At 32.1% G+C, this 60,294-nt stretch overlaps 2 protein-coding genes across 3 annotated transcripts; one reads left to right on the plus strand and one right to left on the minus strand.

Moving 5' to 3' along the window:
* Nucleotides 1–792: 792 nt before the first annotated feature.
* LOC129220148 (nucleosome assembly protein 1-like 1) lies at nt 793–40,864 on the minus strand. Of its 2 annotated transcripts, none has more exons than XM_054854501.1 (14): nt 40,744–40,864; nt 40,288–40,324; nt 32,335–32,420; nt 32,014–32,246; nt 24,109–24,195; nt 23,973–24,033; nt 23,214–23,284; nt 23,068–23,133; nt 18,651–18,790; nt 13,025–13,170; nt 6,785–6,807; nt 5,799–5,915; nt 4,368–4,460; nt 793–944 (listed from the first exon to the last, which is right to left on the minus strand). In XM_054854501.1, exons 2-14 carry the CDS (start codon nt 40,302–40,304, stop codon nt 876–878), a joined length of 1,209 nt encoding a protein of 402 aa, XP_054710476.1. In that variant the 5' UTR covers nt 40,305–40,324; nt 40,744–40,864; the 3' UTR covers nt 793–875. The 2 variants fall into 2 exon arrangements, with proteins under 2 accessions (XP_054710476.1, XP_054710477.1); XM_054854502.1 differs by having other exon boundaries at nt 4,343–4,460.
* A 234-nt stretch (nt 40,865–41,098) lies between these two features.
* On the plus strand, nt 41,099–49,023 carry LOC129220328 (lysosomal cobalamin transporter ABCD4-like). The gene is made up of 3 exons (XM_054854727.1): nt 41,099–42,315; nt 43,279–43,627; nt 48,276–49,023. The coding sequence occupies exons 1-3, from the start codon at nt 41,169–41,171 to the stop codon at nt 48,634–48,636; spliced, it is 1,857 nt and encodes a 618-aa protein (XP_054710702.1). The 5' UTR covers nt 41,099–41,168; the 3' UTR covers nt 48,637–49,023.
* Nucleotides 49,024–60,294: the final 11,271 nt, after the last annotated feature.

Here is a 60,294-nt window from a genome sequence, read left to right on the forward strand (position 1 = left end):
AGAATAGCACTATCTAATCTCAAACTAGCTATTTTTTGGAAATGAGCATTAGTGTGAAGACCACAGCCTCATTGAAGAACTTACTCATAATGGAAAAAATATAAGTGTACACTTAAAAACCTAAACTATTCTTATTTGTCTTCATCATATAAATTTAAGTAAAAATGCAGTGAAAGAAATATGATGATGCTTAAATGTCTAAGTTTTTTTTTTATTTTTATAAACAGGCAGAATGATATTGAATGGGACAAAGTTTAATGAGTTATTAATAAGTTTCAATAAATTTGCTTCAAAAGTAACCTTTCAATGACAAACAGAGCATTTAATTATCTACGTAACTTGACAGTATTTTGGTTATTTAAAGTAAAGGCCACATAGTTTAGTTCTTTAATTTTTTTAAGGGATAACTTTGCCATGCATTAAACATCCACGTTCTTTTTTAAAAAATACACACCACTTAAATTTAAAATTACTTGTTCAGAGAAACAAAACCACTAAGTGATGATATACTTAAGTCTTACTTTTACTCAAAAGATAAAGATAATACATAAATCCTCCCACAGGATTTTTTTGATTGATAAAAGCATTTGTACTTATTAAAAAAATGATTTGAGCATTATTATCCATAATTATTTTTACAGCATAAAATTATAAACTTTCTTTGAAAATTTTAACTTAACTTATTAGTTTAAACTAGTTTGACGTGTTAGTTAACTCTTTGGCATCAGGAAAATTTATGTGGTTTTTGACAAAAATCCAATAATGTCGTCGCGTAATTAAATCATAAAACAATTTTATAAAACCAATTTTATTCAACATAAGCAACTGTCTTTATTAATTTTACATTGGAAACGGGTTAAATATTCATAAATGCATTACTGTTGTTTACATTCTGGAGGTGGCTGAGATTGAGAATTAGTTGTCCCACGAGACTTCTTTCGGTTCTGAAAGAGAAGAGTAATGAAGTATAGCTAAGATTGTAATCACACAAAGACAGAAAAGAAAACATGTACAGGACCTGCAAAGACTTCCCTATAAATAATTTTACAAAATCAAAAATTGCTAAGCAGAACTGCACAGCACAACTGCTAAGAAATAGATAGGAAAATACTAATGATTTTAATTTGAACACTTTTGATCTCAAAAATTCGAAATTTGACTTGTTCCATAACTCATTTTGTAGAGGCATGGGTATTTGATACTTGATCATGATTAGATTTATAATGTTCAGCATGTTTTGGTGGGGAAATTAAACTTAAACATCTGAAACGCGCCCAAGCTGATATTTAGATAAGTGTTTTCATTTTTTAAGAAATTAAAATTTAACGAAAAAACCAAATTTGCCACAAATAATTTCAATATTCCTTCATCACGTGTAAGTTGATTTTCAGATTTTTTGAAATTTTATATTTACTGAATGTATGAGGACAGTGAGGCAGAACAGGACAGTCCAAATGTTCTAAATTAGGTCCAGAAACAGGTGGAAGGTCATTAGAACTCCAAGTAAACAAAAGCAGACAGATGTTTTTCATTAAGTGGGCTATACAGGCCCTATTGGTTGCAACTTTGCAATTATTGAACCATCTCGAGTAACTCGAGAGAATCGAATCTCTTCCTGCTTATTTTCTGCAAATGTTTGCTAAGCCAAGTTTTGTTTTGTAAACAAAAAAGTCAATAAATGCATATTTCACAGCTAAACAAACTGGACTAATAATAGCTATTAAAGTATTAGGTAACACCAGCAGAGAGGCAAGGTGTTGGCTTCTTATGCCTAAAGACCCTGGTTCTAACCTAGCTCTAGTCATTAAATTTTTAAGCTGCAGAAAATTTGGCAGCATCCACGCTCTATGATTATGTGAAATGTAAAATTAAAGTATTTTTTTTTGGCTCTGAATGCTCGAATCAAAATCAAATCCTTAGTGCAACTTCACATAGAAAAGATCAAAGAGGAAACTGAACTTTTATGGCAACTGCAGGGGTGCTAGTGGACGAGTAAAATTTTTTGAAGACTGAAATTTTCGGAAGCTACGGTTTTTGTGAGGTAACTATATCATATTTGCCTTCATTTTCTTTTCGGTATAAGTAGTTTTTGCACATGAAAACAAAAGGTTCAAATATATGGAAAAAATGACACTTCTGAAGAGCAATAACAGGGTTCATACCCTTAAAGGAGAAAAAAGTTCAAGCACTTTTCAAGTACTTTTCAAGGCAAAATTTTTTTTTTCAAGGCAATATCATAAATTTGTACTAAAAATATTGTATGAAGATTTCATGCAATGCAAACATATAAATAATAGGTAATAATATAAAAAAGTAAAGAAAAACAAAATTGCCTTTTCTACAACAAGACTTTGATAAAAAAAAAAAAGATCCAGTGTTGAAAGTTTTTTTGCAAATGTCGGAAAAACTTGGTCATAAAGAGGAGCAGGTCCTACGAGGTTTAATTTTGAAATCTTCACATTCAAAGAAGTATATTTTATAGAATATGCAAGTTAACATTTATATATATATATATAAAAAGAACCTTTCCTGAGTGATTTTAATTTTTATCAGAAGAAACCACAATGCCTAAATTCAATGGAATTGCTAGAGGAGGTTTTGATTGATAGTGGTTCATACACATATAAGGGCGGTTAGGATCAAAAACACAACCCAGATGGTAATTTCGGTTGCACTAAGTTTAATAGTATTAGACTTTTGATAATTTATGGGTATCAAAGTATAAATCAATCAATCGATTTCATACAAAATCACTTGTAAGTTTCACTGAGCTAATCGGGGGGGGGGGGGGTATTTTTAAAACTAAGACCCCTATGACTTAAATATACATTTGTACAGCAACTACTTTTGATAGATATAAAATTCATTTCTTATTTTAAAATAATTTATGAAGTTAAAATATTGCACAGATAAGTGCCTGTTGATAACCAGCAACAAGCAAAGGGCCTAACTAAGTTGGTCCTAGTCAATTTATTTGACCCCAATGAATATCAATGACCTTCCTTAAGCTATCTACCCCTTTGCTGATTACAGCCTCTTCTGGTAAGCTGTTCCAAATGCCCCACAACCCAACAAAAGTAGTAATTTTGAATATTTGAGGTAAAGGAGGGAAATTGGAAGTAGGGAGATGAAAGCATAACAAACTCTACTGGATTTCCAGTAAATAATCAAAACACAATCACCCGTGTTATATACCTTAATTATTTTAGCAGACATAAAAAAATGATGTACTTATAAATTCAACTTTACAAAATTGTATAGCTCAACTTTATCATTAAAATACAAACTTTAAGTCAAAATGTTAAGTGCTCAATCGCTTAAATTAAAATTTTTTTTCAAAAAATCTGTAATAACCAAGAATTAGCTAATGATAAAATTAAAATTGCAAAATTAAGTAAGTATATATGTAATTAAACAAAACAAAAATAATTGCCAAAAAATATAAAAATATTTACAAGATGCAAAAGGGTTGAAACCTCAAACAAGAGAAGCAAATTGTCACGAACTAAGTTCAATGCTGGCATGTTTCCCATAAAATAAATTCATTAATTTTTTACTAAAATTAAACATAAAATACATCATAAAACTAAACAATCTAAGGTAGCATGTATGAAAATAACATCTGATTAGCCAAAATATTTAAATATTTGGAAGATGCAAAAAGATCCATATTTCAAACACGAGAAGCAATTTTCCGCGAAGTCTGAGTAAATTCAATGTTGGCATGTTTTCCATAAAATAAATTTATTAATATTTTACTAAAATTAAACATAAAATATGTTAATCTGAGGTAGTATATGCGAAAATAACAATTGATTAGCCAAAATATTTAAACATTTGCAGGATGTAAAAAGATTGAAATTTCAAAAAAAAAAAAAAAACAGAGAAATTTTTCGCGAAATTCGGGAAAGTTCAATGTTGTTATGGTTTACAAAATAATTCCTTTTTTATACATGGAAAGTAAACAAAAAGTAAACTTATCTGACGTACTATACGTCAAATTGTAAAAAACTTCAAAATATTTACAAGATGGAAAAGGATTGAAATCCCAAACAGGGAAGCGATTTTTCGCGATGTTGCAAATCGAACGCATGTTCAGAAAATAGCATTAGTAAAATACTTTATTAAAAGTTTTAAGCACAATCCGATGATTTTAGAAAGAATTTAAGCACCAAGAAACTTTTTCGAGGTTTTAAAACTTTTTCAAGGTTTTCAAGCACTTGAAAATGAACTTTTTTTTTCAAGCACTTTTCAAGGTTTTTCAAGGGCGTACGAACCCTGAATAAAAGGAAATGAAGGCTCTCTGCAAGTCCTGTGATAGGAGAAAGGTACATCAATAGACCTAAATATATTGCTGAATTTTATACCAGGCACTGATTGTTATCTCCCTCTTCTTCGTCGTCATCATCCTCATCTTCATCATATTCGTCTTCATCTTCGTCATCATCCTCTTCATCGAACTGCACCAAGACATAATTCATATAAATTACTGAAATTCTCAAGTAAAACAAAATAATTTCAAATATTCTAGTCGAAAACAATTGTTTGTTTAATTAGAACTTTCAATTGTTAGTTAGGAAAGCTATGCCTTCAGGAATCAAACAGGGTTGAAAATTCCTACACATTTGTGCCTAGTGTCAAAAACATAGGACTCAGCATAATAATTAAAATAATATATAACTTTTTAAGAAATACATATTTTAGAAAAGAGAATTAACTGTAAAAAGGGCATAAAAAGTTTTCATAACATTGAAAATTAAAGCTCACTTTGTGTTTTGTCATGCTGAGAAGCAGAAAACACTGTCTTTTGCTGGTATAAACATCAAAAATACTGGAGCTGCTACCTCGTAAAAAATAACTTCAAATAAAAAATGTTCAGAAATTTACTGATAAATTTGTGAGCATTCTTTTAAAAAACACTAGACACAGATGGATCAAACCATTTTCTTTTCTTAACTTTGAACTAACATTAGTATGATTATACTTGATTACGATCTCAGCCTTGCAACATTAACTTTAGTAGAACTACTCAAAGAAGCACATGTAATCGGTGTTTTCCCCAGCAAAATTTCTACAGTCTACCCTGTAGATTCATAAAAACTCAGTTTTATTTAGTCACCAAAGGCTGGTGGACACTTAGCCAATCACTACCCTTGTTTTTAACCAATTCAGCTTTATCTTGGACAGCCTTTTTAATGATAACAGTGGCATTTGGGACCTAATTGCGATGTTATACAAATGGGGGGAAAAGCTTCAGCAAAATGCTAAAATGTCATAGGTTAATAAATATAATTGCATATCTTTTTCACTGACTATCTCTAGTTGAAAGCAAAATTCAAAATCCAGCAATGACATCTTTAAAGATATTACAAAGTAAATTTTTCTTCAAAATTTGAAACAACAAATTTATCTTACTTAGCATTGAGAGGACACAAGTTTGATTTTCTAACCGCCAATAATGCAATTATTGGGGAGCTGGAGGGGCACGTAATGCTTATTAAAACATGTGAGCCGAGATGAATAGGTAGTTAAATTTCGCCATGCTTGCTTTATCTTTCAGATTGTGCACTTTTTTTTTTTTTTTTTGACCATAAAAACGAAAATACATTGCTTCCTTTTCGTAATTTTGATAATGTTTTTGCATTTTACAAATAAGATGATCGGAACCCTGTGCAGAATTTTACCAGTATGTTTAAGTGAAATAGGTTGGTAATACACTAGGATTTGACAGTACAAAAGTTGAATCAATGGTTTGAATGCTAAAAAAAAAAAATCTGCTTAAAAAACATTTAACTTGCCTCATCATCAATCATATTTTCACCAGTAAAGAACAAGACAGCATTAGGAATTATTCTATCTTTAATGAGATTGCCAACTTCAAAATCATTACTTAGTATATTCTGTGTTTCTTCATCCTAAAAGAAAATATGTAAATTAATGTTAAAATATTAACAGGTATACTACACTACAATATCGTTCACGACAAAAGCTCCAACATAAAACTGTGCTGGTCTGCCAATGAGATGAATCTTAGTTTTCCAAGGAAAGTTAAAGAGAACAGAATACTATGTCATTTTTTGCAAATTTAGTATCAACATTAGATTTACTTGCAACAGATTGCAGTTTAAAAAAAATATATATAAAAGACAAAGGAGGATTCTTTCAAACAAAGACCTTTCAATATAGTTCAGGATTTTCCTGACACTGAGAAGTGTTCATAAAAGTTTAGAGCACTGAACCAGTAAGATATTCTGGGAGTAGTAAGCTATGTGTAACAGCTTCAAAAAGAACTAATTTGCCTGGGTAATTTTTCAGAAGTCAGAAAGCCTGGGACCTGTCAAACCATGTATGTATGTTACTCGTAAAGTCTGAAATCTAGTAAATGTTGACATTAACCAGTGAATAACAGTATAAAATTTACCACATGAATAATTACCATTTCAATTTAAAAAATATAGGATTTACCATTAATACACTTCTATGAAGAATCTTATATTTAAGAACTGTTAATATTTTGAATGCTCAACTTTTTTTAAATTTGAACAATCAAAATAAAAAGTTGATAAGAAAAGAAAAAACATTTGAGAGGAAAAGTGCAGATACTCCAGGTTCTCTAGCATTTACCCATAAATAGTTAAAGCATTCAAAATTCTTCAAATATCGAGGTACGGGATTTTGTAAAGAAATGCTCTTAGGAGAAAGGTATTAGGCAATAAAAGTGAAAAACAAATGCCAGAACTTGATTTCCGCAGAACATTTTTTGAAATTAAAATATGTTTCTTACCATTTGATCTTCATCTTCAGGAGCTGAAAAAGAAAAAAATCAATACTTGAGAAATATATCTTCAATAAAAATCTTCTCATAACATATCTTATGCTCTTGCAAAAGTGTTTAGCTGATATGATTTTACTGTTTTGCCTGACACTCACAAGCAAAAAGATTTAGATTAAAAAACCCAATTTTTTTTGTACATCAATTGAGTGTTAATATTTTTGTAAAATTAAAAGGGTGCACACATCCATATTAGGCCCAAAAATTGCCAAATGGCAATATATTGCTAAGTGGACATCAAACTTTAGGCAATAACTCAAGTGGTTGCAAATTTAAAAAAAAAAAAAAATCAACATTTGGCTTAATTACTACCAAAAAAGCCACAGCGCTTTAATCCTCACATCTTCTTTTCACGCAGATGAATTTCACTTAAAATGTTTAATCTGCATAAAATTAAAAAGTGCAGGAGCTCAGCTCCTTCACATCTAAGTCACTTCACCACAACCCTTGATCCCTTTCTTCTATGTCACATTACATAAACATATATATTACAGTTCAGAAACAAAGCACCAAGTTACAAAACAAGTTTCAATGTGTAACAAACATGCGCACAATAGGGGGTGAAAATTAAGAAGCTGATATGAGGTAGTGAGATAGATGCAAAGGGATGCAAGTGGCAAAATTAAAAACTTGGAGATAACTGGTACACATGGTAGGTGAACCTCTCCTCTGTCTTGTGATAAAAGATTGTACTAGTAACCCTGGTAGGTGCTGCTATACAGCATGATTTAGAAAAAAATTCAATGAAAGCTAACCTAGAACCTGATCTTTTAACTCTTTACTTGAAATTTAAAATAGTCTACTTGCACCCCTTTTCTTTACTGCCTCGTATTTACTTTCAGTTTGCTTATTTTGATCTTATTTAATCTTTCTTTTAAGATTATTCGAATTTTGTGAGAAAAAAAGCTTTGTAGGATATACCGCTAAATCCTCAAAATAGCTTTTCAGTTTAGAAACTTCCCAACCTTTTTTTTTTTTGTCAAAAGTTGAATTATTCCATAATCCTGAACTTACTCATCCCACCCAGCAACATTTACCATCCCATTTTCAGGCTGCACTAAATCAAAGCTTTGGTTGTCCCCATGTGTAAGTTTTTCTTCTCTAGAGAAAGAAATGAAGAATAAAGAAAAACATACTAAATTATGTGCAAATAATGGGTTTCCGAGATTTATTAGAAACACTGTCTAGCTGTTTTTTGATGCAATGGCACCTTTTTTTTGGCAAGAGATAAAAGATTTCCACTTAAAAAAGGAAACATTGACAACAGTCTTGAAATAAAATTTGGCTTAGTAAATATTTCAACTCAACAATTCAACTTATCAAAAATATATTACATTATCTCTCCATTCAATTAGACTGGAATAAATATTTCTTTGTATATCTATAACAACATAAACATCTTGTATCGGTTTAAAATGCTTTTATTTCAAAAAAAAAAAAAAAAAAAAAACGTCACTTGTTATCTCTTGCCCGTCCCTTACTCAATATCAGACTTCTCAATTTTCTCCAAAGCATGGCATCATTAGCCGCGTTTATATGGACGATTTCTACCCCGGAAAAAATTTGCTTTTAACCACATCCTGTTATTTGCCGGGGAAATTGCGAGTTCTCTTTTACCTGCTATCGACTGCAGTCAAAGCTAAGTTTTTCTTCAAAATGCACTTTGCAAAACAAGTTTGTGTATTAGGAGGTTATAGCAGTGAAGGATACTGGGTAAAACCGCTTTCTCGGATACAGAGCACATGATCTTTTCGCATGTGAACGGCGTATTTTCCATCCAGCTTGTTTTAAGCGTTGAAATGCAAGGTACAAAAGTCATGTCTATTTATGATGGCCCCTATAACTTATGAAGAATGAAATTTGATATTTTGCTTGCTCCTTTTTTGCTTGCACTTATACATACAGACGAATAGTGTAAAAAAAGGGGGCAAAACTCAGCTCGGTCTAGCTAATTTTTTTTAAAACATTCCCACTAAACCATCACCAATCTTCAGTGCAGAAACATGCCATTTAATGTATGCCTATTTAACAAATTAAAAAATGTTAATTTCTTAAGGAATTCCTTAGTTTTTTTTCTTTTGAAATACATTTTACAAATACTTTCAAAAACTTAATTTATAGCAAGTAAATAACGACCAAAATCCATATTGCTGATAAAAGAGTAAAACAGGGTTAATCTAGTGTAGCCATGGTTGCCACTCTTAAAATTGGCCAGGACTGAAAAGCGCGTGGCTCCATTTCGCGACACCAAAATGTTGGCGCTTAGTTTGATGTTTTAGACGTATATATATAATGCTAATTTTTGATGTTGTAACCATATAGTAAAACCAAATTGAAAGATTAAGTGAAAATTAAAACCCAAATTTAAAAAAACGTATCATTGTCTAAGATTTTTAAGAGGTAAAAGTAAAAAAAGAAAATAATAAAATACAATTAAAAAAAATTACATTTGCTACTGCAGAAAAAAAGCTTCAGATTGTATAGTTCATGTTACATAAATAATTCATATTTCATACAAAAAATAGTAATTAAAAAAATCAGGTATGAAATTCTTGGCTATAAGATGCGTTGTGATAAAAACTAACAAAATTTCCCAGATTAATATAAGAATGGTTGAAATTAACAGATTGAGTAACTTATTTAGTTATTCTTCGAAAAAAAAAAAAAAAAAAAAACAGGTTATTTTTTGAAAGATTTCTTTTAAAAGATAACTTTCAGCAGAGGCTAGACCCGAGTTTCGGGGGGGGGGGGGGCGGTTACTTCTTTTATTATATATATATATATATATATATATATATATATATGTGTGTGTGTGTGTGTAAACTTTTTTTAGTATTAAAAAAATAATAAGAGGGAGGTGAATCTTACATATTTTGGAATGGGGTGCCCCAAGTTCGATACTTGTGTCAAACAAAACAAAAGCAAAGAATTTTTATTTATTTATTTATTTATTTTAATGTTTTAGAAAATTTAACTTTTTTTTTCTTTTTCCTCCATTTCGTTTAAAGTGAAACTTTCTAGCAACGGGTCTTGTCAAAACCAGTCTATCCAGATCAGGGGGAAAATCAAATATCTGATGAGAGTGTTCCGTTCATTTCAGTGTGACTGATTAATTTAGAGGCTAACACACATCTACAAAAGCTGGCATCCCTGAAAGCTAATAGATGCATCCATTTCCGCCTGTAAACTGGATGTTTGACTTTGAATCTCATCGGTGGTCAGACTATTTTTACTAACTTTGTTCGCACTAAAAGCATGAAATAAAATAAAAAACTTCTTGATTATAACCTACAAAAAATGAAAAGGCTTTTCATATCGTTATATATATATGTTGCTTTTTATATGTATTTACATTTATGCTAGTTTTAAAGCAGTTAATAAAATTTGAATTAAAAAAACAGGGAAGAAATATAGGCAGTAGAAAATTATTTGCACAAAGCTGCATACCATCTGTTCTCCTCTCAAGTTTTTATTTAAAATTTTATTAGCTACTTTAGAATTTACATAAATATCAATTTGAGAGAGCAACAGCAATTTCTAGTGTTATAAACAGAAGTCTTGTTTATTTTCTACTTTTTAATGCGAACCAAGTTAACAGAAATAATATAGAACAGTCTAGATTCATTTCGTTTTTGAACATTTTATTCCTGTAATGCTATGTAGTTTTTCTTTTAAATTAAAATAAAATTTCCTTCAGAAGGGTTCGATGAGATTAATGCTGCTTCAGCAGACTGTACTTCGTCAGACGACGTTAACTTTCTCTTTTTAGAGCAACCATTTTCGTCATTTACATTTTTTTTCTTTGGGTTTTAAAAAGCTTGTTATCGGTTTTGCTCGCTTCATTATACAACAACGTTCACTTAGATCATGCTATTCTAAATAGTTCAGACCGCACGTTTTTAAAAGAATACGCAGTAAATACTGGCTGACATTTTCGACAAATCGATGTGATTGCGGTGGATACTCTGGTTAGCAAAGATCGTTTGGACTATGACAGCACAACGCCAACAGAAACCTCATGTCTCAAATTCTGGCTATGCTATCATTTTCGGATTCGAAGCCCAATGATCTTTAAAGCAGCAAGCAAAAGCATTTTCTTCAACTCGAAACAGGCTGAGGGGGCAAAAAAGGAAGAAATTTTCTAGGAAGATTAACAAAAGGACAGTCGTTTCGAGCACTTTGTTGGAAGAAGAGTAAAGGGGTGAAATTCACAGGTTGAGTATTAGTTGCATTATGGATGAGTATTTCAAGTTCATGGTTAAAGGTCATTCAAGTTAAAAGCCATTTTGCTCTGTTATCTGGCTTAGTACTGTTCTTTGGTAGCTCTCTTTCTTAAAATTATGATTCCTTATAAAAAACTGAGATGATAGGAGTGAAAAGAAAGTTTAAGATTTTTTCAAGTAAAGAAAAAGGGAAAATCCTAGATTATTGGCCAGGTTATACTTGCATACTTGCAGCAATTGCTAACCTCAAGAGGATAAATAATTAATCAAAAAAAAAAAAAAAAAAAAAATCAGGCACCAAAAAGCAAAAAAAGACTTTTTCTTGAAAAAGATATGCTTAAAGTTTTTTTTACTGTCAAAATGATTCCTTAAACTCGCAATAAAGCACTTAATAATGTAATAACAGAATAAAGACCTAACAAAACTAATACAGAGGAATTTTGATTAAGAACCCATATTGTCTTTAGTATCGATTTCGAATTTTCAGCATCCTATTCCAAATTTCTATACAGTTTCTCAAAGCCCCGTATCTTAAAACCTCTCTATCTCGATTTTTTTCCTTCCTGTGAAATTCGAAATATAGATTCAACTGTATGTAATATTCCCACTGCGCCGCTCATAAAATTAAACATGTTTAGCAATTTGCAGAATCTAAGACAAAAAGAAAAAGGCTACATATACGTGAATTTAACTAATCAATCTCATTTCTACAGCAAAGTGTGAAATTTCACTCAATTATCAAAAAAATGTCGCAACAGAGTGAAGCGTCTTTACGCTTGAGGGTCACTCATAGAGCTGATTTTCAATGACACTGGGGGGGGGGGGGAGCGAAGTGAATTTTTGACCATTGTTATTCAGAAAAAAAAAGTCATTTTGATTTTTTTTTCTTTTTCATCTTTCTTTTCTCTTCTCTTTTTTCTTTCTCTTCTCTTTTCTTTTCTTTCTTTCTCTCTCTCTCCTTTTTTTGAGACAAACATTTCGGGGGGGGGGGTTGTCCCCCAACCCCCCCTAGCTACGCCCCTGACTTTCAGACCTTTTATTCGTTCAAAAGTGAAAGATTTGTTTCATCTATAAAAATCATTTTGGACACGGAAAAAAAAACAATAAGAAAAAAGATAAGCACATTTATTTATATAAAATTTGCCTTTTAGTTCAAATCAATATTTCATCAGCGAAAATCATCGTGCCGAACATGAAGCTTGTGTTTCAGAGGAGAAAAACAAACATTCTTTCAGTCTTCCCTTCACACCCGCTGATCCGAGTAAACTCAGAAGCGAAGTGACACTTGCTTCCCCAACGCTTTGGCAAGCTTTAAGCCTCACATCCTGGCATCAACGATGGAGGTACATCAAAATGCAGCCGCAAAAAAAGGGATAAAACAGTTGGTTTTCCCTTTTTTTTTTTAAACAATGAAAAAAAATTTTCAAAACTGATTTTTTCTAAACAAAAAAAAATCCGATGGCCGAAATTTTTGAAAGACGGAATTCCGTCCCCTGGACGGAAGTGTGGCAGCCATGAGTGTAGCTCTAGTTAGTTGAGCTGTGACCTTGACTATGTTTACCTGTTTTAGGGGAGTTAAATGAAAAATAGGTGTTATTGGCTCTGATTTTAGTTAGAATATTTTTGAAGAACTACTAAGAAAGTTTCACTCAATTTAGCGCCAACTATCCCTATTATCTTCCAAAACAGAGGTAAACGTTGTCAGAGTCAGAGCTTAACTTCTCAGAGCCTCACAATAAAAGTCTACCCAGGTTTACTTTTGATAGTACATAAGTGCTGCAGGTGCACTTACCTTTTAATCTCTAAATTTGACAAACTTTGATCTCACAAAAGTTTAAAACTTAATCTATAAAGTTTGAAAGACGTATTCTGCCATAATTATCCGTATTATAGGCAATAAGTCGGAAAATGCAAGTTTGTAATACATTGCGACATACATGCACAAAGATTGTTAGATAAAAATACTTACCAGCAGGAGGATTGAAGAAATTAAAAAACGAATCATTCTGCACTGTTTTGGTTACAGTCCTAACAGCACCTCTTGCTTTATGTTTCTGTTTTTTCTTGATAGTTTTCACAGTAACATTTTTTCCTTTCTTCCAATCAATAACACATCTAGAAAAATTAATAAATATTTAATTACTGAGTTTTGGGATTATAACATAAATGTAGAGAATGTAATTGCAAAACAAATGAAGATTTTATAATTACTTAGGGTTGATAATTATTCAGGATAAATATTTGTCAGCAAAGATTCAAAACTTAATAAATATGAAGCTTTATCATCAATTTCAAATAAAAGTATTTCAACTAAAGTTTTTCTTTGACATATAAACTTGGAAAAACAAATTATATATATATATATATAATTTTGGTACAGACATGGGATAAAGAATTTAAGAACCAGTTTTTTTTTTTTAAATAAGAGTCGGGCAGGTAAGATACATGTCATTTTTGATTTTAATGGTTTCTTGAAATGATTTTAAAAGACACATTTCTTTCTTTTAAGAACACTATGTATTTCAAAACAGTAAAATGAACTATTCAGTTTTCCACTTAGTCAACATATCCGGGTTTAAACTTTCCTCCAGGGACTTCCAGATACTATTTAAAAAACTAGTATGATCAAAAACTTACCATAAAAGAGTTATAAACCTGTAAATAAAATTATTATGCTTACTTGCATACTTGATGATATAACTAGCAGCAAAGTAAAAGAAAAACATCAAAATATGATAAAAAAATACATTTTAGAGGCCTGTATCTCAGTGCACGAAGAATTAGTATATAACTTGATGCCTATATTTTAAACTAGAGTGTATGTCTTTTCACAAACAAGGGACAAACTATGGGCAATGACTTTGCAGGCTCATAAAATGTACTTCAAGATGAGGAAATTGCATAAGTTAACGACGCATCCAGTTAGTTGTACTCAAGCTTAAATTCTTTGTCTTGCTTTTTTAATTGTCCTGCTAGTCAGTTAGGCAACTATACCCTTGTTTTATAATGTCATATTATTGCTTTTATCAAGTAATAAAATATGACTTAGTAATTGTTTGCTATCATTTGTTGTTGCTAATTGTCACTGTAATGTACAGCCTAAACGAATGTCAATTAATTATAATGTGCCGTACAAATTAAAAGAAGCTATCTTAATTAAAATAGTTAAAAATATATCTAAAACACATTCAAAATAGTGTTACAATTAACTTATGTTTTTACCCCCCAAAAAAACTTTTTTTTCACTTTGCTCCGGTTATCATATTATAAAGTATGCAAGTAAGCATAATCAGTCGATTTGCAAGTCTATAACTTTGTTATAGTAATTTTTTATCATACTATTCAGGGGTCTGGCCGGAGGAAATTTGGGTCCGTTAACGGACCCTTAACAAAAATCTGATCAACCAAAACGGACCTTTCACAAAATCCCGACCAACCAAAACGGACCCTTCACAAAATTCTGACAAACAAAAACGGATCTTTCACAAATTGTTCATTGGAAGAGCAAATCTCAAATCAAAATAACGCAGCATATTTCCAACGATAATGTTTGGAACCTTTTTTAAAGTTTAATTAGAGATATTAACTTATACAAAATCTGTGCTAATTTTGCAAAAGAAAAAAAGGCGCTCTTATGAGGCTCCTGCAAGCGATAAATAACTACTGAGGCCAAATAAATATAATGCTTGTTGTTGATTTCTATGAAAGAAATTAACAGCTGAAAGTCAGTTTGGTTTATAATTTTGCTTGTTTGTTTTATGCAGCGGTGTTGTTGCAAACTTCTCTGAAAAAGTTAATCATAAGCATTTTTCTCCCTGCTCATGATTTAATAAACAATAATATACAGGGAAATGAACTTAGAACTGCAAAGGATAGTTGGGGGGGGGGGGGGGGGATGTGATCGCTTCGGATAGGATTACCAACTTTAAACTTATTCCCACTTAGCGTCTGGCGGGGTGATGTTTAATTGATATTTTGGAAGAAAGTTATATGGGTTTGAATTTTCGATGCTAAAAAGGATAATTAATAATAAATGGACTCTTTTTCATTGCTTTTTTCTTTAGATGTCTACATTTTGAAAAGCGCAATCTTTTTAGATTCGATATGAGAATCCTACTTTATTCTTTTTTCAAGCTAACTTCGCTTTATTAGGATACAAATAAATGAAAAGTCTCTTTATTTTTGTAACAATGCTCATTTTAAGTTTTTAAAGCGGAATTGCATTTTCTTTTATGAGTCAAAAATTTAAATGCTGAATCGAAGGTTTATTTTTTTTATTTTATTTATTTTGATTCAACTGTGTCCAGACATTAATGAAATGTTTATCATAGGACTCGAAAGTGCACTTCTAAAATAATTTTATGAGAAATATTTATTTTACAAGCCATTTTTGTACTTTTGATGTTTTTACTTTGAGGATTGCGATCTGTTTGCATCCGCTATGGGAATCTGATTTTTCAAATTTTCGATGTTTAGTATGCTTTGTTAAGAGGTAACCAATTAAAATATTTGTTTATTTTTGTAAAAATCATGGAGTTTATAAATTTTAAACGAAATTTTGTCTTTTTAACAATGTCTTGGTTTAAAAAGTTAAATGCTGAACCCCTACCTGAATTTCTTTATTACAATTCTTTTAAATACTATACATATAACATTTCTAGTATAATTTAACATAATGTAGAATGGTAAATAAATATTGATACAGTAAAACCTGTAAAGTTGACCACCCTTGTAAGTTGACCACCTGTCTATGTTGACCGCTTTTGTCAGGAACGGAATTAGTCCTATCTCATATAATGCAGGAAAACCTCTGTAACTTGACCACCTCTCTATCTTGACCACCTGTCTATCTTGACCACTAATGTTAATCAAATTTGGTTTGAACTACTGTAAAAAACCCTTTGTAAGTTGACCACTTGGGTTTTTTTTTTTTTTTACTTTCTTCAGCAAATTATTTTATTTTATTATTTATTTATTTATTTTTTCATAGCTTTCCAAGAATGTTTTTAATACTTTGATGACAGAACAGTATTTTACTAACTAAACAGCAGCATAAAGCTTAATGCTGCTCTTTATTCTCCAAACTTGTTTTTCATTTGTTGTTCTATTTGAGATTGCTTTTTGTACTCTGTTCAATGAAAATAGGTGTCAGTAGAAAAGTTCAGTTGCAATATGTTGTGATAAAACAGGAATTGTGCTAAAAAGAGATCTTGTACATTTTGATTCCCCTGCAACAAAATATGTAGGGCCTCTCCCTAGTGACCAGCAGTGTCTATTAGTAAAGTAAATAAGTCTTAGTGCTAGTTTTTTTTCTATTTTTTTCTTCAATTTCTAGGGCCGTTAGCCCCTTTAAGGACGCGGGCCTATCGCACTGCGGGTACGCAGATCTGGGCTTGCTAATGAGTAAAGTTACATGTTTCTGGTGCAAGGGATAAGAGACAGGATATTTTGATTTTGCCTTTATGAACTGGGAGAGTCGCGCTTGTTGCTCTCTGTGCTATAAGTTTTGCATAAAAAAGCTTCAAAAAGAAAGTTAGCTGAACTTGAGATTAATAAAAAGTATGAAATATTAAAATTAACAGAAAATGGAAAAAGCCAGAGAATATTAGCTGGCATATATGGAATTTCTAAAACTAAAGTGTCTAATATAGTTATGAACAAGGAAAAACTAACAAAATTATTTGAATAGTATTTTTAATTATTGTTTCACTTTCAATAATGTTAAACAATGAAAGTGAGTTGAACAGAAAGAGTAAGGGTGAATTCCTCAAAAAATGAATACATGGTGCAAGAAATGACCAAAAAAAAAAGTAAAATAAAATAATTTATTACCGCCCTTTATAAGTTGACCACCTGTCTAAGTTGACCGCCAAAGTACTGCACCGCGAGTGGTCAACTTACACAGGTTTCACTGTACTTGAGGGATACCCATCTCCCAAAGAGCAATGCCGCCCTCCCATACTCGAAAAACACTCAAGAATGATATTCCCAACAGAAAAGAGGGAAAACACTCAACATTAAGTGTCAATGATGCAGTTTGCACCATCTCAAAATTCAAAAATTTCGTTTTTACAAAAAAATTTTTTTTGCAAAATTTGATTTTTTACAAAATTAATTGATTTTTTACAAAAATAAATGATTTTTCACAAAATTAATTGATTTTTCACAAAAATAAATGATTTTTCACAAAAAACGGACCCTGTGAAAAATTCTGGACAGACCGCTGCTATTTTTAAATAGCATCTGGAAGTCCCTGGATGGAAAGTTTACCCGGATATGTTGATTGAACTGAAAACTAAATAGTTTATTTTACTGTTTTGAAATATGTATTGTGTTCTTGAAAAGAATTTGCCCATAGTTCTTTCACTTGATTGTGAAAATACATACTCTAGTTTGAAATGAAGGCAGTAAGTTCTATACTGACCCTCAGTGCACTGAAATACAAACCCCTAAAAAGTACACTTTTTATCATATTTTGATGACAACTTTTTTTGCAGCAGTGAGCATTAACCATGTATTTGATGGGCCTATTTGATAATTTATATATATATCATCACTACACAAATTGCTCGCAAAAACTAAAATTGAACCTCTGTGCATGGAACCAGGATGCCTCAAACATTACACATTTCCATTTTCTTCAGTACAGTTTAGCCACCCCTGCCAGGGTCCACTGAAGGTCAGCCATAAAATTTACGACATGTTTCATTTGAGGCACTAAATATGTTGTAACCACAAAGATTACTATTGTTGATATAGAGTGAGCCATGCAACTAATGAGGGTATTGAATAACATATATATTGTTACACAAATTATGGACAAAAACCATGCTTGAGCCTGAATGCAGAGCACTAGAGGGTCTGAAACATGACTTTCATTTATCTTGACTAAGTTTGGCAACCCCTGTACTGAAGGTGGGCAACAAAATTTAAGATACATTTCAATTTTGGTGCTAAATGTCATATTGTCAACACAAGATTTCTTTTTTGGCTGATGCTTAATACACAGAAATGTCGAACCAGGGGTGAAAGTTGAAAATTTTGCAAGACTGAAATTTTTAAGATAAAAAGATGTACCTTGAATTTAACATTTAAAAGACTTCATTACAGAATAATTAAATCTCCATCATTTGGCAATGAGCGAAAGTAGTCTTGAGTATCAGAAAACAATGAACAAAAAAGTTATATCGGTTTCAGAGACATAACTCCTTCCCTGATTGTTTTGTATTTCCAATTTTTTTAAAAAAGACTGAAATCAGTCAAAAGACTGAAGACTTTCACCCTAGTGCTAGACTCTTGCAAATGCATTGAAGCTCAAATGGAAGAGAGCAATTGTGCGAGTGGTTATACGTCAAATTTTACATTTCAGGACCGCACCAAAAAAAGAAAAAGTTATTCATTTTCCAGCCTATCCCTGACAATATAAACAATTAGTTTCATTTTCTACTGTCAAAACCAAAGAACAAGGACCATTTCTAACCAGTTTTGACCACTGGCCCGGCCAACGAAAAAGAGGTGGTTTTTTGCCAAACATGGAAAACTTGAAAAGAGCAGGCAATTTTTTTTTTTTTTGAAAAAGCATGAAATATACTTACCCTTTACATTTAACAATTTCAGGGCCTTCAAAAGAAAACACATCAGTCGGATCAGGTGTACACCGCAATTCATAATGTTTAGTTAAGGTACTATTTGTAAAAAAATCGTTTGGTTCAAAGATGAATTCTAAATCAAAGCTCTGAAAAAAAAAAGAAAAAATTAAAATAAAGGAGACAGACTTTTGAAAGAACTCTTTAAATTTAAGTTGAACAAACATAAGTAGAACTTTCCTAATTTAGTTCGAAAATATCAAAACCTTTATTCACAAAATATAGTTTACATTCAATGCTCTTAAATATGGTTAAATATAGCCTAGGAGTTAATACTTTAGAACTTAATATGCTATCAGATTGATTGACCATTCAAGATGACTCATTTTTCGGAAATTTCATTCAATATCAATAATTTAACAATTTTACAAGAACAGTTACAATATCCATGGTCAGAGTTCACATTTAAGATTTTGGAACATGTGATAACTCTTAATATTAAACATACTTTCCAACAGGGCACTTCTAATATTTGCAATAGTGCCAAATTCCATGACTTTTCAAAGACTTCTTCATGATCTTGTTATACGAAGATAATAGTGCCATTTAGTATCAAACTTGCCAATTTTTGGAAGTGAGCGTTAGCAAAACTTCTATGTGAATGCCACTACTTTATTGAAGCACTTATTTGTGATTGAAAAAATATCAATGTACAAATAGAAAACTAAGCTATTCTTATATCTTCATCATATAAATGGGCAGTTCTCAAAAGGTGGGAACAAAAAGTTAATTCTGAGCAATTTTTAAAATTTTGAAATTTGACATCAATTTTGTTTTTATTGCATAGTATGTACACCTAGAACATCATATACAAACATTAAAAGACAGCAGGTATTTATAAAAATTAATAGCAAATTTAATGATCGGTCTGTAGGTAACAGATTTTGGACATCATAATGTAAGTTTCAGTTTTTGAACTTTTCCAATGAAAATTTTATCTATTTTTACATTCTGCAATGAAAAATGAAGGATTTAAAGTACTTGAATGACTTTAAATACTGGTCTTTAAATAATGAAATTTTGTTATGGTTTCGTAGAATCCAAAAAAAAACCCCAACCATTTTGCCAGCGCAGTTGATGTAGTGGCCAAAACCGACACTGTTGTCGAAAACCGGTACTTTTGCTGGTAATCCTTCGCTTATCGTACACTGAGTTCTCGCTAATCAGAATTTGCTTGGCTATTTTTTGTGCCCTTTTGTTTACTTAAATGTGTTCCGTTACGATCACAACTTGTGTTTCTACTGTTATTAATGTAATGTTCAATGCTTAAGGTATTAATCATGCAAAATGTCAATGGAATGAAGGGATTAACATTATATTTGCCTTCTTTATTGAGGTTACAAGACAAAAGATCATTTATAATAATGAATAAATGGACAGAATTATCGACATCTAGATTGTGACGCAATTTGGACATCTCGAATGTATATTTAAGAAAAATGATTTTGCTTCAAAGATACTGCATAAAAATGTATGAAAAAATCTTAAAATAATTAACAATTGATTTTGAGGATTGAAAAATACCTTTAAAACATAAATCATATTTAGTCATCAAATAATAGCATTGCCAAGATCGTAATTTTTGGACATAAACTTCCAACTTCCATTTTTTCTAAAATTGTTTACAACATAAATAATCTGTCTTTAATTTTTCAATTTGTGGAAAATATTATCAAAAAAATATTCAGTTTGAGATGTATGGCCTTAATTTTTTTTTTAATGGTACATTTGCTCAGTTAACGTTTTGGTATGTCCAAAATTGTGCCTTTTAGCAAAGAAAATATTTTTTAAGGGTATTTGAAGAGCATTTTTTCCATAATTTATGTCAATTCTTGTCTCTATAGAGCATTATAATTTAACTCAAAAATTTTTGAGTTCATTAAAATGAAAGTTATTTGGTGTTGAAACTTCAAAGTTGAGCTCGGTGTTTGCTCCCACTTTTTGAGAACTGCCCAAATGTAAGTAAAATAAAATACAGCGAATGGAAAACAATGCTTTTTTAATAAACAGGCAGAATGACAATGATTGGGACAAAGGATGCACGAGTCATGACTATGTTTCAATAAATTTGCTCTAAAAGTTGTATCTTGGTGTCAACAAAGCATTTGTTCGTCCACATAACTTCACAGTATTTTGGTTCCTTAAAATAAAGCCATCCTTTAGTAAATATATCTTTCTGAACCAGATATTTATATAAAAATTAACTCCTAACACTGAACACGTAGCAGTGAGTTGAATGGATTAGTTTTGTTGAGCGCTACTGTTTCTGAGTATTAGAATTCCCCTGTTTCTGTATTCTACTGCTTGACTAAAGATTGTTATTTTCTGAAACTTTCACCAAATAAAGATAAATTCTGATAAATTTTAAAGTAAAGTTTATACGAGTGATGTAAAAGAACTTGAATGCAATTGATTTGTGTGTTGTGAGTGGGTATGGCAAAATCAAGAACATACAATTTCGCTACTCCAGAATATAAAATATATGGTGTTGAAAATAATGCTCAGTTCAAAATGATTGACGTGCAAGCAGTAAAATCGCATTGTGAAAAAGCAGAGCGGTTGCTACAGAAGTGGATGCAATGAGATATTAAAATTCAGATTCATATTTATTATTTTTCCATCTTCCAGTTTTAATAGCTTTATGTGTAATACTTAGTGATGTGGATCGGGTAAATACCCAGCGGGTAGGTAAATATTTTTTGGGAATTTACCCGGGTATTTACCCAAGGCCTGGGTAAATACCCAAAAACTGGGTATTTAATAAAAAAATGCAAAAAAGCGAATGAGAATTTTTTTTAAAATCTAAATATGAAATAATTGGTAAAACTGATATATACATATGTTTTACACAGTTTATAATATTTTTTATTGGTAGACTTGATGAAATCATGAAAGAAACATATCGTGAACCAAAGAACCTTTCTTTTCAATGTCATAATTGGAGAAGTATAAGCAATTTATTATGAACTTCAGGATTTCAAAATCACAATCTAGGTTAGTCATATCCAAAATGAAAAAAAAAAAGGAAGCATGAAGGATGTTTGAAAGAATAAACTGAGAAGTTATTAAGAAACTATGGTGTTATTGTGTTATTTATTTTATTGATATTTAAGTGATATCATGGAAAATATAGAAACAGTTTTCACATTAATAAAAAAAAAAAAAAAAAGCAAAATTTTCTTTTCTGTTGCCTTGCTCATTTGCATTTGCTCAACTGTAGGGTGGGAGATAAATATTTTTTTGGGTATTTATCCGAAGGCAGGGTAAATCCCCTAGTAATTGCGCATTTTGCAAAAAATTTTTAGGTAGTATTAAAAGGTGACTATTTATTTTTAAACATAAACCCTAAAATAAAAGATTAAAAATTTTAAATGAATTTTAAATGTTTATGTATATTATGTGTGTGATACAGAATACACCTGAACAATTGAACTAAGTTTGGAGGATATTTCTGCATAAGATATAAGTAAATAAATTGTAATAATAAATTGAGCGACATTTCGTTACATTTTGATGTCATGCAGGGACATATTACTGGGTTATAAAAGACTAGGACCTTAAAAAATTGATGTTTGCTTTTTTTTGTAACCAGTTAAGCTGTTTTCTTTTTGTAGAATGGCTATATCTGAAATTTGGCTATCAATATTGATTAGGCATATCCAACACATTTAATGTGAATATCATATTAGATTGCTAAGCTGTTTCACATAATAATTCTTTTAATATGTGATCAAAATACAATTTTTGGGCAAAAATTTATTATTTTGTATATGGTTGGTTGTATATATACATAATGGAATACATACAGAAAAGTATTTTAGATGAATATAAATTTTTGAAATAAATACCCGTTTATTTACCCATTTTGGGTATTTATCCGGGTATATACCCGGGGTATTTACCCCTAAAAATAATTACCCGGGTATTTCACATCACTAGTAATACTATTAAATCACTCAAGATTTCTGATGCTCTTGCAGCTACTGTTAGTTTCTCTTTGCCCAGAACATTTTCCCATGATTTTTCCTGGTCTGAAATTTGCTTATTTTTTCTGTGACTTTCCAAGATTTCCATGACCCGTATGAACCTTGCCAATTATTTTTAAAAAAAAACACACCCACATGTGTATTAGGGGTTCTTATTGAAGAAACGCATTTGCATTCGAAAACAGGGGCAACACGCTTTTTAAAAATAAGAGAAACTTTTGCAACAGGATTTTCTATTTTCCAGCTTTTATTTCCTTATACTTGGCTGCGAATCCGTAATAGTTTTGGGCTAATTGTAATACTTGGCACCTCTAAAATCTTGACCCTAACTGATAAAACCATGCAGAAATATATTACTAAAGAACTTTTAATACGCTTACCATGGGTTCAGCATGAGTATATGCTTTAACATCGATCAAATGTTTCAAAATTGGGTCATCATATTCCTGTAAGGTTAAAATTAGTTATTTAATGCAAAATATTAAATATAACATAGAAAATAGAAGAAATGTTACAACAAACTTACCTCAATCATATCAGCAACTGTTGGAGCATTTTTCAATGCAGTCAACCAGAATTCAGGAATGCCTTTGATATCTATTATGAACAAAATTTCATTAGAAGTTACATCTTGTTGTAAACACTATATAAATATCATACAATTAATATCATTAATCAAGTTTAAGGAAATTGTGAAATTGTTCTCTGCCTTTCGGATGAGGTTAGGGGAAAAGATTGTTCAGTAATCTCTTTTGAAATTTTTTTAAAATTAAAATCATAAACATGTAATTTTTTAGTAGATTATCTTAGATGATGATCGTTAGGAGATGAGTTGAGCCTGCTCAGGGGTGAAAGTTGCCAAAACACTCGAGACTGAAATTTTCCAAATCCAAGTAGTTTGTCCCAAGTTCAGTTTTAAAATAAAATTGAATACAGCACTATACTAAATACTCCCCTATATTTAAGAATTTATTTTTCATTATTAAGCAATGAGTACTAGTTATCTTAAATATGATAGCAACATACAAAGCAAATAAAACAGTTATCTCAACTCAATAGATTTCACTCATTCTCGATAATTTATCACTTTTGTTGTGTTCAGCATTTCAGTTCTTTTTTTATAAGACTGAAATCCGTGAAAACACGGAAAACTTGCATCCCTGAGCTTTCCCCAGAAATTTTATCAGCAATTCAACAGGGCAGGTGGAATGTCTGGTTTTGTGACTTTATGAGTATGTTAGTTGTGAAATGTTAGAGTCCAAAAACAAAGAGAAAAAACACATACCAGCAGATTCATCTGTTTTCTGATCAGTATCATCTTCAACTTTAACCTTTTGAATCTCATTCTAAAGAGTAAACAAATGGTTATGGAAAATACATTTAACATAAGAAACAAAATCATGGAAAATAGTTAAACTTACAGAAAGTTCTAATTCTTTTTCAGAATCCGACTGGAAATCACATTCTTCATCAGTAGGAACAACAGAACCATTCACAATTGCAGCACGCTATAAAAATAAAAACATTCAATTACATATAAACTTTTAAAAACTTAAGCTTACTTGAAGTCTGGAAAAAAAAAAAAAAGATTTTTTCAGCATACTTTCCATTATATTGGGTGAGTGCAAAAGTTCGTGCGGAGTTGCAATAGATGGCGTTAGAACGGGCGTAACGTGTTGTCATTAATACCACTATCTACGTAAGTCAGATCGTTGGAAAGGCGACATGTGCAGCTTTCATTCCAATCAAAATAATTTGTGCAAATACAAACTGCTTCAAGAAAGATTACTTTTAAAATGAGTATTGATAAAGTGCTAACCACTTTTCAGAATTTTAGTTTCCTGGTAAAGAAAATAAAAAGAAATGAGAAAACGAGAGCAGGGATAGCTTAAAAAAATATTTGATAATTTGGAAAAAAAAAAAAAAAAATGGAATTGAAAACATTGACAAAGCTGTGCAGTTTTCCTTAATAATTCATTGAAATTTTAAACTTCAATTTAAGGAATTAATAATGGGCTTTCAAATGAGAGAGTGAGAAACTGATGAGCTTTTTCATCTTTTAAAGGCTTGCTCAAAAAATTAAAAATAAGCACTTTATTAAACTAACTAAGAATTTTAGTTCAAAATTAAGCACTAAAAAGGGTCCTTTGTAACAGGTTTTTAAAATAAAGCTTTTTCAAGAACTCATGGCAGCATTTTTTACAATTTTAACATTAAGATTTTTAATCAACATCTTGTTAAGGGAGGGTTTAGCGTCAAAAGAAAAAAAAAAGCACTTTAATAGTTTTTTTTTAAAGAAAACAGTTTGGTTAAATTTATTAAAACCTTTTGTGCATTATTATGTACTGTTTTAAGAATAGCATATAAGTTTTTGATCAAAAATTATCCACAGACAGGCGAGTGACAGAGCTTTTCCCTGCACACCTTTTGAGAAAGGGGATGTCCTTCACTGAATCTCAGCCGACATTTATCTGAAATCAAATTCCATTTGATTTTAGTCAAAGTATTAATCTTTTGTGCTATTTTTCAAAAAAAAAAAAAAATTCCAATTTTTTTTTTTTAGTAAAGAAACTCAATGTAGGGGTAGATTTTTTTTATGTATGCAGAATGTGTGTACTAAATTCAATCTCTTCAGCCTCTTTTTTTTCTTTTTGAATGTTACATTTAACTAACCGCAAGCAAGCAGAACTGATATTCTGAACCTCCGCAGGTGTCAACTGCTGCGTTCTTTGGCAGCTATATGAGCTACAGTTTCAAGGAAGAGACTGGAATGCTTGATAACCGAGAACTTTGCTTGAAACAACTTGAAATTTTGAGAATTATTTCTGAAATTTGTAACTACAACACACAAAAGAAAAAAAAAATCAATTTTATTAAATTGCAAAACTCCCCTCCTTCCCCTTCAGGGAAGAAACCAATTTAGAGAGGTTAAAAAATGTTTTTTTTTTTTTTTTTTTTGAGTATCATAAAATGTTAGTAAAACTATTCAAGAATATGTTGCCAAAATTTCAAAGACAAATTTCAATTAGTTCTGACACTACGAGCACTTTAGCAACTGTGAAGATTCAAAAAGTTTTACAGCAATTTTTTTCAAACTTATTTTTCTCGAAACAACTTCCTTTCGACTGGTGGGCATTCTGAATCAAAGAGTTATTCAACAATCATCCTGAAAAATTGTGTTTAAATTCCTAATTCTATTATAATCTATATGAATTTAACTCTAGGATGATATTAATAAAAATATTTTTTAATTCAAGAAATTTGAAGAAAAAAAATGTAGATAAACATGACATTATAATCAAGCATCTCAAAAGCATGCAATTTTCAGCCTTTTTTGATCCCAATTAGGTTCATATTTTTAGGAAACATGTTAACAAAAATGAAATTGTAATGGTTACAGATAAAAATTGCGGCTTTGGTAAAGCCGATCAACAAGCTCTGATGGCATAGCTGCCGACATATCAACTTTAAAAATCTTGCAATGCATGCCATGGATGTATTTGTACACTTTTTTAACCAACACACAACAAACCGATAAAACTAAAAGCATATTTTCAAATCTTTACTTGTATTTAATCAGCACAAAAAAAAAAAGCATAACACTGGATAAACACAGGATTGCAACAAGTAGTTTCAAAAAGGCAGGCCTGTACATTTAAAAACTTAAGGAATACAAGAGTGTGCACTTTTAAAATATTGTCTATTATTTTTCTGTAAGATGTATCATTTAATATTAATCTTTAAAAATATTCTTTTGGAAGAAACTAATAATTTGATGTATTATCTGACCTTTTTTTTTTCATGCAGTCAGCTGCTTTTGCTGAAACTACTTTAACTGGAATTTAAGCTTACTTAAGTTGCTGACTTAGCAACACATTCAAAAATTTTATTTCTATAACTTATTCAAATCAATAGTTTCTTAAAGTTCTTAAGGATTAAAATGTTATCCAGGTTATTATTAAACAGAACTGCACAGTTCTGTCCTTGCTTTTCTGACACTACTGAATATTCTTTTGCACTCTGCATTGCTGTGACGTATGGCTAGAATGGAAAGCGTAAAAAAGGAAAGCCTTTCATACTGCAATAAACTATCGACACCAACTAATTTCTTCAAAGCAGCCTATTTTTTATACATCCTCTCAATTTTTAGCACAACATCGGGCAAATCATTTAATTGTGCAGAGCAAAATTAGCTTTGGAGCTTATCTTAGGCTCTTTATCTGCAGTTTCTCTATTCTTCTGAAGCAACATAACAGGATACTCATTAAAAAAAAAAATCAATACCAGGGATCTAAAACCTAATTATCTTACAATTATGTTATAAGATCTTACAAGTTGGCAGCTATATGGCAACCGTCCATGTGGACAGCTGCTTCTAACTCCTATTCCCGGTAGAAATGACTTGAAAAATTACTAAGTGTGCTTTAAAAGATGAATGAATTTATTCTCAATTCGAAAAAATTCTGATTTTTTCTTCCTTGTTAAAAAAAATTCACAAAAAACACTAAAATTTCAGCCCCCCAAATGCTCAAGGTAGGGAAAGGTGAGACACCTTGGGACACTCATCAGATAATGATTTTTAGAAATTTTATTCTGAAACCAATTTTTACAAAACTCAGCTGTACATGGAAATTAGAAATTTTTGCTCCATTTACTTTACTCCATTATTTCATCAAAATTAATTTTCATATAATATAAAAATTAAAAAGTCATTACAATGTCCCAACCTGCCCCACTAGGTGGGGCACCTTGGGACACCAGCTATAATCCTTATAGTTGTCATCTTAATTGAAATCTTATTGCTAATAACATTTTCTGCCGCTGTTTCAACAACAGATGCATTAACAGCAGGGAACATACTATTTTCCTTTCTAGATTTCACCATTTCTGTTATTTTAATGTTTTATACTTTATCTAGAAAGAAAAATCAATTTTCTGTAAAACAGTAGCCATTTCTCAATTTTACTTAATTTAAACTCATCAGATTTATTAAGTACACTGAAATAGGCTTTTTCTGTTCTGTACATTGGCGGAGCCTCTTGGGACAGTGTCCTAACCTGCCCCACTTAAGATAGTTATTATGTATCAAGTAGTATTAGCAGCACAATACATTTTTTAACCTTAAAATTATCATGAAAGGACATGTTTCAATTCCCACATGCTCTGATTGAAATTACAGTAGACCCTTGTTTTATGCAGGTTTATTTTACACAGAAGATATAGGTGAAAACTGGGAAATTTGGTTAGTAGCCAGTGGCCGGTAGACTCAATTTTATTAGTGGCCACTTTTTTCCAGTTAATAGCCACTTTTTAAAATTGCAACTATAACGAAAAAAAACTATCATCACAAAACATTAAACATTTTTCTCTCTACCTGCCAACTATTCATGAGCATATCCCAGAAGATATATGCAAAATGCATTTAATTTGTAACCGGGCGGAAACAGACATTAAAATCTTGCACATGTTTCTTTTTGTATGAAATTTTAAGAAAGAATGAATTTTTTGAACATTCACGCATTATAAACTTGATTTAAATGAATCTATGGTTTCCAAAACATATAAAATTTAATTATTCATACTTATAGTACTAGAGTATTATTAACTAGTAATTGTTGAATAAGATTGATGACTGAAAATGTTCATCAGCATTACAATTTCATCATCCACTCTCCCCCCCCCCCATTTGCAAAGTTTTAGTGTATTTCAAATAACAATTAAATTAAAACATTGTCGACGTCAATTATTAGCATGTGCTTAAAGAAAAAGTTAAAAAGAGGAAATGCAAAATTTGCTAGAATAAAAATAGCCATCGCAAGGCAGGGGGCACGTGTCAGAGTTCAAAGTACAGAGTGCTAATGAGTAATGACGGTTCACACTTGCAGCTAAATTTCTCCCTGTTGCGGTGGGGAAAAGAAGTGGGGAAACGAAATGCTTCTTTGGAGAAGCAAGGAAGCTTTGAACAGGGGGGAAAAGTGATTATACATTGGAAATCCTAGTAGAGATTGACTCGGCAGGGGTGGCGATTGGGGTGGCGACCGATAACAATATTTTTAATCGCCACTTTTACAACTTTAATCGCCACGTGGCGAGTGGCGACCGCTAATTTTCACCTATAACAGAAGAGTTTTACGCAGATTCGGCAATGGAAACCAGATAAAATTTTCCCCTCTTTGAAAATCCTAACTCCTAGAGATTGCAGATTACACGTAATAAACTGCAGTTTGGGGTGCCAATGATCGAGCTTGGGCCGCTGGAGACATTTTATATGATTGGTTACAAAGCTTTTTCCAAAAGGAAAGTTATTAAACTCATGCAGTTCAGAACTCACTGGAAGAAGAGCTTTTAGGAGTGACAAAGGAAGACAAAACCAACGCGGATACAGACATTGGTGATGCACAACCAAAAACGTAACATTGAAAATTTTGAGCCATTCCTAAACAATAGAAATGAACTTTCTGATTTGTTAGTGAAGGAAGTTTCTATCATGGAAATGATGCAAGTGCTCATGGATGCGTTAATGCTCTGCAAATTACAGAGAAAAATTCTTAATGAATGCCAAAAGACTATCATAGCCAGCTCCTCTTTATAAAAAAAAAAGACACGAAATTAGCTTATGTTTTCTTCATGCATGTTGTGCATAAAAGTCAATATAAGTACACATTGAACTTATTATACAATTAGTCATCACTAGAATGAAGTATTTTGTTATCTACGGAACCAAACAACTATTTTAATACTAGTATTAGGTCTCAATTTACATGGCATTTCCGTGGAACGTAACCACTGCGTAAAACGAGGGTCTACTGTATTTCCTTGTTGAAATTTTTAATAATGAAACCTCGTATTAATATAACTCTGAATCTTTCAAAACAAAGAAAATGAGATCAGCCTTTTCCTGCTATCAATGATGATGTCCCAAGGTGCCTCCCCCTACTGGTTAGAATTTTGAACAAGGTTGGCAAGGTTTTGGACACTATGGTAAAAACCCTGGTTTTTACCGTCCTGTACAAAACCCTTATGTCCAAAACTGTCCAAAATTATATTTTTAGAGAAATTGCATTTTGTGAGAAAAAATCAAAAACAGAATAAAATGCATCAAAGTAAAGTTTTATATTGAACATTTTTTCAATGTGAACATAGAACTTATTTATGCCGCTGATTTCAATCTAATCACAGAAGCTGAATTTTTTATTTAAATTTAAAGTTGTATGCATGAGTTTATTTTATTTATTTATTAGATAATGGTAACCAAATTTACTTATGCTTGTGCATGTGTGCAAATGAAAGCAGGGTTGGCAAGGTTTTTACCATCCGGTTCAAAACCCTTGTGTCCAAAACTATTTTTTGAAAAACCAGATTGTGTGAGAAAATATCAAAAACAGAACAATATGTGTCAAAAGTATTTTTTTTTACTATTATATTTATTTAATGTGAACATTCAAACATAAATATATATATAGCTTACATACACAGCAGATTTTCATCTAGTTACATAGAAATTAAAGTCTTCATTAAATGTTTCAATTTGTATGCATGAGTTTTTTCTCTTTTGTTTCCATAAACCAAATTTCTCGATATTTATGCATGTGTCGAAAGAAAGTGTTCAAAATATAGTGAAATAATGGACTTAAATGCAATAAATGACAATTTTTTGTAAATACAGAATGTATTATATTAAAAATATGAACTAAAAAATAATAGCACAAGTTTTAAAATATAAGTTATGTTTAATCATTAATTTCTTGTTCTTTATTACAAAATATTTTTCATTAAAACATCCCGCAAAATTTATTTGCAAAAACCATTAAAAAATGAAGCTTTTTAAAAATATTGTACATTTAATAACATTCCTTTGAGTTATAAATGTTACTGATATTAGTTGTCTTAGTAGCAATGTGAATTTCCTTTCATGACTCTACCAACTGTTACAAAAGGAAGTTTTTATGTGATAGAGTTATTGGCATTTTATTTGAAGTAAAACATTTTTTTAAATGAACATTTGAGAAAAGTATTATCAAAGACTCATTAATTAAACCTCATTAATGTTAATAAATTACAAATATTGCAGTAAATACAAATTGACTAGATTACACCCCTTTAGCTTTAGCATAGTTTTGGACAGTTTCGGACGGTAAAAACCACCTGTCCTGTCCTAAACCAGTTTTGGATAGTCCAAAACCCAACCCTGATTTTGAAATCTAATTTTGGATTGAAGAATTTAATCAATTTAACTCGGAAAATTATAGATTTACTAGAGAATAGAATGATGCCTATCTTATCTGCATACAACTGTATACATGTTAATATCTTTCAAAGCATTCTAAATAAAATCAGAAAAGATTCCTTAAAATGTTTGATAAAATATCCAGAATGCTTCAGATTTCAACAGAAATATATTTCCAAGATAAGGATGTTTATAATCTAGTTTTATCATTACATTTTCTTTTTCAATTTCATTACTATTTTCTTTGAAAAAATAGAAAGATAAATTGTTTAAAGCAAAATTGAGTGGGCCAGTAAATTACACTGAATAATTCTTGAAAAGGAATAAAATCTGAAAAACAATTTATCATGTCTGGTATCTAAAATATTTTTCTTACGCTTAAGTTTTTAGATTCTATCATATTCTGATTGCAGTATATACTAGCGCATAAGTCAAGAAATTTAATAAAATCCATGAGGTTAAAAGTTAGGGGGCTACTTATACACGGGGCAGAACTTCCAAAAAATTTTCCCAAACAATTTTTGGAAAAAAACTAAAAGGTGAACATTTTCATGATTTTAGTCCAACCCTTTTAAGCAGATGTTATAGAAGTAAATACTTAAATTCTGCTATAATTTTACATGGTCTGACTGTGAAATAAGGACTAAAAAATTACAATCAACGGTCGGCAATGCAAATAGTGGGAATTGAGGTATTCGAAAATTTTTCCGATAATCACAAATTAAAGCTCATTTTTAGAAAATGTGTAACATGGCTATAGCACAGAATTTTATTGCTTTTCGTTCAAAATAAAAGCAGTAAATATCGTAACAGCAAAATCTAACCCTTTAAAAAAAATCGCAATCACAAAAGTGATTGCCCCCTCTTTTTGTGCAAAAGATAAAAGAATAATTAACAAAAAATGTTCATTACATTTCATTTTCCTTCTTTTTACAACGTTTATATTCCAAATTTGTGACAAAATGTTCCCGATTTTTTCTGAAAGTAAGGGGGTTAACTTACACACAAGATTGACTAACATGAGCATGTACGGTACCTTAGAATTCATAATCACGTATATTTAATATGTAGTATATTATCTGTACTAAGAAAAACATACCTTTTCATAAAGAGGTAAATATTTTTTCTCATATTTCATTTCCAATTCATGCAATTCTTTGAAAAATTCTACTTCTAAGTTTACGTGTGTTAACTGAAGTTTTTTCAGAGCTTTTACATTCCTTTGGACTGGTTTTGGCAAAAAAGTAGCTGATGCATTCAGCATATTTCCTAAAGTAGTTTTGAACGCAGCAAGCATGTCTGTTTCTTTTATTACACCATCACCAGTATCATCTAAAGAAACAAATGGGTTTTTAAAAAAATTATATGAATAAACATTACAAACTATTGGTTAAAGCAAAATAAAATTGCTGCTACTAACGTGCAGGTTGGTTGGGTTCCACTTCAACTGCTTCAGTGTTTTCCGCTTCTGATTTTACAGCAGTACCATCACCACTTAGCTCAATACTGGAAAAAAAAAGTCTTTACTTTTCATACTGCCATTTCAACAAAAACAATCACCTATTTCTATTAGAAAATAATGACACTGAAACTTTTTTTCCATTTAAATGAAGACTCACTCAGACTTGCCAATGCAACTAAATTTTTTTTTTGCGAAAAGAACTATTAGATAATAAGAAAATATGGACAAATTGAGAATCCCAGTGGCAAAAAGTTTTGTAGCTGTCTGCAACAAGCTCGTAGAACTTTCTAATCTGTCTGCAAAATTTCCGTGAAATTTCAATAAAAAATAAAACAAGTCTAAATATACAGTAAATTACCGCCCATTAGCCGGGACTAAAGCAGAAATACGTGAAATACACCGCCAGCTCAGTCATTTCCAGCCGAGGACTGCAGTTTCATGCTTATTAGCACTCATCAGCCCGGCATAGGAAAGTGACTGAGTTTGAGATGGAAAACCTCTTAAGGAAGCCAAGAGTGCGAAACAAACTGGTAGCTAATATAGAATTAGCAGACCAGACGAGTGACCGAAGCAATGGTTCGGTTCAACTCGAAGATTGAACGCAAGGCAAGGTATAGTCTCGTCTGGTCTGCTAATTCTATATTAGCTACCAGTTTATTTCGCACTCTTGGCTTCCTTAAGAGGTTTTCCATCTCCAGCTCAGTCACTTTCCTATGCCGGGCTGATGAGTGCTAATAAGCACGAAACTGCAGTCCTCGGCTGGAAATGACTGAGCTGGCGGTGTATTTCACGTATTTCTACTTTAGCCCTGGCTAATGGGCGGTAATTTACTGAATATACCTTGCCTTGCGTTCAATCTTCGAGTTGAACCGAACCATTGCTTTGGTCACTCGTCTGGTCGGCTAATTCTATATTAGCTACCAGTTTGTTTCGCACTCTTGGCTTCCCTAAGAGGTTTTCCATCTCCAGCTCAATCACTTTCCTATGCCGGGCTGATGAGTGCTAATAAGCACGAAACTGCAGTCCTCGGCTGGAAATGACTGAGCTGGCGATGTATTTCATGTAAGTCTGAATAATTTTATTTGAAACATGTCGGGAGGTGACCCCCCCCCCCCCCCAAGGCTATGGTGCACACCAAACTGAGAACAAAGTCTTTCTCAAATTACCCCCCCCCCCCAAAAAAAAGCTTTAATGGTTCAATGTGATAACCCCTGTTCCCCGGTCCTTGGTGGGCATGCTATAAATGTTAACTGAATAAAACTCTTAAGTCTCAGAATTGTTTAAATTTTATGATTTTAATAAAATAAAAGGAGATTTTATTCATTTACCTCTTTACAAAGCAGACTGAACATCAAAAATTAGAAAAATCCAATTATCATAACGGATGCAAAGAAATTGCAATTCTCAAAGTGCTCCAAAAGTATAAAAAACGGATCATAAAAATTTTTTTTTTAAATTAGTTTAGAATTGCATTTTAGAGGCCTATGATAAACTTCTCATTGATATCTGTCGACACAGCCGAAGTAAAATTAATCCATCTATTTTCAGCATTTAAATTTTTGACTCATAAACAAAAACGGAATTTCCTTTTAAAATCTTGAAAAGGCGGCTTTAATAGATTTCTCATTTACTTGCCTCCATATAACGAGAAGTTATCTTGGAAAAAAAAGTAACGATTCTCATATCGGATGTAAACAGATTGCATTTTTCAAAATGAAAGCATTAAAAGTAAAAAAGAGGTAAATAAAAAAGTTTATTAAAGTAAAATAATTTTAGAATTACCATTTAACAGGTCTGCATGATGAATATTATTAATAATCACCGACATATTCACCAAAAATTCAGAGTCGGGGAAAAAAAATTGAGATGAGTAAAGGATTAATACCATACCCTAAATGGCAATAATTTTACAGCTAGTAATCCTGTTTAAAGCAATCACATTTCAAGTTTTTTTTTTTTGAGAAACTCCTGACACTACATTTTCAGAGAAGTTTGTAACACCACCACTGCTAAGGTATGATAAAACAAACAAGCAAAATTGTTCACTATGTTTAGAACTATAAGTTATTTATCATATGAGGAACACTAACATGTACCATAACTTAAATCTGCACAGCAGTTTATACAAATAAATGTCAGAGAGTTGCAGACAGTTTTTTCTTTATTGTGGACAACTTTTACTTTTTTTTAGCGTCAACAAAACGATCAAAAACTGTCCTTTCGCTGTTGTGGTGTTTCTGCCACTGGGATGCAGGGTTCATACCCTTCAGGGAGAAAAAATTCAAACACTTTTCAAGAGACAAAAATATTTTTCAAGGAATTACCCTACATTCCTACTAAAAATCATGAGTGTTAGTATCGCTATAATCCAGCATTTGAATAAAACTCTTAAAATTGCTTTCAATATTGAAATCTTTCAGCTATTCATAATAATTACACTGAAAACATTTAATGTTCAATTTAATACTTGTTTATCATAAACTTTACTTTCTTTAGAAAACAAAGTAACATTCATGAGAAAACAGTTATACAAATACTTAAAATTACTTTAAAAAATATTTATACCATTTAGACATAAGAATTTATCCCTATTCAATTTTTCATATTTCTAACAATAAAAATTGTCAAATTGTGTCGAACCTAATGTGTAAATGCATTTGAAAATCACCTAGTTAAAGATTTGCAAACAATATTTCTCCTATGGAAAGCTCTACTTATAAGGAAATAAAATTATGAGATTTTACTTTTATTTAATTAAACGTTAAGTAATTAGGTTCAAATTTGAATGTTAAACAAATTAATTCATTAAATATTCATGACTTTCCAAAAGTAAAATAAATCTTTCTACAAATAGTGTAAAAACCAAATAAATCCAGTTTAACCCAAAAAAAAAAAAAGCTTTTGGTTAAAAAAAGGGGAGGGGGACCCAACCCAGGTATTTATCATTCATAACTAAATACTAAGAATACGTGAAATACACCGCCAGCTCAGTCATTTCCAGCCGAGGACTGCAGTTTCGTGCTTATTAGCACTCATCAGCCTGGCATAGGAAAGTGACTGAGCCGGAGATGGAAAACCTCTTAAGGAAGCCAAGAGTGCGAAACAAACTGGTAGCTAATATGGAATTAGCAGACCAGACGAGTGACCGAAGCAATGGTTCGGTTCAACTCGAAGATTGAACGCGAGGCAAGGTATATTCAGTAAATTGCCGCCCATTAGCTAGGGCTAAAGCAGAAATACGTGAAATACACCGCCAGCTCAGTCATTTCCAGCCGAGGACTGCAGTTTCGTGCTTATTAGCACTCATCAGCCCGGCATAGGAAAGTGACTGAGCCGGAGATGGAAAACCTCTTAAGGAAGCCAGGAGTGCGAAACAAACTGGTAGCTAATATGGAATTAGCAGACCAGACGAGTGACTGAAGCAATGGTTCGGTTCAACTAGAAGATTGAACGCGAGGCAAGGTATATTCAGTAAATTGCCGCCCATTAGCTAGGGCTAAAGCAGAAATACGTGAAATACACCGCCAGCTCAGTCATTTCCAGCCGAGGACTGCAGTTTCGTGCTTATTAGCACTCATCAGCCCGGCATAGGAAAGTGACTGAGCCGGAGATGGAAAACCTCTTAAGGAAGCCACGAGTGCGAAACAAACTGGTAGCTAATATGGAATTAGCAGACCAGACGAGTGACCGAAGCAATGGTTCGGTTCAACTCGAAGATTGAACGCGAGGCAAGGTATATTCAGTAAATTGCCGCCCATTAGCTAGGGCTAAAGCAGAAATACGTGAAATACACCGCCAGCTCAGTCATTTCCAGCCGAGGACTGCAGTTTCGTGCTTATTAGCACTCATCAGCCCGGCATAGGAAAGTGACTGAGCCGGAGATGGAAAACCTCTTAAGGAAGCCAGGAGTGCGAAACAAACTGGTAGCTAATATGGAATTAGCAGACCAGACGAGTGACCGAAGCAATGGTTCGGTTCAACTCGAAGATTGAACGCGAGGCAAGGTATATTCAGTAAATTGCCGCCCATTAGCTAGGGCTAAAGCAGAAATATGTGAAATACACCGCCAGCTCAGTCATTTCCAGCCGAGGACTGCAGTTTCGTGCTTATTAGCACTCATCAGCCCGGCATAGGAAAGTGACTGAGCCGGAGATGGAAAACCTCTTAAGGAAGCCACGAGTGCGAAACAAACTGGTAGCTAATATGGAATTAGCAGACCAGACGAGTGACCGAAGCAATGGTTCGGTTCAACTCGAAGATTGAACGCGAGGCAAGGTATATTCAGTAAATTGCCACCCATTAGCTAGGGCTAAAGCAGAAATACGTGAAATACACCGCCAGCTCAGTCATTTCCAGCCGAGGACTGCAGTTTCGTGCTTATTAGCACTCATCAGCCCGGCATAGGAAAGTGACTGAGCCGGAGATGGAAAACCTCTTAAGGAAGCCAAGAGTGCGAAACAAACTGGTAGCTAATATGGAATTAGCAGACCAGACGAGTGACCGAAGCAATGGTTCGGTTCAACAGTTGAACCGAACCATTGCTTCGGTCACTCGTCTGGTCTGCTAATTCCATATTAGCTACCAGTTTGTTTCGCACTCTTGGCTTCCTTAAGAGGTTTTCCATCTCCGGCTCAGTCACTTTCCTATGCCGGGCTGATGAGTGCTAATAAGCACGAAACTGCAGTCCTCGGCTGGAAATGACTGAGCTGGCGGTGTATTTCACGTATTTCTGCTTTAGCCCTAGCTAATGGGCGGCAATTTACTGAATAAATACTAAGAATTTTAGAATTCATTGATCAGAAGATTTAAAAAGATTAAAGCAATTTTTTCGCAATGGATCAAGAAAAAATATTAAAACACTAGAAGTACCCGCACAACGATGCCTGTGCTAAAAATGTAATGGAAGTCTGTTGAACAAACATATTAAAGTTTCTTCGGAATTTACAACTTTTTGTCAAATCATTAAATTAGATTTACTATTGCTTTAAAACTATTTAGCGAGTGAAGCGGTTTTTACTGCAATCTGAAATATTTCCCCAAATAAAAAAAAAAGACATGAAATACAGGGATCGCGCTAAGGATTTCGAATTGTTTGCCAGTAAATTAGCCAAATTTTTAAAGTGTTAGCCAAATTTCAAAAGTCTTAGTCAGAGACGAACTTTTATTCATTTTAATGTATTTTTTGAGGATAAGGACAGGGGTATATCAAGGAATTTGTCCTTTTTTAGGAAGTTGGTGAGAAAAAAAATGCAAATTAAGTAGTTTTTCCACAAGTCATATGTAATTTTTCAAAGGAAAAAATGGCTAAAAACTTTAAGTGATATTTATCACTCTTTAATAAATTTGAGAGTAGAAATAAAAGCTTTTAACGAAGTAAAGACTGCATTCCTATCTTACTCCGATGTTTCAGACATTGAACACAATGAAACAAACGCGCCATTCAACAAGGCATCCGCCAACACTTTCTACTCGGTAGCCACGCTGTGCACTCGATATCCAATCAGTGAGAGGCGCAAGTACAGTGGCACAAAGAGGAGAGAGGCAAACGTCATCCTTCCTAAGATTCGATGGACGGTAATGCTTTGATGCGATACTAACGCGCGTGCGCGCACCTCAATGTGCTCGGAGTGGTCCGAGGATAAAACAACAGTCAGTGAATGATAGTCTGGGAGTTTTGTGAAAGGTTCGTTTTTAGGGGTCGGAATTTTGTGAAGGGTCTGTTTTTAGGGGCCCAAATTTTGTGAATTGACCTAATTTTTATCTAGATTGACATCTGAAAGGAGATTTTTTTTTCTGTGTATATTTTAGAAAGATTTTTCTGTTCGCTAATATATTCGCCAAATTCTAATTTTGTTCGCCGATTTTACCGCATAGGCGAATGCTTAACGAGGTAGCTGAAATAATATATTTCAAATGTAAAACTAGTTCCACAACTATTGTTTATCGCCAAACTCGTCCAGTAACTACGCTATCATAATCCATCCAACAAAAAAAAAAAATTCAATGGAACATTCAAAAATCATCAGAAAAAAACAAAATGTTGTACATTTCACTCAGATAAAAAAAATCAAGTCTTCTTTCAAAACAAATTGCGAAAACAATGAATTATTTACAGTTGCTTTAAAACAATTCTAGACTGAACTGCTCAGTGTGGTATTCTCAATTATTTAGTATAGTATATTATTAGATACTTAATACGCAGCTATTAAAAAAAAAAGAACCTCGTATGGTTCTTTATGCAAAAAAACAGCAAAGTAATAAAATACGCAGAAAGTGTAAATAAAAGATACGGAACTAAACAATTGAAAATTTAAAAAGAAAAGGATTATATAAGAGTATTAGACCCAACAACTCTACAGGACCAATTTTATGATCATTTGATAAGCTATTTGCATATGCATTGATTTCACTTATGTATATATGCAAACTTTTTACTTTCAGACATACTCATTAATTAGTAATATATCAGATGTAAAAATATAAACATACATTTAAGGTGAAACTATGCGAGAAATTTTGAAAACATACAAAAAATCTTACTCACCAGGATTTAGATTAGATGTCATGTAGCAAAAAAAATCACTGAAACACAAATGTGAATTCGGTTTTCTTTTGACAAAATCTTTTTTCAGTCATTCACAAATTTCTCATGAAAGTAAAAAACCCAAAAGCTTTTTGTTGCACAAAGCTAAGTTGTACTTTTGATATTGTACTTTTTCTGCTAAAATACATTTTGAGGCCGCAATGTGCTTCACTTGATTGCCTAATATTGAGATGATAGGGAAACTGATGAATGACCAATTGTTAGGATTTGGGAAGACGTTCCCAAGTCCTGATACGTTCCTGTCAAAAGTGCTCACAGGGTACCAATTGTACTTAAGATAGGGCTCCATTTTCGACTCGTTTGCAAACAGGGTTGAGTGTGGATGAGCACTGAATAGTCGTTTAAAGAAAGAAGTTGTTTTCTATGTTACTATTGAATTGTGTTATCTTTCCATACTTTAGTAAAAGAGTGGCTTAAATTTTTTCACTTTTAGGAAGTCAAGATTACACGATTGCAAGGGGGTAATTACGGATTTTTTTTACTTAGATTACAGTTGCAATTACGCATGAAAATCCTGATTAAGATTTCAATTACGAGAATATCCCATCAACAAATTATGGTTACAGAAAACTTAACCAATTACTCAGATTACAATTACGTAATTGGCGATTACTCGAAGCCTGATTAATATAGATTAAAATGTTATTGGTCCTGAAATATTAATATCAAAAATAATAAGTCCGGTTAGGTTGCAATTAAGATTTCTAAGGCAGAATGTTTCCCTACAGGCTTGCTTTTTTTTTGCTAATGGCAGAAAGCGGTTTAGCTATTTTGCCCCCAAGTCTAAATTTTGTCTAAATACTCAAAGCTGACATTAGGTCATCCTATGAGCTGAAAGTACTTTAAAGCAATTAAATTTAGTGGAAAACATAAAAATTCATAACAAACTAAAATGTTCAAACATTTCTGGATTCCTTTTGAACTGTTAAGTAAAAGTTATCAGTAATTACATTGATTACAAAACTTATAATTTCTTACATATCTTAATATGTAGAGGCAGTCTAGTTGTGACATTCGAGTCAAATTATTAAATCGGTCTATGTTTAAATAGCACGGTATTTAAAAAGCACAAAAAGCAAACTAGCAGATATTAGGTGACTAATGATTTTTTTTTTTTTTAACTACGGTAATTTGTCAAATTAATGAGTCAAACACAAGCTTATTTTCCGAGTGCGAAGAAATAGCTTGACAAATCTTTTGAAATTTTTCATGTCAGACTATTAAATTTTCAGAAAAGTAAAGGCTTTCGTTAAATATGCTGACAAAACTTTTCAAGTTTAAAAATACTTATTTATAGATATACTTACTCTTTAGGGTCTCCCATTGTTTTTGCCGTTACCAATCCTGAAATTAGAAGTTAAAATCCATAATAAATTAGAAATATTTGTTTTGCAGAGAACTTAACAAAGAATTTCATAAAATGAAATTATTAAGCGGCACATGCACCACGCGCCGAACAAAGGACACGTAATTTAAATAAATGAATGTAGGATAAAAAGGCACTTCGAGGCAAGTTTTAAACATTTTTTTTACAATTTTTTCGAAAATTTATGTTCAAATGAATTTAACATTATATAGAGCATTTTTTTTCTTTCAACTGCGCGATTCATTCTCCGCAGTAGAGTTAAATTTGTGCTATGTTATTTTTAATACAACACTTAAAAATAAGTAGATAACAGAAAGATTTTTAAAAAGCTACAAGAAAACTGAATGTTTTCAATTCATTAAAATATATTACTTAAAATGACAGAAACAATTCATACCTCGAGGAACCGGGCATTAACCAGACACTGAATAAAATAATGGCGGTAAAACGGAGGGAGCCCGCGTATTGCCACTTAAAACGATATTAAATCGATTTTACAATGTATCTTCTTCACTTACAAAATGTCGCCGAACAGCAAAATGAGTTTCTGAGATGATAAGAGATCATATATTTCAGTTTACCTGCTCTTATTGCACTAAAAGGATTTTTTGATACATCCTTAAAGCGCAACCATCTACGTCAAGTAAATTTTATTTACCACGTGACACAAATTCATGAAACATTGCTTATGAGTTGGCATCAAAACAAATTTGTGTCTATTTAAATTGTTTACCAATGGGTGTGATGTGAAACTTGTGGGCATAACTTTTCCTGTAATATAATATGATTATTTATCAATAAGCATCTCTCTTTCTTTCTAAAATGGATGAACAGTCTGAAAGGATGAGCTTATTTGAAATCCATGTAACCCCCGAAGCGAAATCTTACAGCTTTGGAATTTTTACTTTACGACGTTTAAAACAACTTTTTAGTATTATCCTCTCAAAGCGAATAAGTGTAATATTTGTACTTTTAATCTGTGCTTTGGCATTGATTCAAGAGTACTTAGTTTATAACGTAGGTATAATACCTAGCGGGTTTTACAAAGTGCTGGGGGATAAAAATTGGAACGCATTTTGGTTACAAGTTTTAAAAGCAACACTTCTCATATGTGCTATATGTTCCGTATTGAGCTGTAGTAATTATATTACTAATGTGTTTTACGTATCATCTAGGGAAATTTTGACAAATCGTTTGCATTCGTTATATTTCAGTAAAAATAGGTTTTATTATTTAAATACATTTAAACGAATTTTGACGGATAACCCTGATCAAAGAATCACTCAAGATATCGATAAATTTTGTCAAAAGTTTAGTTCAGTTATCAAGCCAATCGTCATAGCTCCATTTACTATTTCTTATTATTCATATAATTGCTTTCACACCACTGGTTGGGTTGGTCCTACATCTATATTTCTTATCTTTATTGTATCAGCAGCTTTCAGTAAATTATTGATGAAGCCAGTCATGTTGAAAGTTATCCAGCAAGAAAAATGTGAAGGATATTTTCGATTTAAACACATGCATATAAGATCGAATGCAGAATTGATTGCCTTTCAAGAAGCTGATAAAGCTGAGTTATATCGAACTGATTCAAAACTCATTGATTTAATAATAACCCAGCAATCTCGTTATTTGAGAAACTTCCCTCTTGACTTCTTCACAAATTTTTTCAGTTACATAGGGAGCATTGTGAGTTATTTAATTTTAGCATATCCTATTTTTTCTGGGTTGTATTCTGGTCTCACACCCGCTGAATTAAGTGCTCTTATTAGCCAGAATGCTTTTGTTTCAATCTATTTGATCTCCTGTTTTTCAAGCCTGATAAATACATCTGCAGCATTTAGTGAAATTGGGGGCCTTACACACCGTGTCTGTGAAATATTAGATGTTCTACTCATTAATAATGAACCAATTAACAAAGACACTTGGAGATATTATGACAGCAATTTAATTCTAAGGAATGAAGGTAAGATTTTCGTTTAAAAAATGACATTTGTTACTAAAATTTCCCTAAATATTATATTAAGATTTTCAAACAAATAAAACATTTTATTCAAAATCAAGACTATACAATTGATAGATCTGACTATTTTCTTAATTAATTATGAATTAATTTACTCAGTAACAACCTTATTTTGAGGTATGTGATATATTTTCTTATTTTTGGAATTTGATCCCATCAGAGCTAAAATTCATGCAAAAGTTGAAATTGTTTGTACAGTGGACGTTGGTTAATTGAATCAATGGTTAATTGAATCAACCACTTTAATGAATCAATTACCAAAATCAGAATAAAATCCAGCTTTATTGAATCAGCCATTTTATGCAATCAAAACTGTTTAGAACAATTGTGATTCATATACATGGCGGCCATAAAAACCGTTGCCTTTATACAGAAAATATAAATGACAAAATTAATGTTGTTATAGTATAAAGTTATGTAATGAACATGTTTTGGGGATACTAAGAACCATTTTTTTAAGGTAAAAAAATATTAGATTCTAACAACCAGAAAATTTTGCATATTTTTCTTTATTCCATTACAACCATTGTTATTACATTGGATAAGATTTGGATTTATTTTTCTTCATTCCATTGCAACCGTTGCTATGAAATTAGAATGGACTGCCATTTAGGTGTGCTGGATTTCTGAAATGTTCAACCGGACACCTGAGTGCTGTCCTTCCCCCCCCCCTCTTCTTTTTTTTCTCTTACTGATTTACAAAAATAAAGAAATAAATTTCCTAGTCAAAACATTAGCTTGTTTTCTATGAGCTACAGCAAGTAACATATTTTTATGTATACTAAATGAACCAGAATACTATCTAACAACTTTTATAACAGATAACATGAAAAATAAATAGATATTTTAGCAAAATTATCTAAATATTATTTCTATGTTTTAAACTCTTTTTTTTAATTTTTTTAGGTGATTGTAATGATTCTGTCATTGAACTCAAAGATGTGACCTTCTGTGCGCCAAAAGAATCTAAACCATTGATAGCCAACATTTCATTGCAAATAAAACTCAACTCAAATCTTCTAATCACAGGCAAGAGTGGAAGTGGTAAAACATCATTGTTTCGGATAGTAAAAGGGTTGTGGCCAGTTCGATCTGGGTCAGTTATCAAGAAATTGCCTTTTCAACCATCAACAATATTTTTCCTACCTCAAAGGTCATTACTTTCAGATGGGACACTAATGGAACAAATTGTGTATCCATTAATTTTACCAAAGCATCTGAAGCTCAGTGAAGAAGATCTGATTTTTATTCGAAGGTATGACGTAATCTCCTTTCTTCTTTTATTTCTTTTTCTTTTTTTCTTTATTATTTTTATTAATTCAATGACTAAAAGTTTTGAGCGGGCACTACATAATTAAAACAAGGGCATCGCTGGCTCTTCGTTATTAGTGAGGATGATTGATGCAATGTAGAACAATCACCAAAGGGTTATAACCCCCCCCCCCCTTTTTTTTTAAATGTTAGCTTTAGTTTAGTGATGTAAAAAGAAATAAAAAGCCTTCCATCTCAAAAAAAAAAAAAAAAAATGAATATAAGTAAGAATTAAATAAATATCCGTGTGCTGCAAAGAAGATAAACTTAATAAGAATTAGAAGATAAATAGTTCATAGGTACAAATTTTCAGGAAACAGCAAGCACAAGTTTCGGAAATTTCTAGAAATTGAAGCCTTAAAAACGCAATTATAGGCCATATTTATTGACTTGCATGTTGGAGACTGTCCCCAATCGATTCTTTTTTTAAAAAAATAGGTTGAAATCAATTCCTCCTCACCCTTGCAATTTCTTGAAATTGAAGATTCAAAAACAGAATTTTAGAGACAAACTTAGAAGATTTTACAGAAAGGAGGTTCTGGAGCTTTTCCCTGGAAAATTATTGTCCTACAAACTTAAGCAATATTTTATATTCAGGACCAATTCCACAAACTTTTTGTTAGTGTAGTTTAAAAGACCTAATTGCTTATAATATACAAGAAAGGTGGTATGGGGACAGTTGGCCAAACATTTTCTGAAATTCAATCATTAAAAACGTGATTGTAAGGCCATATTTTGTAATATTCGGCTCAGTTATTTTTGAAATTAAAGCTCCAAAGACGCAATTTTAAGCGATTTTCGACCTTGTTGAGTATTTGGGGTTTTCAACTGGAAATATCGCAAAATTGAAGATCTGGAAACAAAATTTCAGATGCTCCATAATGCTTTTTGTATCTATGTGTGTGGAGGAGGGGGGAGTTCGGAGGATCAGCATTTTGAATATTTTCTTATTTTTAGACGAACTAGGAAAAAAGCTAAAAAAGAAAAGAAATATAATGGGGATGGGGGGGAGTAGAATTCAAATTTATTGAAAATTTTTAAATCAAACATTTCTTTATATATATATATAAGAAATTTCACTCAGTAATTTCTTTCAGAAAAATAAAAGAAATAAAAGGTGATGTAGAAACTTGAAGGAAGACGGATAATTTAAACAGTTTCAAAAGTTTGCACGCATTGGAAAAATCAATGATCAGGCACTGCTCAAATTTGTACAATTATTTTACAAATACAAATACAAATGTGACGACCAGCAACAGGCTCTGGGCCCAGCTAGGCTGGTCCTAGTCAATTAATTAGTCCCCAATGAAGATCAATGACCCTCTTAAAGCTATCCACTCCCTTGCTCATTACCGCCTCTTCCGGTAAGCTATTCCAAGTGCCCACGACCCTGCTAAAGTAGTAGTTTTTCCTGATTTCCAAGTTAGCCTGAGATTTAAATAGCTTAAAACAATGACCCCTTGTCCTGCTTTCCCCGCAAAAATTTAATCCATTTACATCTTTCATTTTGATAAATTTAAATAACTGAATCATGTCCCCTCTGACTCTCCTTTGCTCCAGGCTATACATGTTAAGCCTATTAAGTCTGGTATCATATTCTAAATCTGAGAGTCCCCTTACTAATTTAGTTACCCTTCTCTGAACCCTTTCCAATACAAAAATATCTTTCTTCAGATAAGGCGACCATAACTGAACAGCATACTCCAAATGAGGTTTTACTAAACTCCTATATAAAGGCAGAAGAACTTTCTTAGATTTGTTTGAAATAGATCTATTGATAAACCCAAGCATTTTGTTGGCTTTGTTACTAGCAATACTGCAATGTTGACTAAACTTGAAGTCCTGATTTATAAAGATACCCAGATCCATAACATTTTCTGCCTGATTTATGACTGAACCCTGTAAACGATATCTCATACGCTTATTTCCATGACCTAAGTGTAGCACTTGACATTTCCCTACATTAACTGCCATACCCCATTTATCTGCTCACTTAGTAATATGATCTAAATCCTCTTGCAGCTGTTTTACTTGTTCTTCATTTTCGACAATCCCCATAACTTTTACATCATCAGCAAAATAATTCATGCTTCCAGAAATATTTTCATTGATGTCATTCATAAATATAATAAACAAAAGAGGCCCTAAAACTGATCCCTGAGGAACCCCACTTAAAACATCACTCCAATTAGAATGATTTTCTCTCACAACTGCTCTGTTTCCTTCCAGTCAGCCAATTTCTAACCCAAAGTAAAGTTTTTTCCTCCTATTCCTATGTCAGCTAACTTGCTGAGAAGAGCAACATGCGGTACCTTGTCAAAAGCTTTTTGAAAATCAATATAAACAACATCCACACATTTTTTGTTATCTAAAGTTGAGGTAACCTTGTCGTAGAAATGCAATAAATTAGTAGTACAGGATTTACCTTTCCTGAAACCATACTGCAAACCAGAGGCGTAGCTAGACCCGACTTTCGGGGGGGGGGGGTTCTTCTTTTATATATATATATATATATATATATATATATATATATATATATATATATATATATATAAAAAATTTTTGTATTAAAAAATAAGAGGGAGGTGAATCTTATATACTTTGGAATGGGGTGCCCCAATTCCGATACTTGTGTCAAACAAAACAAAAGCAAAGTATTTTTTATTTTTTTAATGTTAAGGAAAATTCAACTTTTTTTCTTTTCCCTCCATTTAATTTAAAGTGAAATTTTCTAGCAACATCTTGTCAAAACCAGTCTATCCAAATCAGGGGGAAATCAAACATCTGATGAGCGTGTTCCGTTCATGAAATTGCTTTTCATATCGTTATATTTATATGTTGCTTTTTATGTATTTACATTTATGCTAATTCTAAAGCAGTTAATAAAATTTGAATTAAAAAAGTTAGGGAAGAAATACAGGCGGTAGAAAGTTATTCGCTCAAATGCATACCACCTGTTCTCCTCTCAAGTCTTTATTTTTAATTTTATTAGCTGCTTTAGAATTTACATAAATATCTATTTGAGAGAGCAACAGCAATTTTCGGGTATTATAAACAGAAGTCTTTTTTATTTTCTACTTTTTAATTCGAACCAAGCTAATAGAAATAATCTAGATCTATCTCTCGATTTTTTTTCTTTAATGTGAAATTCGAAATATACAGATTCGACTGTATGCAATATTCCCACTGCGCGGCTCATAAAATTAAACATATTTAACAATTTGCAGAATCTATGACAAAGAAAGGCTGCTTATACGTGGATTTAACAAATCAATCCCATTTCTAAAGCAAAGTGTCAAATTTCACTCAATTATCAAAAAAATGTCTCAGCATAGGGAGGCCTCTTTATCCTTGAGGAAGCATATTTTCAATGGCATTGGGGGGGGGGGGGGGTAGCGAAGTGAATTTTTGACCTTTGTTACTCAGAAAAAAGTCGTTTTGATGGTTTTTCTTTTTCTTCTTTTTTTTTCCTTTCTCTTCCCTTTTTTTTTTGTGACTAACGTTTCAGGGGGGGGGGGTTTGTCTCCAAAACTCCCCCCCTTAGCTACGCCCCTGCTGCAAACTAGTTAACAGACTATTAGTCTCTAAGAACTTCATGATCTTAATTTTGATCAAAGTCTCGAAAATCTTACAAATCACCGAAGTCAAACTTACAGGTCTATTTTTCCCAGCAATACCGTTAGACCCCTTCTTGAAGAGTGGTGTTATGTTAGCCAGCTTCCAGTCCTCTGGCACCGTCCCTGATCCCAAGTACTGACCACGCCCGATGTTGCTTGAATTTGTAAAAGGACCCTACAGAATTCTCCAATTGGGTCTCGCATTTACTAAGACTGGCTCTGTACTGCCTCCCTTTCATGCACTGTTTTGATTACTTTTGTTTCTGTTATATTTAATTACAGTTTCAATTGAAAACATGGACATTTCTTAAAACTTTTGAGAATTTTGCGAGGCCCTATCTACGCGAGGCCCGACGCCTAGCGCCGCTATTAGCAGCAATAAAGAGTCAACCCCATTTTTATGATTTTGAGATACTGAAAATTACTTTTGGAAATTGAATGTTTAAATTTGATGACTTATACTTTGTATAGTATCATATACACTCAGTGTAAGGTGATTTAAATTATAATATCATTTTATGCCTTTAAGTTTTCTATTTCTGCAACTAACCCTCATTTGTGTTAGCTATTTTTAGTTAAGTTTTTTATATTTTAATAAACAAATACAAGTGTGAGAACCAACCTAAGGCTCTAGGTCTAGCTAGGCAGGTCCTAGTCAATTTACTAGTCCTCAGTGAAGATCCCTTGCTCATTAGTCTCTTCCCTTAAAATATTCAAAGTGCCTATGACACACTATTGCAGTTGAAATTTTTTCTAATTTCCAGATTACCTAGCTTGAGATTTAAAAAGCTTAAAACAATGACCTCTTTTCCTGCTGTCCTTGCAAAATTTAACCCATGACTACTAATAATGTTTTAGCTCAATTATTTTTTTTAACATGAAAGTTTAATGCTTAAAAAAAATGTACAAAGCACCTCTTTTTATTTAATTGAAATAAATATGAAAATAGTTTTGAATTTGTAATTATCTTTCTAGTGAATTAGAGTTTGCCGACTTAGAACACTTGTTGAAGAAGACTGGCGGATTAAATGCTAAAGTGGATTGGGATTGGAATGATGTACTTTCTCCAGGAGAAGCTCAACGCCTCAGTTTTGTCCGTCTGTTTTACCATAAACCAAAACTTGCATTCTTGGATGAAGCTACTAGTGCTTTAGGATCCCAAGTAGAAGCTAAACTTTATAAGAGGTGTAAGGATTTAGGCATAACTGTGATAAGCATTGGCCATCACACAAGTTTGTTGAAATACCATGACAATGTTCTGCATCTTGACGGAGAAGGAGGCTGGACTTTGTCACCAGTTTCTGAGAATAGATCAGATGAATCTATTTCATTGTGATAAATCGTAGGTCATTTCTCTTTGCAAACAACTGTACAATAATATGCAAAACTTTTTATTCTGAGGAGTATTTAATGATCGGAAACTAGTGCCATGTTACATAGATTCGGAGAGGAAGTCTACTCTTCTCTTTACATAGGAAAAGCTGATGTATTAATTGCTAATTTCATGTTAGGAAAAAAATTGTCCAAAATCAATAGTTCAATCAATCAGTTCCATTAATTTTGATCAGGAAGCCTATTGAATTCAATCAATTAGTTTAAATAACAATGTATTGTTATATAGTTGAAGAAATCATCAAATATATTTTTGCTGATCATTTATCTCCCCCTTTACACAGCAAATTTCTATAGCTTGAATAGTTAAAAGCTGTTTTTTTTTTAAATCCAAGTTCATTTTTTAAAATTTCAATTTAAATTGACTTTTATATTTAAAATAAGGAATTTGGTTTTAATTCCAATGCATTAGGAAATAATTTATTTAGTAACAATGTTAAAGAAAAGAAAAGTAAGAGTAATTTTAAATATTGTTACATCACTTTTTTTTAAATATATTTCTATAAAGTAACATTATCAAAATGCCTTTTTTCATTTCTAAGTACTGACTTTATATTAGGTTTTTAAAAGTTGCATTAAAGATAATTCTAATTTTAAAACAAAAAGCAATAGCTTTGAATAAAAGTCCTCAAATATTTGATATCAACACATAAAAGTCTTTAATATTTAGTGTTTCAAATGCCAAACACTTAATACCTAATTCCATATTGAAAATCAGTAAGACTATTTATATTGACATAAATTCGATTTGGTATTCAAATGGGAGAATAGTTTTTCTTCATTCAATTGTTAGGAAGGTAATCAAATTTAGTTGCAGATAACTCTCAAGTCATATTAAATTGGAATTGGATTCACAGTGAAAGGAGAGGGGGGCACAGATAAAATCAGCTTGACTGTATTCAAAGAAATAAAAATGGTACAAAATTTAAGCACTGATAATATCAGTTCAAAATCAAAACTTGGACCATTATCACAAGTCAAATCATTACTCAACATCAGCGTCCAAGCCCCAGTAAGACATTAGAATTAGAACTGCCAATTGTAAAGATGAATTTTGTGCATAAATATTAAAATATTTCAACAAAAGCCATTAATGAATGACTGTTGTTCAAAATTTCTTTGCTTAAATAATTTTGGTATAATTTCATTCTGCACTTTATTTCCTTTTAGATTGTAGCAACCTATTTTAGACAACAGGTTTGTTTAATGAAAAAAAAATATGAATTTGCTTTTCCGTGAGGTTGGCAACATTATGTTCCTAAGTCTCACTAATTATTGTAAAACACATCCACGATAAGGACAATAAATCATGTCATAATACAGACACTACCAAAAAATGCCCATTAGAATTAGGATAACAGATCTGAAAATTTCTCATCAGAAAGAAGTATGGAAATTTAAAAAAGAAGAAAAAATCTTTTAAACTAGTAAAGGCTTAAAACAAAAAAATTTTTTTAGCCCCCTCTAAAATTGTATATATTGGTGCCCATGTCACACAAACTCTCCCTTTTATATAATTATATGTAGATAATTCTGCTTTAGCATAAAGAATTTAATTATGTTGTAAACTTAATATTTAAAAAAATGTAACTTCATCATGTATTAAATATTAATGTACAGTACAGCAATCAGAAAGAAAATTTTTAGTTTTTTCCCCCCTCCTTGATCTGATTTTGTAATCATTTTCCTAAATATATTCTAGTCTATGGAAAAAGAATCAAGAAACTTTGAGCTTTCTTTTATTTCACTATTAATGCTAAGATGTTTTTTTTTTTTTTTTAATTCTTATATGTGTGCATTGCATACATATACAATGTATTTTCTTTCAACATAGTGAATGTACAATTCTTAAATTTAATTCATCCATGTTTTACTTTGTTCTTGGATTTTAATTTCAACAATTTGAGATATTCTGAAAACAATAATATACTTGAAAATATTTGGTCATTGCTGCATATTTTTCAATAATTTTCAAGTGGGGAATAAATTGATTTTCTAGCTAAAACATTTTCAGAAAATGTATCTTGTAATTTTATACCTTTGGCTGAAACTATGATTTCTCAAATGCTTCTCTTCAATAAGTTGACTATTGTTACTTCACATAGAAATTCGTTTTATTTAAAAAAAATATGAGCTAAGCTACTTAATAGTCAAATAAAAAATTTGAGAAATTAGGGATACATTTGCAAATGATATAAATTGTTAATAAATAGCAATATAAAAAAAATGCTTTTTCTTCTCCTTGAAAAGTTGATTGCAACTTAATTGTTGTCAAATCAAAAAATTGTTCAATAGGTTGATTTGTCAATTTTAGATTTTATAAGAAAGATGAAAAAACTTTCGTGAAGCCTGTGATATTTGTAAATGTTTAATACATATATATATATTTTATATTATTTGGAATTAATATACACGAATACGAGCATCCCATTATCATGACAGCTATTTAAGGAAATTCTTTTTCATGGCAATGCATATGAAAACCTCTCTCTGCAGGGAGAAAAAGGTTACTATTTGAAAATACAGTAAAATCTCATTACAGCAAATACCATTACAATTAAATATCTATTTCAATGCAATAAATGTTCAGTCCTGTTTTAATCATGAGTACATTGCTTGAATTTTACTACAGCAAACAGAGTTTGTAGTCCCTTAAAGTTTGTTGCAATGAGATTACCCTGCTTAAAATCAGACAGGTATAATTATATTTTAAAAAACAAAAAAAAAATGTATTTTCATACGTTTTATAACTACAGTGAAGCACCTTTTATATGTTTCTCTTTTATACGTTTTTATCAATTAAACGTTTTTTAAATTGATCCCTGCAGAGTCTAATACACATTAACGTACACCTATTATATGTTTTTTCATTTATACGCTTTTTTCATACGGTCCCTTCAAAAACGTATAAACGGTGCTTCACTGTAGTAAAATTATGTTCATCACATCTCAATTAAATCCCTAAATTATAATTTTATCAATTCATATTTTTTCCTTTAAATTGTATTTTGAATGAATGATCAATTTTTTCTTTGCTCATGAATAACTTTTTATAACAATTTGTGAATCGTGTGATATTGTTGATGGTTTTACATTAACTTTTTATAGTCATTCAACATAACAAGCAAATTGAATTTTGGGTAAATCTATTTTTAACCTTTCTTGTTCAAATTTGTGGCATTAAGAATTTGAGGCTGGAAACACTTCTCTTAATAATGATTTTTTTTTTTTACTTCTGTATGAGAGTGATAATTTTCTTTCATTAAACCTCATCCAGCAGATTTTCTTCTCTTTTAAATTGCGTGGCTCATCCTCTTGCAAAAAAAAGTTGCAACCCCTGCTTAAAACTATTCAATTGAAACTTGGTGGGCTGAAGTTTCAATGTTTTAAGTGTCTGTTCAAAAGATAAAACTAATCTAAAAAAGACAAAAGTAAACTTAAAAATAAAGTCTTGATGCTGAGGCACACATAAAATCAACCTCAAAATCAGAGAATCAAAGATTTCACAATGACAGGCATTTAATTTTGTGTACATCTCCACCCTTGTGCAAATTAATGGAATCAAGTTGGGAATTTTTAATATTCGAATTTTTTAGGTTGTTCAATCTTTGTTTATAACAGCTGTTTAGCATACCAGTTGATTAGGCACCATAACCTCATATTTCTTTGTCATAAATATTGTGTTTTGTTTAAGTGTTACAAATTTCTACACATTTTTTCTGTTTTTTCCCAATCCGGTCACTTTTTATCTTTTTGTTAGCCATGAATATTTCTCCACAGAAGAGGCAGGCCATTGTGACACTGAGTGAAAATCTGATTGCACAACAAAAGAAAAAATGAATTGTGCTTTTCTAAAAACATGGTTTAGAGATCAAGAACTCAAAGAAAAGTGCAAAACTCTGGTTGACTCTATGCCCAGTAGAGTGAAAATGGTGCTAGGCAAAAAAAAGGGGGGGGGGCATACTAAGTGATGATTTTGGTTTTATAATTACAGTGATCTCTCGCTTATACGCGACCAAAGGGGACAGCGAAATTTTCTTGCACAAGTGAGATTCGCGCATAAATGAAACACCCCAAAAATAAGCTTAAATGCAGTAAGTTATCAACAGTTATAGTAATACTAATAGTACACTACTGATACTAATGAATAAATATGCACATAATTTCTATTTATGCATTGTAATTTAATAAAAATGTAAAATTTGAAGTTGTACGTTTTGTCATTTTTTATACACTGTACAGCATGTAAGCGTATTCCACAGGGTTCGTACGGGTCATGGAAATCCTGGAAAGTCATGGAAAAAAAATTAGCCAATTTCAGACCTGGAAAAGTCATGGAAAATTGAAATTTTCATTGAAAGTCATGGAAATTAATTTCAAGTCATAAAAAAAATGTCCTGAACAAAGAGAAAGTAACAGTAACTGAGGGAGCATTAGAAATCTTGAGTGATTTAACAGTATAACACATAAAAGCTATTAAAAGTGGAAAATTGAACGATCCCAAAATCAAATCTGAATTTTGAAATCTCATTGCATCCACTTCTGTAGCAGCTGCGTGCGTTTTTTTTTTTTTGCAATGTGATTTTACTGCTTGGACATCACTTATTTTGAATTTGCTATTATTTTCAACACTTCTTATGTTTCATATTCTGTAGTAGCGAAATTTACTTTCTTAGTTTTGCCTCGCCCACTCAAAAAAAAAAAAAAAGCAAATTCAATTGCATCCGAGTTCGATTCCATCACTCATACACAGGAACTTTATTATTAAATTTATTAGAGTTTATCTTAATTTACTGAAAATTTGAGAAAATAAGGATATTTAGTCAGGCGATAGAACACGAAAAAGAGAAATTCTAATTCTCTACAACAGTAGTGCCCAACATAGGGCCAGCAAAACTAATCCATGCGCCCCACTGCTATGTTCAATGTCAGGAATCAAACATGTTCGGGAATTTCTGAACCTAATAATTTATATGCATTTGAAAATATGCAAATAAGTACACAAAACAAGTATACTTTTGAATCAAAATATTGATTCATAGCTGAATGGTTTTTTTCAAAAAAGATCTGGTTTGGAAACATAAAAAACTAAACTACGTGGCTTTACTTTAAAGAACCAAAATACTGTCAAGTTATGTGGATGATTAAATGCACTGTTGGAAACTACCTGTTTATAAAAAAAAATATCAGACATTTAAGCATTATCATATTTGTTTCACTGGATTTTTACTTTACTTAAATTTATGATGAAGACAAATAAGAATAGTAAAGTAAGACAAACAACGTTAGAAAAAGTACAAATTTGCCAATTACAGCAGACACGTGTTTCGGCGTTACAGGGAACGCCTTTTTCAATGCAAAAAATAATGATCTTATGGATGAAAAGACATCCGACAAAAGCCAAGAGCAGACAAGCTTGCAGCTTAAAAGATAAAAACAGCGGATTAGCCAAATACCAATGACAAAGTTATAAACCAATCAGGAACCAATAATAAGAATAGTTTAGTTTTTTAAGTGTGCAGTTACATTTTTTCCATTATGAGTAAGTGCTTCAATGAGACTGTGGCATTCCATGTAAACGTTTTGCTAATGCTCATTTCCAAAAATTAGCAAGTTTGAGATTAAATAGTGCTATTTTTTTCGTGTAATGAGGTCATGAAAATTTTCATTGAAGTCATGAAAAAGTCTTGGAAAAGTCATGGAATTTTTTCATCCAAATAGAGTATGAACCCTGATTCCACGAAACCTAAACTAACTGTGGCGTGATCAGTGTCATAGTCTGTGAGGATACAAAAGATCCTCGATACGCTATGTCCTCGATAGGCATGCTTTCCGCTTGACCACGACTTTTAGGAACGTCAACCTTTTCGCATGTAACCCGTTCTCCCCTCTCGATGTCAATCACAAGACTAACTGCACCAACAATTGCACACTTGCGCGAAAAAAATGCGTTCTTGGAAACATTTTGAACATTGGAATAAAGGTGTGTAAAAACATTCCAAGAGACATCAAGAAGGGTACAAATCTTCCGATAAGCAAAGCGTGGATAGGCGATTTAACTAAAACTTGAAATTTTTTTATCGCGCATAAGTGAAAGGTGCACTTTAGGTTTCGCGTATAAATGAACAAGAGTTAACATTGTTTTCCTATATCGCTGGCCGGGCCCGTGAGAAAAATGCGCATAAGTGAAAAACGCGTATAACAGAGATCGCGTATAAGCAAGAGATCACTGTAAATGATGTAAATCAAGGTGATTGGCTTGATTCCATTCATTGGCAAAAGGGTGTAACATCAAATTCTTTAAACTTCTGGTATATTTGCTCAAAACTTATTCTAAGGTTGTATTTATATTAAACTTTACCACAAATAATAGAAACTTTGTTTAAAATTTTTATGAGAAACATATCTGTCTGTTGTAAATTGGGTTAGAGTGAAGATAAAAGATGCTTCACTAAGGAAAGTATGTTGCAAATAGAGCCAATCCACAAAAAGGTCCACAAAAAAGCAGCAAACAATTGTTTTTAATTGTACGAAGTGGTCCGAAAAGGAGCGCACCCTTTTTGAATTTTAAACATGTTAGTCATTTACAGTTACCTTGAAGTGTAGAAAGTGATAAACATCAGAAGAACACCATCTATGCCCTATCACAGCTGAATTCTGCGTCATGTTCTTAAAGAAAAACTTCTTTGAATCCCTGTAACTCTGCAAAAACATGATGCAGGATTCACCTGTGTTATGTCGTGGATGGTGTTATTCTGATGTTTATGACTATTAAGACTTCAAGGTGACTGTGTATGACAAACATTCAATCATTAATGACATAATGCTTAAAATAAAGGAGTTGCCCATTTTCAGACCACTCTAGAAGTTGACGTGTCACAATCCTATTTGAATGTTACACAATGAAATATGCTTGAAACTCTCATTTTAAACTTAAAAGTATGCAAAACATGAATGTTATAGAATTTTAAGCTGATTTTTATTTTATAATGACTACAAATGTAAGTGTTTTCGCATTCTTTATCCACTAATGATCAGCAACTCTATATTGAAGCTTTATGAGTACAATGCAATTCAAAAACGAGTGAACAAAACATTTATTTGCCAACTAGGCTAGTAGATCGAGTGCTGTTTTGAAACTATTTACTCCACTGCAGGTAGCACAAATACAAATGTGATGACCAGCAACAGGCTCTTGGCCCAACTAGGCTGGTCAACTTATTAGTCCTCAATGAACATCAATGGCCCTCTTAAAGCTATCCACCCCCTTGCTCATTGCCACCTCTTCCGGTAAGCTGTTCCAAATGCCCACAACCCTACGAAAGTAGTAGTTTTTTCTTATTTCCAGGTTAGTCTGAGATTTGAATAGCTTAAAACAATGAACCCTCCTGTTTTCGGTGCAAAAATTTAATCCATTAACATCATTCATTTTGATAAATTGAAACAACTGAATTATGTCCCCTCTGATCCTCCTTTGTTCAAGGCTATACATATTAAGCCTATTAAGTCTGGTATCATAATCTAAATTTGAAAGTCCCCTTGCTAGTCTAGTTACCCTTCTTTGAACCCTTTCCAATACACAAATATCTTTCCTCAGATAAGGCGACCAAAACTGCACAGCATACTCCAAATGGGGTCTTACTAAACTCCTATATAAAGGCAGAACCTTCTTAGATTTGTTTGAAATAGATCTATTGATAAACCCAAGCATTCTGTTGGCTTTGTTACTTGCAATGCTGCACTGTTGACTAAACTTGAAGTCCTGATCTATTAAGATACCCAGATCAATAACATTTTCTGCCTGACTAATGATTAAACCCTAAAAATGATAACTCCTACACTTATTTCCATGACCTAAGTGTAGCACTTGACATTTCCCTACATTAACTGCCATACCCCACCTATCCGCCCACTTAGTAATATAATCTAAATCCTCTTGAAGCTGTTTTACATGTTCATTTTGTACAATCCCCATAACTTTTACATCAGCAAAACAGTTCATGCTTCCAGAAATATTCTTATTCATGTCATTCATAAAAATAATAAACAAGAGAGGCCCTAAAACTGAACTCTGAGGAACCCCTCTTAAAACATCACTCCGTTTAGAATGATTTCCCCTCACAACTGCTCTGTTTCCTTCCAGTCAGCCAATTTCTAACCCAAAGTAAAGTTTTTCCTCCTATTCCTATGTCAGCTAACTTGCTGAGAAGAGCAACATGCGGTACCTTGTCAAAAGCTTTTTGAAAATCAATATAAACAACATCCACACATTTTTTGTTATCTAAAGCTGAGGTAACCTTGTCGTAGAAATGAAATGAATTAGTAGCACACGATTTTTACCTTTCCTGAACCCACACTGCACACTAGTCAACAGACTATTAGTCTCTAAGAAATTCATAATATTAATTTTGATCAAAGTTTCGAAAATCTTACAAACCATTAAAGTCAGACTTACATGTCTATAATTCCCAGCATTACCTTTAGACCCTTTCTTGAACAGCGGCGTTATGTTAGCCAGTTTCCAGTCCTCTGGCACTGTCCCTGAGTTACAAAAAACATTAAAAATAACATCCACTAATTCCTCTGCACATTCCACTAAAATTTTTGGATAAATATTATCTGGTCCTGGAGCTTTAGTTGCTTTAATTTTTTTCAAATGAAATAGAACCTCCTCTCTGGAAAACACAAAATCCTCAAGCTGCATAATAGCTTGTGTCTTGCTAGTGTCAACTGTTGAGATACAGTTATCGTTAAACACACTGGAAAAAAAGTTATTAAGAACATTTGATATATCCCTATCGTTTTGGATTAAATTTCCATGCTCATCAACCAATGGCCCAATTTGACTATTTTGAGCTTTTCCTGAATTAGCGTAAGCAAAAAATCTTTTAGGATTCCCATCAATGTTATCTGCTAGCCTTTGCTCCAATTCCCTTTTCTGAATCCGGACCAAATACTTAAAATTTCGTCTTGCCTTAAAGCACTGGAGCCTATCTGCACTCTGATCAGTTTCCTTAAACTGACGAAAAGCCGATCTCTTATAATTTAGAGCTTCTTTAATCTCCCTCGAGAACCACATGGGCAAAATTTTAGTACTAACACCTTTTCTTTTAAAAGGAACATAATCTCTAATCGGTTTTGCCAGTTTTTCCTTAAATTCCGCCCAGCGCTGATCTATGTCTCTATTTTCCAATCCTGACGACACCTAATTCAGGCAAACTATTTCAAATTTTTACAGCCCTGTTGAGTTCCTTTTTAAGATTAGCCTGTGATTTAAAGAGCTTAGACTTAAATCAATTACCTTGGTTTCATCTCCTGTGCAAAATTTCAAGTTAATCAACAGCTTCCATTCTAATAAAATTTAACAGCCAAGTCTAATCCTGTCTGCTTAAAACAATAATAGGCATAAAGCGCATTAAGTTAGAATCATAATTTAAAGTAGAAAATCCATTTACTAACATGAACCCTCTCCAGCAATTTTTGTTTCTCAAGATAAGGAGACGAAAACTCGTTAGCTTACTCTATATGAAATATTGCCAAACTTCTGTGCATTGGCAAAACTTCCTTTATAAAAGTCTTAGCAATATTTTGTATTTGTTTTCTTTGCAACTTGCTGTTTCAAGCTGGTTGCAAAATATATCAGTGTAAAGGTATCTCCTTACTCTAGTTCAGTCTAATTCAAATATGGCTTCTGCTCAATGAGTTATTAGAGAAAACTTTATTGTGCATACCTTTATTTTTTTTAAAAATATTTTATATAAACAACTTTTTAAAAAGAGTATTTTGATGATAAGTTTTTACATTATATTGTGTATCTATTTTTTATAGTAAAAACATGTACAAGATAAGAATAGGTGGCAGCTACATTAACAATGCATTAAATTCTCAATTAAAATGTATATTTGCACTGGTTGCAATAAAAAAGGTTTTTGATAATATAATGGTATTTATTGTAGTAAAAGAAAACATAGCACATGATTTCTAAGGAAAATATACGTTTTGCAACATACAGGCAAAATGCAAACGTTAGATAAATGAAATGCAGATTGCAACTATTGCTCAAATAGTTGTAAAAATTAGAACAATAAAATTCCTTGATTTTTGAAATGTAGCACCAATCTAAGCATTTTCTTAAAAACTCCATGAACCATATCTTAGATAAGCCTAGTAAAAATTAAGAAAATTTTCACAAATGATGCTTGCTTGAACTATGGCCACACTTAATTCTTATAGGCTGTGACAATCACCGAAACTCATGACAACAAAGAGACAGGGCCGTCCCGAGGGGGGGGGGGCGGGACAATCGAACCCGGGCGCCACAAAATGAGTGGGCGTTGCAAGGCACCCCTCGTTTCGACGGAACACGACGACATTCACATGAAATGAGGGGCGCCTTGCGGTGCCTCTCTTCGTATAAAAGGCCCCGATTGTATAAAATTAGGGGCGCCTTGCGGCGCCCCCTCATTTCAGGTATCATAGATACGCAGCGATAGACACACAAAATAGAGAATCATTGCAATGGTTCTCTATTTTGTTCTATGGCACTAAAATATTCCTGTCTCTCAGTCTCCAAAGCATTTGTTTCCTTTGTATCATTGAAACAGATACAATTTCTGAGAATATAACTGTTAAGAATAATACAAAAGGCACTTCTCTTTTGTCTGGTTCTCACCAAATTTGCTTGAGTTCTGCCCCTGCATGCAGTGATGTAACGAGAAAATTTTTTTAAGGGGTCACTTTGAAATTTTTTTTTTTTTTTTTATTGATCGGATAGGAAAAAAAGTCAAAAGGTGTCCGGTCAAAATTTTGAAACTTTTAGTTTTAAAAACGCAACTTTAGCCTTAAAACGTGATTATAGGCCATGTTTATTGACGTTAGGGTAAGGGAGGGAGTTCAGAGACTTTCTGATCGATTATTCTTTTAAATAGATAAAAGTCGATTCCTTCTCCCCCTGAAGTTTTCGAAATTGAAGTTTCGAAAACGGAGCTTTAGACAAACTTTGAAGATTTGATGGATAGGAGGATCTGGAGCATCTCTCAGGAAAATTGTTCAAAATTATGATCAAAAAACTTAAGCAGTGTTTTACTTTCAGAAGCTTAACTTTCAGGAGCCACTTAAATTTTTTGTAAGTGTTGCTGGAAAAACCCATTGCTTGTGATATTAAATAAAAGCCGGCATGGGGGCGAATATTTTCTTAAACTCAATTCTTAAAAAGCAATTTGTAAGGCCATATTTTGTAATATTAGGGCCAGTGATTTTTCGAAATTAGAGCTCCAAAAATGCAATTCTGAGCGATTTTCGGTGTTGTTGAGTATTTGTGCGCTTCTTCCTAAAACTTACAAATATTTGATGCAAAAGAATAACATCTTTGTTTATAACATATAAGAAGGCTAATATTAAATTGGTACAAGTAAAACCAAAAACACAGGATTGGGTTCAGCGCCTCTTGCGGTCAAAATGGTTTGACGTCCAATTAAAAGTAAAAATTTGGAAATGTTGTCATTGATTGGTGGTTATACAGGATTGGGTCCAGAGCCTCTTGCGGTCAAAATGGGCGACATATAAAGTTTGACATTTTTCAAGAATTTCAAGAGCAGATCAC

Source organism: Uloborus diversus, chromosome 4 (genome assembly GCF_026930045.1).
Source record: "Uloborus diversus isolate 005 chromosome 4, Udiv.v.3.1, whole genome shotgun sequence".
Classification (NCBI taxonomy): Eukaryota; Metazoa; Arthropoda; class Arachnida; order Araneae; family Uloboridae; genus Uloborus; species Uloborus diversus.

What these genes read in the sequence shown, in the direction of transcription:
- LOC129220148 (XM_054854501.1), bottom strand. An exon ending in GGAACCCAACCAACCTGCAC is followed by an intron (nt 32,247 to 32,334) that starts GTTAGTAGCAGC and finishes TTGTTTCTTTAG; the next exon opens with ATGATACTGGTGATGGTGTA. An exon ending in CAGTTGCTGATATGATTGAG is followed by an intron (nt 23,134 to 23,213) that starts GTAAGTTTGTTG and finishes TTAACCTTACAG; the next exon opens with GAATATGATGACCCAATTTT.
- LOC129220328 (XM_054854727.1), top strand. Translation starts at nt 41,169, where the DNA reads ATGGATGAACAGTCTGAAAGGATGAGCTTATTTGAAATCCATGTAACC. An exon ending in TTTAATTCTAAGGAATGAAG is followed by an intron (nt 42,316 to 43,278) that starts GTAAGATTTTCG and finishes TAATTTTTTTAG; the next exon opens with GTGATTGTAATGATTCTGTC. An exon ending in GATCTGATTTTTATTCGAAG is followed by an intron (nt 43,628 to 48,275) that starts GTATGACGTAAT and finishes TTATCTTTCTAG; the next exon opens with TGAATTAGAGTTTGCCGACT.